At 40.7% G+C, this 60,948-nt stretch overlaps 2 protein-coding genes and 2 pseudogenes across 2 annotated transcripts; all 4 read left to right on the top strand.

The window, feature by feature from the left end:
* Window positions 1-5,070: 5,070 nt before the first annotated feature.
* On the top strand, window positions 5,071-17,734 carry LOC131900160 (periphilin-1-like). The gene is given in 3 exon segments (XM_059251525.1): window positions 5,071-5,440; window positions 16,709-16,792; window positions 16,956-17,734. Coding segments are annotated over 3 exon segments (1,233 nt in total).
* A 9,799-nt stretch (window positions 17,735-27,533) lies between these two features.
* Window positions 27,534-28,610, top strand: LOC131900159 (periphilin-1-like). Its single transcript, XM_059251524.1, is given in 1 exon segment — window positions 27,534-28,610. A coding segment is annotated over 1 exon segment (1,077 nt).
* Window positions 28,611-38,408: 9,798 nt separating this feature from the next.
* On the top strand, window positions 38,409-39,484 carry LOC131900158 (periphilin-1-like; annotated as a pseudogene).
* Window positions 39,485-49,258: 9,774 nt separating this feature from the next.
* Window positions 49,259-50,334, top strand: LOC131900157 (periphilin-1-like; annotated as a pseudogene).
* The last annotated feature ends 10,614 nt before the right edge of the window (window positions 50,335-60,948 follow it).

Here is a 60,948-nt window from a genome sequence, read left to right as displayed (position 1 = left end):
TAGAGGCAGGGAGGATCAGAAGTTTCAAATGACCCCCAGTGAGTCAGAGGCTAGCCTGGCATACACAAAAGCTTGTCTAAATAAATAATTTAAAATAATGTGTGGCTGGGCAGGGGTGCTGCATGCCTTTAACCCCAGCATTCAAGAGGCAGAGGCAGGCAGATCTCTGTGTTCTAGGCCAGCCTGGTCTGCAGAGTGAGTCCAGGACAGCCAGGACTACACAGAGAAATTCTGTCTAAATAAACATAAATAAATAAATAAATAAATAAATAAATAAATAATAAACAAACAAACAAATAAATAGTAATGTGGTGCATGGGGGGCGCTCTGGGAAGATGGCTTTGTGGTTAAGAGCTCTGGCTGCTCATCCAAATGATTGAGGTTCTATTTCCAGCACCCACATTGTGACTCATTGCTGTAACTCTAGTCCCTGGGGATCTGACAAGCTCTTCTGGCTACTGTGGGTATCAGGCACATACACCGTGCTCTAATATACACTCAGGTAAAACATTCACCATATAAAAATTTATGTGCTAATTATTTTTAAGTTTTCTGAATGTTTAAAATATCTGTTTTGTTTTATGAGTTTGAATGTTTTCCCTGTAGGCCCTGATTGTAACAGAGGCATGCAGTTCACACAGAGGCAAGAAGAGGGCATCCTATCACCTGGGACTGGAGGTTTAGGCCCTTAGGAGCTGCCATTTGTGTGCTGGTAAGGGAATGCTGCTCCTCTGCAAGAGTGTCAAGGGCTATTAACTGCTGAACCATCTCCCCAGCTGATGAACCAGGCTGCCTCCATCTTAGGCTTGAAAGCCATCTTATAGTAAAGACAAAGTAGGTTCATTCCTGTTGATGATTCAATCTGTTTCTCAATGATTGGGCTATACCCCACCTGCAAATGCCATCATACCTGGCTGCTCTTCTGCTTAATGTAGTTTTTCTATTTACTAGATTTTCAAATTATTTTATTTTTTGAGGCAGAATCTCTCCCTGACCTTCACTCATTCTGTTAAGATTCCTAACTAGTGAATTTCAAAAACAATAAAAAATAAAGAAAAGAAAAACCTTGTCACCCCTAAAGGAGATTTATCAAATGATTCATTCTTATATTCTATGTCTTTAGAAATTGTGCTGTATTTAGAAAGTCCTTGTCAAACTTTCAGATAGAACGTATAACTAAGTTTCTTGCTTTCTTTTCTCTTTATCTTTTTCTTTGCCTTTTTTGAGACAAGATCTCTGTGTGTAACCCTGACTGTCCTGGAACTCACTCTGTAGACTAGGCACTCTCCAAACACACAGAGATCCACTTTCCTCTACCTTCTGATTGCTGGGTGTTATTTAAGGCATGTGTCACCAGTACAAAGCCTCTTTCTTTCTTTCCTTCCTTTCCTTTTTTCTTTCTTTCTTCCTTTCTTTCTTTCTTTCTTTCTTTCTTTCTTTCTTTCTTTCTTTCTTTCTTTCTTTCTTTCTTTCTTTCTGACACGGTTTCACCAAGCTGCTGAGGCTGTCTTAGAACTGGCCATGCTTCTGCCTCAGCCTCCCAAGTGTTGTAACAACAGGTGTATGTCATCATGTTTATCCAAACTATTTTATAATGCTGTCATGTAACTAGATTCTAAAAGTACTGGACTTCATGTTATTAATCACGCAAAACCTTAAAAGGGCATCTATCCCTGTGCTTGTCAGCTGAGGTTCATTTTTTTTTATCCCAGGGGACAATAGGCCATGATTGAGATATTTTTGGTGAACACAACCAGGATCATGGTTGTGTAGACAGAGGCTACATGATGCTTCTATACTCCCTGCATTGCTCAGGATGGCCCATCTTACCACCTCTCAGCCATTAAGAGCACAGGCTGCTCTTTCAGATGACTCAAGTTTGGTGGCCTGCACCCTCATCAAGTAGATTGCAACAAACTGAAACTCCAGATCCAGGGAAACCAATGCCCTCTCTGGAGGACATAGGTACCCCTCTACCCAAAACACAATAAGACTAAAAACAAACCTTTAAAACAAAACAAATAAAAAAACTTGAGAGACTAATTACAATGCAAATGCCTTTATTTGGACTACTATGTTGGTACCAGATTACATCACTTTTCAGAGTAAGATTAACATAACACCCTTGAGAACTATAGCAAAAAAGATTGACAAAGGAAGAGAACATCGAGTCTGACATACATACTTTCCCTTTTGTGTGACCAAGTCTCCTTGTTACAGGTGTTACCTTTAAAAATCTATGGTACACTTAGCATACTTTGCTCATTGAATCCCTGTCTAAACTCTGAGCTCACTCTCTCCTCAAAAGTGTCAGATTCAACAGCATTTCAGATTGAAAGAGAGTTTTGTGATAAAGATTACAAAATTAAAGAAGCATGTGTGGAATGGACTCATTGAAGACCAAATATTTCATCTGATTTAAGCCTGGGTGTGAGGGGGAAATACAACTGTAGGGTTCATTTTCCTGAGTCTATGGTTTATGCTTTTCTTTTCTTTTCTTTTCTTTTCTTTTCTTTTTTTTTTTACTATCTTGAAGTCCCTTTAAATTAAGTCGCAGATCAGCAGTCTTGTTGACTGTAATCAAAATATTCTTAAATGTATAGAAAATAATCATGTAGAAAGAATACTGTAAAAAGATACTGATTTTAAGAATAAAAGAATGAGAAAACTTCTAGTCCATTCTGCACAGTCAGTTACTTCAGCAGATTTTCAGCACTACAAGTGAACAAGGGACACTCATCTCCACATGGTGTCTGCCCACAGTTCTCCAGCAAAAACTGGTTGAGCAAGGAAGGCAAAATGGCAAGCTGATACTGTTCCTAATGTGCCTGTCTAAGAAGTCTCAAGAGACGGACACCCTAAGAGCGCAACGGTACTCAGAGAGATATTACACAGCAACAGGAAATGTCAAGGGCAACATTCTAGGAGAAGAGAGCATGTGGTCGGCTGTGAGCATGTTCAGGTGTCCTGAACAGATCCCACTCGAAGGGAAAGAGGATTTGCTTGTTACTAAAAGTCTTTCCCCGAAGGCTGTCATGATGAGCTAGTCTTGTTAATGAAAATAAAAAGTCCTTTAAATGACCAAGAATTCCTTAAGCCATGAGCACTTCCTCTGGGAATAGCTGATTTGCTAATCATGTGCCTGTGAGTAAGTTTGGTTCTGTTCAGATTGGTTATTTTACACTCTCTTCATCCCCCGGCCCATCAAACAGGCAAACACGGTCATGACCATCTTGGGTTTTACTTCCACAAGGTCTTCGGGAAGAGCATATACTCTGGCTTCGATTCTTTTTACCCATTGATGCTGCATACCTTCTTTTTGAGGAGACAAAATTAAGATGAGACTTTTCTTTGTCCATGGAACCTTTGAAGTTTTTAAAAAAGATTCATTTTATATAGCATGGAATGGAGGTCAAAATTTTGACAGATGATTGATGACAAGGAAACATTCTAAACTCCCATTTTTCATATGGGACACAAAGTGGGAAAATATGAGGCCAGCTTGTGGATAAGAAGATCTGAAGATGCCATGGAAAGAGAGAGTAGGGCCCAGGCTCCCTCTTGAGATGAACATCAACAGAACTTCAATTTGACAGGCTTGTAAGGACTGAAGCCACCATGGGCAGGAGGCGTATGTCGGGGGTGCAGAAATTGAAGTTCTGGCCTACTCTTGATTAGAGGGCACATCACTGAATTCCCTTTGGTCAGAAGGAGAACATCGGAATCTCCTTGTACACCTGAAGATATTTTCTGACAACCTTGTTCTGAGAGAGATAGTACAGTCCTAGATGCAGATGCAGTGGGTCTCATAGACCCTTGTTCAGATGAAGAAGGTTCCAGAGTTTCCTTAGGAGATATTGATGGTTTCAAAATTTCTTCTTCAGAGACAGAATATCCCACAGAATGTTGGGAGGATATTGAGAGTCCCAGAGACCCTGGGGTAGATGGCAAGGTTTCTGAAGTTCCTGGGGATTGGTCTGACATATTACAAATCTCTTTGGTAGGGGGAAAAATATCTGATGGGTCTGGCATAAGGGTTCAAGGTTGAGGAGTCTCCACCAAAGGAGGTAGAATTCCTAGAGAATCATGGGAAGGTGGTGCAGTTTCTATAATCCCATGGGTAGAAGATGGTATGTCTGGAGTACTTTGGGTACATGGCAATGTTCCTAGTGTCCCCTTGGTAGATCCAGAAAGTCTAAGATCCCCTGAATCAGATGATGACTGTCCTAAAGATCCTTTGTCCAAACAAGGACCTGGAGACTCTTGGGATGACAAGGGAGTATCTGGAGATGCTTGAGCAGATGATGAATGTCCAAGAGAATTTTGTGCTGATGTGGATAGTCCCAGAGCCCCTTGTGTAGACAACGCATTTCCTAAATAGATTTGCTGAGGTGGTGAATCTTGTAGGACTCCTTTCATCCAAAGACACTTCCTGTAAACCTTGGTCTGTTAGTGAAGGTCTTAGAGGCCCCATTTGAGATGGGGCAGATTTCACAGACCCTTGATCAGATAGAGAAGTTTCCACAGTTTCCTGGGGAATTGTTCGTGATCCCAGTATCACTTTGTCAGATAGAGAAGGGCCCAAAGCACCTTGGTCAGATGGGGAAAGTCTCAGGGTCTCTAGGAGAGAAGGGCCCGAAGCACCTTGGTCAGAAGGGGAAAGTCTCATGGACTCTAGGACAGAGACCAAAGTTTCCAGAGACCTACAGACAGATTCTAAAGTCTTATAAAGCTCTTGGTAAGATGGCAAAGTTTCTGATGTCTCTAGGGGCAATTGGGAAGGACACAGAGACCCCTCCAAAGGAGCCTGGATTCCTAAAACACTTTGAGTAGACGATGCAGTGTCTGTATAACATTGAATGGATGGTGGTGTTTCTCTTGCACCTTGGGTAGATGGTGATGTTCCTAGAGAACCTTCTGAAGACTGATAAAGTCCACATTCTCCTGGAGGAGATGAGGAATGTGCTAAAGCCTCTTTGACTGAAGAAGGTCCAAGATACTCTTGGGAAGATGTGGAAATTTCAGGAGGCTCTTTGGCAGATGAGGTGGTATCCCTAGCAACTCGAGTAGATGGTGATATTCCTAGAGTACCTTCTGAAGACTGAGAAATCCCACAATCTCCTGAAGCAGATGGTGAATGTGCTAAAGCCTCTTGAGCTAAAGAAGGGACTATACCCTCTTGGGAAGATGTGGACATTTCTGGAGACTCTTGGGCAGATGATGGTGTTTCCCTGGCACTTTTGGTGGATGACGATGTTCCTAGAGTACCTTCTGAAGATTGGGAAAGTCCACAATATGCTGAAGCACTTGATGAATATGCTAAAGTCTCTTGGGCTAAAGAAAGGCCAAGATTCTCTTGGGAAGATGTGGAAGTTTCTGGAGACCCTTGATCAGGATTTGAATGTCCTATATACTCTTGTGCTGCTATGGTTATTTCTCAGTGAGCCTTGGCTTGATAGTGAATCTCCTAAATACCCTTTCTGAGATGGTGAAGGTCTTAGAGCTCCTTGGGCAGATCTAGACAATTTCAGACAAAATTGGGTTAATAATAAAGATTCCAAAGTCCCTGGTACAAGTGGAGTAGGTCCAACTGAACCTTCAGAAGATGGAGAAAATTTAAAAGTTTTGTGGAGAGATGTTGAAGATGCCTAAATTGGTTGGTCAGATTCATGTAGGCACACAGCACCTTGGGCAGATACTGAATGTTCCAGAGAACCTGGGAGAGGTGACAAGTTTCCTAGAGTCCCTGATGAAGACTAAGAAAATTTAGAAACCATTTGGGGAGATGGCAAACTTTGTGATGTCTTCTGAATATGTTGGGAAAGTCCCACATATCCTGGAAAATGAGGCTGAAGTGGTAGAGCACCGTGCACATCTAATGAAGCCTCTACAGATCTCTGGACATATGATGTGTCTAGACTAATGTGGGAAGATGGGAAAGTTCGCAGTATGCCCTGAGCAGAGGGAGAAAGTCCATCTCCTGGGACAGATGGAAACTTTGCTACAGTCCCTTGATCATAAGAAGGCCTAGCACTTTGTGGGAAGATGTGGAAGTTTTTGGAGACCATTGGGCAAATGGTGAATATCCTAGAGACTCTTTCTCCTGGGAAAATTGGGAAGGTTCCCAAGTTCTCAGGGAAGGAGACTCGAGTCTCAGCTTGTCTTGGGCATATGGCAAAGGCTCTTTATTCCCCTGGCCTGCTGGTGAAAATTTCATAGCCCCTTGGGCAGATGTGGATGTTCCTAGAACACCCTGAGCAGAGAGGGGAGGTCTCAGAGACAATGATACAGGTGGAGACACTCCCAAATTTGCTTGGGCAGGTGAAGAAGATCCTATTGTCACAGGAGTAGATGGGGAAGACCCCAAATCTCCTATTGAAGAAGTGGATATCCTTAGATCTCCATGTGTACATGTACAAACTTCAGGAGTTCCCTGTGAAGGCAGGCAAGGTCCTCCAGCTTCTTGTCAAGATAACAAAGGTCCTGAACTCACTTGAACAGATAAGGATATTACCAAAGGTCCCAGTGAAGATATTGTAGATCTTAGAGTCTCTTGTCCAGATGAAGAAATTACCATGTGCGCTTTTGAAGAAGGCATAGATCCGAAAGAATCTGCAGCTGATGAATCTGTTTGTTGACCCTTTTGGGCAGACTGCAAAGACTCAAGAGGTCTCTGGGAAGAAACAGAAGGTCCTAGAGTATTTTGTGTATGTGTGGAGAAATTCAAAGTCCCTTCTACAGACAGGGAAGCTTCCCAAAGGCTTTGGGAAGAAAGGAAAGGACTCAAGGTTGCCTGGGTAGATAGGGAAAGCTTCAGAGTCCCTTCATCAGATACCACAAATCCTGGCATAGCTGTCAAAGATTTGCCTGCACCTGGTGCAGATGATGAATATTCTGGAGTCTCCCAGGGAGGTGGCAAAGGTTCTAGAGACTCTTGTGCAGTTATAGAAAATCTTGGAGACCCTTGTGCAGTTTTCAAAGTTCCTACCATCTTTTGTGCAAGGTGGGTAGGTCCCCAAGACACTGGCATAGATGGTAAATGTGCTACTCTACCTTATGTGTGAGAGGATGTGCTTGAAAGCCCTTGAGAAGATGGAGGATGTCCTTCGGCCCTTTGTGTAGATGTGGACATTCCTTTAGTCCCTTGTGTAGATAGGCAGGAACCCACAGATCCTTGTGGTCAATGAGAAGTTGCTTGATTCCCTTGTTGTAAAGAGGAAAGTCACAGAGGCTTTGGAGCACAAGGTCGATACACTGAAGTCCCTAGAGAAGATGAAGTTTCCAAAGTACCTCCTACATGGGACAATTGCCCATGACAACTCTGTGTAGATTGGAGTGTTCCTAGGATGTCTCCAGAAGATGACAAGGATTCTAGAGTTACTTTGGTAGATGCTGAAGGACTCAGAGGAGCCTGGGCAGATATACTAAGTTCTAGAGGCCAATGATCAGAGAACAGAAGTGCTGGATCACCAGGAGCATGTAAGGAAAGTCCTCTAGGCATTTTGTTATATAGTGAAGTCTCTCTAGGACCATGGACAGGAGAGGAATGTACTGAAGGTTCCAGAGCCCTTTGGAAGGTTTTCACAGGCAGTCTTTTCTGCCGTTGTAGTGAGTTCTTTATTCCCTTTAGAAGACAGCAAATGTTCTAGAGTCCCTGGAACTGATAGAGGATATTCCTGAGCATCTGGTGCAGATGGTGAATGTTCTGCATCCTCTGCTGAGGACAAAAAAGGTCCTTGAGTTTCATGGCTATGTAGGAAAGGTCCTATAGCTCTTTTGGAAGTTCCTGAACCTTGAAAAGTACTTTGGGCAGACAGAAAATATCTTGGAACCTCCTGGGAAGAAGTTAGATGTTTCAAAGCCATTTGAGAAGATGGCAGAGTTTCTACAGTTCCTTGTGTGGGTGTGGAGAGTTTTAGAGGCCCTTGGGCAGATAGGGAAGGACCCAGAGCCTCTTGTGCAGATGAACCAAATGCTAGAGTTCCTTGCATAGATAAGGAAATTATCAGAGGTACTTGGGCAGTTGGAAAATCTCCTAGTTCTTTCTGGGCACTTTGATTAGATCCCAGAGTCTCCGAGGTAGATATTGAATGTCCTTCAGTCTCCTGTGCAGATGTGGGCTGTTCTAAAGTGGGTTTTGCATAAAAGGGATCTTGCTCAGGCTCTTGAGTAGATGGTAAAGGATCTAGAGAGCCTTGTGCTGATGTGCTCAGTTCCAGAGATGCTTGTGTATATAGGTGAGATTTATCATCTTTTTTCAAAGATGGGGAAGGGGATGGACTTGTTCATGTTAATGAGGAATGTCCAGGAGCCATTGGGGCAGGTGGCAATGTGTGGCTCACTTAAAATATCTTGGAATATGTTTGGTTATGTTGGGCCCGATGATGAGACAGGATGGCCTTTTTGGCCAGCAGGGGATATTTGAAGCCCTCTTGGTCTGATAGGGACACTGTGAAATCCCCTTGTTTAAAGGGAGCATCTCTCCATCTCCTTTGGCTACAGTGGCAATGTGTAGGGCCCGTTTCATAACAGAAGGTTTGAATCTCCTTTTGTGAGAGAGAATAGGTCTTGGACCCTCTACTCTAGATGTGGACAATCCTAGAGTCCCCTTGACAGATATGGGAGGACTCAGAACCCCTGAGGAAGATGGTGAAGGCGCTAGAGCCCTTTGTGTGTGTTGAGAAGGCCCAAGAGTCCCTTGGGCAGACTTGGGAGTTCCTAACACCTCATGCATATATATGGAACCCTCTAGGACCCCTTCTGAAGATGGCAAAGGTCCTTGAGCTCCTGGTATAGATGTGGATAGTTTTGTTTGTGCTTGGCCAGAGATGGGTGGTGTGAAGCACACTTGGGGAATAGTGTTTGCCGTAAGGCTTTTGGCTGTAAGGGAAGAGCTGAGCTCATTTTTTAGTGGTTGAGGACATTTAAAGCCCTCTTGCTTTAATGGTAAAGTTATGAAATTCCCTTGGTCAGAGGAGGCAGGACTCAAACTCACTTCAGCAGAATTGGGTTGCTTAGGGTCCTTTTGGGGAGAGTGGAAAAGTCCTTGACTGTCTTCATTAGAGGTAGTAGCTCTCCAGCCACCTTTGGCAGCTGTCAAAGGTGTGAAAGTCCCCTGGGGAGAGGTGGTGGGACTCAATCCATTTTTGGAAAATGAGAAATTACTGAGTCCCCCTTTTGGAGAAGGTTTGGAAGCCTCTGTCTGATGGGGCCTGTTGGAGGCCCCCTTGATCAGAAGGGCCTTGTCTAAAACTCTTTGGGAAAGAACTGGAACGATTGGTGACCCCATGGTTAGAGGATGGACTTCTGAAACCCCTTCTGGAAGAGGAGATATGTTTGATTTTCCTTCGAGCACAAGTGGGAGGTCTCTGGAATTCCTGCGCAGATGTGGAATGGCCCATAGCTCCTTGGTCACATTGGAGTCCTCCCAGAACCTCTTGAGTGGAGAGGAATAGTTCCTGAGCATCTTGGGAAGAAGGGGAACATCCCAGAGCTCCATGGGTATGTGGGGAAGTTTGCAGAGATCCTTGAATAAGTGGGGAGAATACCAGTCCACGTTGGTCAGTGGGAGAGTCAGCAGAAGATGGTCCAGGCACTGTGTCATCTTTGAACTTTTCACTAGCATCTCCAGCACAGTGTTCTGAAGATGTTGCACTTACTCTGGTGTGCAACTGGTCAATGTCCATAGGCTTTTCAAACACAGTAGACATAGTCATGCTTCTTTTCACCTTCCTAGGTATGGGCCTGGTGGCAGGCTGTAAGGCAGATGGTCTGGGTTTCCTGCTCAGTGGGTTACTCCTGCACTCAGGAACCTCCCGCAAAAGTGGAACTTTTCCTCCCTTGTTCTCTTTCAGCTCTTTTATGGGGTCCAGGGTCTTCTTATTGGATGTACTCATTATAGAAGCCCTAAGACTCTGCAGACTATCTGCAGTCCACGAGTCGGGGACTTTGAATGTTTTGTCCTCATAGGGCTTCTGGCTCCTGAACTTGTGTCTAGTCAGTCGAACCGCCCTGGAGGTGCAAAGTCCCTTGGGTCTTTTATGCTGGTCCAGTCCTTCCCCCAGTGGGGTGAGGTGTCATCATCCCTTTGTGGGACACCTAAGGGTGTCTCAGGTCAGGGAGGCTGGGAAAACCTTGGTCTATGGTCATCATCTGCTGTGGGATGTATGGCAAATGTGTTGCTGATTAATCAATAAAACACTGATTGGCCGTTGGCTAGGCAGGAAGTATAGGCGGGGCAAGGAGGAGAATAAAGCTGGGAAGTGGAAGGCTGAGTCAGAGAGACACTGCCAGCCGCCACGATGACAAACAGCATGTGAAGATGCCGGTAAGCCACGAGCCATGTGGCAAGGTATAGATTAATAGAAATGGATTAATTTAAGCTGTAAGAACAGTTAGCAAGAAGCCTGCCACGGCCATACAGTTTGTAACCAATATAAGTCTCTGTGTTTACTTGGTCGGGTCTGAGTGGCTGTGGGACTGGCAGGTGAGAGAGATTTGTACTGACTGTGGGCCAGGCAGGAAAACTCTAGCTACAATCATCCTTTTGGGGGACACTGAAGGGCATGGGAGGCTGGGAAAACTGTGGTCTATGGTCACCATCTCTTTGGGGGACAGTGAAGGTGGTCCCAGGCTGGGGAAGCTGGGAAAATTGCAGTCTACGGTAAGAGGGCAACGTCTGGGCTGAGGCTCACTGGCCTCTCTCCACACATCTGGCCATTTAGCCAATAAGGTAGTTGAACAAGAAAAAGGGAAATGGGAAATTACCCCTCTCAAGAGGTAGGGAATATACTTGGCAATGGTGACTCACGGCAAGCGGCATCTAAGCAGTATCCTGTCAGAGAGGCTCTCCTTTCCTGAGAACTGCAGACATGTCCGGAAGAAGCACACAGAATTCGAGTGACAGTTGGTCTCAGCAATCCAGCAGCTCTCAGGAGGGGCCCTTGGAATGACTGTCCTCGGCCTGCACGGGCCAGTCCCGAGCTGCCTCACCTGGCCGTTCTGCATGCAGCTGCAGGGCAAACATCCAAGTTTTCTGAATGAGGAGGGACGCTGAGGACCCTCTCCTCTTCCTTAGGGTCATGAGTGCTAGCTAGTCTGGTGCCCACTGTTGACGGCCATGATAAGGACTTTGGAAGGGGCACCATGATTGGGAAAGGCAAGGGGTGCTTAGGAGACTGTGCTCTCAGGTCCCTCTTGCACCAGGACGGTACCTGTTGTCAGGCTACCATCAGTGTTGCGGTGAGATCTGCTTGAGCCTCCTAACTGAGTGAGAAAGGGTGATCCGGACCCTTGCTCCTCAGAGCCTGCGGGCCAGCAAATCACTGCTGATTGTGTTAGGGAAAGAACAAGTAATGTTGTTTAAATAGAACAGAGGATGCCTGGAATTGATATTACAAATGCTACTCTGCATTTTTAGCATGGCCTGTCCTGGGATTTTGTAGCTAAATTTGTGACAACATCTGTGAATGTCTTTCTGTATGCTGAAATACATCCCTAGATTGCTTAATAATACTTACTGCAATGCTCTTATTATGGAAGTACCTATTATATATAGATATTTATTGTGTAGACAATAAAAAGAAGAAAAATAGTCTCCTTAGAGTACAGATGCAAGTTGTTTTTCCAATACTCTTATCTGCTTTTGCTAAAGTTCACAGATTCACAACACAGACACAGCTAGACTCCCGAATGCAGCCTTAAACAATTGTTCTGTTTGTCACGGTTTACATGTTGGGTCCTATAACATTTACATATATGGATTGCTTTTGGAAGGTCATACAATCTTCTGAAGGCACCAAGTGAATAATGGTTGAAATTAGTGGCTCCCCATGGGCCATTCACTTTCATTCTAAAGATCTAGCTGTGGCAGAGTTGTATAGAATGAGTTTTGAAACCCTTGGTCAAGTTGATTCTTTGAGAGGTCAGATTTATATAGCAATTAATATACTGAGAAAGTGTATTTTTAAGGATATGGATGAAGATGTTATCTTACTGATAGAGAAACCTGGTTTGATTATTGCACATTTTACCAGTTTTCCTTTGAGCAATTTTGTTGTTGCTGGATGAAAGGTTTTTGTTTAATTATTTCAGTGCTGTATTTGTTTTTGTGAAGGATTTCTGTTTCCCTTTGCCTCCACAGACACTCAGGCTTGCACCATTCAGAAGCACTGGGGCACTTTCCTGTCCTCAAATTATCTTCCTGTGCATTGCCTTAGTGATTTGGCACATGCTTTCTCCTTGGAGTTTCTGAACACTTCACAATGCCTTCCATTGTTTAGCCCCAATTTATCCCACTACTTTCAATTTTAAATATATCTGTCTCTAGGAAACCCATTCCTTTCCTACAATCTGGGATAAATTGGCTTCTTGTCTAATTTTATAGTTCCCTGTGTTTATCTGAATACTATCACATATCATAACTCTCACGTATCTTTGACTCACTCATCTGAATTTCATGTTGGTCATTTGAGGTCCTTGAAAACATTGGATTTGCATACTAGCATGAATGCTGCTAGGCATGAAGAACTTGGTGTAGGGTAAAATGGACAGGAAATATGAATATCAAATCAGATAATATACACTTTTTGAGAATTAGCTTGGCAATTCTAATGTCAGCACAAAATAACTTTCTCGATTTATCTTACAATGACTATGTTTAGTTCAGGTAATCTATTTAAGATAAATAGGGTAGTTTATACATACATGAATGAGTGCTCTAAAATGGTAATATTTAAAAGAAATTTCAAGTTTTCCCTTTGATAAACTTGTTCTACTACAATAACTTCTATGCATAGTGAATTTAATAATGAAAATTCTCAAATATTATTAAGGACCAGCCTTAATACTATTCTTCACAGGGGCCCAGAAGAGATCCTGCAAATGGCAAGAATTATTTTTGGGGAAAGAATCCAAGTACACTGCGCTCTTAGTCCGTTTACCTTATACTGTTACTTATACAGCTTCAGTTCAAACTCATGCCTAGCTCCTCTCTTGCCTGATTTCTCGCTGCCTCTATCTACTGCCCCCTCTATGTTCTGAATTCTTAATTCTCTCATGTTAGTTTTACCCCAATCTTGGTCTTTCTCATCTTGTTCTTACCCATCTTGTTTTTCCCCATCTGGCTCTTCTTCATCTTCCATCTCATCCTCACGTTCTCCATCTAGTTCTCCAGTCAAAATCCTCTCCATTCAAAATCCTCAAAAAGTCCTCTCTAAGTCTCTGAGGTTTACAGTCATATACCCATGCAATAGTACTACTCTAGCTAAAGCCAGGTCACCAGGCTTGAAATCTTACTGAGTCATAAAAGCAGACAAGAGTTTTCCTCAGGCAGTGACCATCAGGCTTTCTTTAACAACTCAAAAGGGGAGTGGTAAAGGAGGAAGTCTACTAAGAGCTAAAATGGGTCAATATATCAAAGGGAATTTATGTGCTCAAACTTCATTCCTAGAGGTGGTTAGGTAAATGTTAGGAGTTTAAAATGTTAGTAAGAATACCACTAAGGTTGTATAAGAAAGGAAGGTCTGAGCTTAATTTACCTTAATTCAGGAGGTTGTTTGACCCTGGATGTTTGATAGGTGTTTCAGATAAGATACACTGTTATGAGTTCTTGGAAGCATACATAGCATACAAGGAAATCATTGCAGGAATCAGCTAATATATATACAAAAGCTAAAATGTCACCAAGATTTCTTTAGCCACGGCTTGACCTTTAGAAATGTCCTTGACTTTTCAAGGTAGTAGCTTTTGTGATAGTAGGTGAATTCCATTACATTTTCCTGTGGCTTACAGCAGTTCTGGTTTTTGCATTTAGTAAAAAAAAATAGGATAATGTTTAATTCTCTCTAGGGCAGTAAAAAACGTGGATAAATTTAAATATGAAGATGACTGACTTGAAAAATAAAAAGTAATGGTTAATTAATATGGATACCTAATATTTGTATCAATAATAATATATATTTATAATTGATAGTCTCTGTAAATGGTAAGCTGAGAATTAGTATAACTATCTAATAGGAATAGTTGTGTAAGTTAGAATATCTCTGTCCCAAAAAGGGAGCAACGGAATAACATAAAAAAATCTGTCATTAACTAGTACCACATAATATGGTCAAGTGTGTCTGAATACTATGAGTCTCAGTTGTTATAAAGAAATGGTTAGTTTGAAACATTAACTCTATCTATTAATCTCTGATTGGTGGTATTAATTTAGTTAAATTGTATTTTCAAGAGGCATTGTTAGATAAGGAGTTACCTGAGTTAGTCACGAGCATCTGTGTGGCCAAGGCTGCAGTTGAAGCTTACCTAGGGTATACTAGCAAGGCTTGTATACAGAATAATTGTCATAAGTACATGAGGAGAATGTCTGATAGTGTATATATTTCAGGATCATGGGCAGAAGTTATACAATAATAGAACATTTTTAAAGGGACATTCCACCCCTAGGCTGGAAAGTTCAATATAGAAAGATGGGTAAGTGACAAAGGCTGTAGAAATCATTCTTGGTTGCTTCGTGCTGATATGGGTGTGAAGCTGGGGGTCCTGATGGCTACAATGCTGTGGAAGCCCAGGAAGCATAGGCTCTATGAGACATGTAGTGTCCTGTCTCTTGAGCTGGAGGGTGGGATGCAGGGCTGAGCTGGGTAGCACATCTGTGTGGGCTGGAGAAAGGGGTGCAGACCTGCAGCTAGACAGCATGTCTGTGGTCCAGAGCATGACAACCTGTAACTCTCTAAATGATTAGAATTTCTGTATTAATGATAGAACATGCAGTTGAGGAGTTTTAAGGAAGAAACTTTTTCTCATAGGAGTATGTAGATGAGGAGTCTTATTAAATAAGAAATACAGAGCCAAATGCAGAGTTCAAAGCCCAAGAGGTCAGAGGAGTAGCTGAGAGCTGAGACCTAAAAACTTCCTGCCGCCTCTCCTCATGTACTTATGACACTTCTTGCCGTCACTGTCCTTTCCCTCAGAAAAAGACCTACATCCTGTGTGTCTTTATATTGACTTTTTGTTCTGCCTCCTCATTGGTTGTAAACCCAACCACATGACCTCCTCATCACTGCCTGTCTATACAGACCTCCAGGTCTCGTGTGGTTGGTATTGAGATTAAAGGCATGTGTCTCCATGCTGGCTGTATCCTTGAACACACAGAGATCTGTCTGTCATTTGATCTGGATTAAAGGTGTCCGCCACCACGGCCCAGGTTCTGCTATGGCTTGCTATTAGCTCTGATCACCAGGCAACTTTATTTATTAAATACAAATAAAATCACATTTCAGTACAAATAAAATATCACCATATTTCCCCTTTTCTATTTTAATAAAAAGAAAAAAGGACAAAAGTTATAACTAATATAAGAAAAACTATATACAATGTTATGACATTATGATTTTTCCCTGTTACATAAATTAATTTTAATTCATTTTACATTTGTTCAATATGTTAAATAAATATTTTATAAGCTTGTATTTTAAGGTACTTTATTTTTTTCACTAGTGAATTTTATTAGAATATTATGATTTTTTGCTACTACATAAATTAATTTTAATTCCTTTTAAATTTGTTCACTGTTAAATAAATATTTTATGTGTTTATGTTCTTTTCCTTATATGTTTTCAATGTTTATTTATATATTATTTAATTTTTAAATTTTTAGAAATGATAATACAATCACATCCTTTCCTTTTCTATTTCCTTCCCTTCCATATCATCTCCTCCTGGTTATTTTCAAATTTATGATCTCCTTTCCTTAATTAACACACAACACACACACACACACACACACACACACACACACATACACACACACCCATAAATATAAAACACAGCATTCCCAGTCTACTTAGTGTTTCTTGTATAAGTATATGATTCAGAGCTGACGACTTGATATTGGTAACCAGTTAAAAGAGTCATCCCTGGGGAAGACTAATTCTTTAGCAGTCTGTAGTTCTTTCTTTAGAGGTAAACCCTATGAGATTTCCCCCTTTCAAGTTAGCATATTGATTGGTATTGTCCTTATTCAGGTCTTGTTCAGGCAGTCATATTGTTGAAATATCAACTGTGAAGCTTCCCTTTGATTTCTGGTTCCTACAAACTTTCCTCTTCCTCTTAATGATGCTCCCTGAGCCTTAGGCCCAGGAGTTGAGATATGTGTGTGTGTGTGTGTGTGTGTGTGTGTGTGTGTGTGTGTGTTTGTGTGTCTTGGGACTAGACACCCCACAATCACTTGTTCTCTGAATTTGAGTGGTTGTGGTTTTCTGCAATGGTCTCTCTCTGTTGCAAAGAGAAGCTTTTTATGGTGAGGGGTGAGAGCTACACTTATTTGTAGTAACTGGAATTCACTTAGGAATTGTACTGATTTAGTCAAGTGGTAGTACTGCATTCTCTTCTAGGACGCATGACCTCACTAGCCTCAGCTAATTTCCTAGCTTTGAAACACCTGGCATGATTTCCCTGCTGTTGAGTGGTCCTAAGTTTAATTAGAGAGCTGTTGGTGGGGTTTCAGCAGCAGCGGTGGAACCTGCGGGTTGGAGAGTTCCAAGGACGAATTTTTAGACAATAAGAGATTCTTGAACTAAGCCATGAGTATCCTTAGAAATTGAAAGTGAACAGAAAGGGAAGTACACATTTCTGGTTGCAGAAGTCCAGTGGCTTCCACGAGATGAGATGTGGTCTGAAGGATGGTGTGACTAAAAGCCACTTCCAGGAAATCAAGCAAAGGGATGGTATGACTACAAGCAACTTCCACGAAAACAAGCGCCTCCTTGGAACCATCCCAGTGATGGTAACCGTTGTGCCAAACAGACCGCCTCTGGGAGACAAGAGACCATCTCTGCTAGCCAGACCCGATGAAGGAGGCTACAGTAGATACTACTGTCACGTGGATTACCAAAAAAGTGATGAGGGCCGCTGTTTTTCTCAGAATCCAAGAAGTGGCCCACCCTACAAAAGAGGCCCTTATGGCTACCGATGGTCAAGAGATGAGTATGCCACAAGCCGACAGCCTCAGTACAGGGTCATGAGAAACGGCTTTAGAAGAAGACGTCTGTATTCTTCCCATTATTCAAGACAATGATCTCCCCATAAATGGGGCGCTCCTTTTTTGAGAGAATCACGTGTGGGCGGGAAGGACTCCCTACCCAGCAGATTTGGCTCCAGTCTCAGCAGTAGAAGCAGGATGCGCTCCTTCCATCAGTCTCGACATCGATGTAAAGAGAGAGCCATCCAGTTTTTGAAAACATCAAGAGATACTGTGCCTTCAGGTTCTTCATCCAAGGTGTTAAAAAGCCCCAGCCGGCTGACTGAGAAGGAACAGGCTGATGCTGCAAGCAAGTGGGCTAATGAAAATCCCAAGAAGTCAGAAGAAAATCACTTGGCTGAAATGTCCGAGTTTGAGACGGGATCCAAGGCTCCGTTATGTATCAACCAGACAGAAGAACCCGAGTCCAACACAACAGCTGGCACAGAATTGTGTGAAGACAGCCAGCTTAGCAGTCGCTCAAAAGTGATTGCATCAAAAATCACGGAGATTGAGAAGGTTTACCGACAAGTCTGTGAAACTTTCGGGATGGTGGTGGAAAGGCTGGTTGAAAAGGATCGTTCCTTAGAAAAATCTATACAGTTTGCAATGAAGCAGAGTTTGCATGAAATAGGTGAGCAACATGTTGAAGAACTCAAGCATTTCATGATGGAGTATGATAATTCTACTCCAGATTTAGGAGGCCCTTTTTGAGAAGAATTAGGGCTCAGTTCAAACAAATTTTTAAAGCTTCTAGATTTTTCCCTTTGGACTTTTGAAATCCTTACTATTTTGTGATGAAGAGAAATACTTTATGATAACTGACCCCGTTGCTAGTATCAAATAAACATCTACAATAGTTTTTAAAGTCTCTTAATTAGAATGTTTTCCCTATGTGTAGAATCGTCTAATCCATCTTAATACATCCCCTCCCTTCCAAAAATGATGTTCAATTAATTTTTTAATGTTTGAAAAGGCAGTTCTGGAGAGAAGCTCTCTGTACTTAACTCATGATCAATAGTCTTCCATGATGTGCTGGTCTCCGGGGTATAATTTGTAGTTAGAGATCATTCCAGGTTGCATCATAGGCATTGTTAGCATTTTGAGTTGAGTTTCACTTGTTGCCTGCTTTTTTTCTGCTTTGCAACTTTCAGTGGTGTCAAAATATGCTGTCTTAAGGAAGTAGAACTTAGCTGTCTTGCAATATTTGCTTTGAGAATAATTCTTCTTTTGTATAGGAAAGAAGCACTTAAAAAATCTCTAAAGGACACATTGAAACAAAACCTTCCTCTCAAGTCATTGAACTTAGTTTGTCCCTTCTATGAAGTGAGGCTCCTAACTGCTCTCTCTGAACAACATTATAGATAAGACCGATAGGAGGGGGTAACTTGAGACAAAGATGCATTTTAATTTGAAATTTCTCAGAAACTCTTCTGGTAGTGATAACAAATTCGACTATACAACAACCTGGAGTTTTGTTTTAGGCCTGTTCTTTATTAAAGAGGGACCTGACAAGGAGCTCATGATTGGGATAAAATGATAGATTTCTTGGTTAGTTTCCGTGATCTTAGTTCTGTAGACTTAGAGAATCTCCCTCTTCACATGTGTTATCATAGAAACAAGGCAGAATAAGGCATCACACCACAGGGAATGTGCTCTAAAAAGGCAGTTCATGAGCTAGGAAACAAGGAGGACCCTTAGAGGGACACATGGATCACCTTGGGAAGGAGAAACAGAGGATATCTACATGAGTAAACTGGGGGTGAGGGGGGCAGTGGGGGAAGGGTTTGGGGATTGAGAACATGGTTAACCTAGGGAACTTGGAGTGGGAGAGTAATGAAAGAGATGTCTGGATAGAGGGTGTCATTATGGGTCTAGGGAAAAACCTGGTGCTAGGGGAATTTCCAGGAATCCACAAGGATGACCCCAGAATAAACTACTAGCAATAGTGGAGAAGGTGCCTGAACTGGCGTAACCTGGTTATCAGATCGATAAATATCCTGTCATCATAGAGCCTTCATCCAGGAACTGATGGAAGCAGGTAAAGAAATCCACAACCAAGAACCAGGCCGAGCTCCAGGAGCCAGTTGAGAGAGGGAATAAGAATGAGGAAGACGGGGTCAGGATCATGATGGGGAAATCTACAGAGACAACTGGACCAAGTTCGTGGAAACTCATGAACTTTAGACCAACAGCTGTGGAGCCCTCATGGGACTATACTACCCTCTGCATGCGGGAGAAACTTGGTCTCTTTGAGGGGCCCCTGGCAGTGGGATCAGGATCTATCCCTGGTGCATGATCTGGCTTTCTGGATCCCATTACCTGTGGTGGGACACCTTGCTCACTCTTGACGCATGGTGGAGGAGCTTGGTCCTGACTCAACTAAACGTACCAGGCTTTCCTGTTCCCCCATGGAAGGACTATCCCTTTTGGAGGAGGGCATGGGTCATTGGGGGGAAATGAGGGAGGAATTGGAGGAGCGTTGAGAGGGTGATCTGTAGTTGGTATGTAAATTGAATTTAAAAATTAAAAAATAAAGCCATTTCGTGTACCCAGGATAAGACCTGGTCCCATTGCCAGCGGGTGGCATGAGGAGAACTTGCGGGGAAGCGGGAGAAGGGGAGGGAGGGAGAACTGGGGTTGGTAAGTAAAATTTAAAAAAAAAGTATATAAAAAATTAAAATGAAAAAAGAAATGTGGCAAAAGACATCAAGGCCAGCAGAGCTCCCCTCAACTTGTAAGTGAGTCAGTGAAGAGAGAGGAGACAATTTGGACATTACACTCACTTCTTGATCCTTCCCAGCATAGCACTGAGCCAAAATACACAATTTGGGACAATAGGTACATTAAAAATCATGGTTTGAATTACATCTCAATTTCATTATCTCCTTTTTTTGAGTCAAGGTTTTACAGTCTGGACCTAGGTAGACTGGAAACCATTGTGTACACCAGGCTGTCCTCAAAATCACAGAGATCCCCCTGCCTCTGCCTCCTGCATGCTGGGATTAAACACATGTGCTACCATCCTCAGTATTCTCTTCCTTATGGCCAAGATGTAAGAGGTATGATGCATACTTGTAGGCAGAGTTTTTTTCCTTTGGGCCTCCAGCTCACAATTTAAAAAATGACATGGAGACATACTATTAATTTGAAAAGCTCAGCCTATAGCTTATGCTTGTCCCACTAGCTCCCATAACTTAACCCATTTATATCAATCTATGTTTTGCCTCATGACTTTTTACCTCTCTTCCATCTTGCAACTCCTGTTTCCTCTCCATGTGCCCTGGTGTCTGTCACATGCCTAGATGCATCTCTCTTCCTCACTTTCTGCCTGGAAGTCCTGTCCAACCTCTTTCCACCTAGCTATTGGCCATTCAGCTCTTTATTAAAGCAATCAGAAGGCGCCTTGGCAAAGACACATCTTCACAGTGTACAAAACAATTATTCCACACTACATACTTATTGATTTTTTGCCAAGCTGGTCTTTGTGGTACTTTGATGTCACAGCTGGTTAGGTGTATTTGTTGTTTCCTTCCCTTGGCTGCTTGCACAGCACCAAGTACTATGAAAATTAGTCCTCAGAGTGCAGACTTTCAGGTCAATTCCAGCTTGGATCCTTCCAGTCCGGTGTCTGAAGCACATGGTATTTCCAGCAAGAGAGACTTACCTCCAACTTCTGTGAGATGGTCAAGGGCAATGTCAATACCCATATTGTTTTGGGACTTTCAAACTCCCCTTACCAACAACTCAAAAGGGAGTGTTTCATCCCTGGTACTGGGGATTTTGCTAGACAGTCTATGGTTTTTTATAGAAACATTGACATCTCAGCTGAGGGAATTTTCATTTAAAGTACAGACGTATACACACACACACACACACACACACACACACACACACACACAGAGGAACACATACAAGTAATTTTAGATAAATAATCATTTTCTTATTTAGGGTTTCTGTTGCTGTGATGAAGCACCATGACTCAAAATTGAGTTGAGGAAGACAGGGTTTATTTGGCTTACATTCCATATCACTGTTCATCAGTCAGGATAGGAACCTGGAGGCAGGAGCTTATGCAAAGGCCATGAAGGAATACTTCTTACTAGCTTGCTCCCCATGGCTTACTCAGCCTGCTTTTGTATAGAACCCAGAAACACCAGCCCAGAGATTGTACCAACCACAGTTTGCTGGGCCATACCCACCAATCACTAACTAAGAAAATGCCCTACTGGGTTGCCTACAGCACAATCTTATGGAGACATTTTCTCAGTTGAGGCTCCCTCCACTCAGATGATGCTAGTTTGTGTAAAGTTGACACAAAACTAGCCAGCACAATCACTATGGCTTTTTTCAAGCATCCTTACTGTTATTTCCACCACTTCCCCTCCATCCCCAATTGTATTGACCACCTTCTCTCCACTCCAATGAAAACCTCCCCTGTTTTCACTATTTCCCCCCACATCATTTGTGTATTGTTATTCTTCACTCTAGGGCTCCTTCCCATGCCCTCCCCTCTGTGCTACCACTTGACTTTCATAGTTTCTGCACATATGCCAGTTTTCATATTCACATCTGAAGATTTGGAGGTAGGTATCACAGAAAAATGAGAACATGTGTCATTTGACTTTCTGTGTCTGTGTTAATTCACTTAATACAATATTTTCTAGTTCCATCCCTTTGCCTCTAGATTTCATTTTCTTTACAGATAAATAGTATTCCTAAGTGTATATGTACTGCATTCTCATTACCCATTCATTAGTTGAAAGCTATTTAGGTTATTTCCTTTTCCTAGTCTTTGTGAATAGAATGGTAATGAACAAGACTGAGCAAGTATCTGGGGTAGGATGTCAAGAACTTTGGACACATGCCAAAGAACTTCATAGCATGCTTATCAGGTATGAGTTTTCCTGCATATGTATACACACTACATGTATGTCATGCCCACGGAGATCAGAAGCGGTATCAGTTCTTCTGGAACTGGAGATAAAGAATGTTGTGAGCCTCTAAGTAGGTAATGGGAATTTAAGCTTGGTCCTCTGCAAGAGAAAAATGCTGTTAACCACTGAGACATGAGACATGTCTTTCTCTTTTTTTTCCATTTTTCTTTATTAAGAAATTGTCTCCTCACTCTACATACCACCCACAGATCCCACCTCCTTCCTTCTCCAACCCCCAGCCCTCTCTTCCAAGCCACCCAACATCCCCACCTCTCCCAAATCAAGGTCTCCCATGTGGAGTCAGTAGAGCCCAGCACACTAAGCCCGAGCAAGTCCAAGCCCCTTCCCACTGCACCAAGGCTGCACAAGGCATCACACCACAGGCACCAGATTCCCAAAAGCCTGCCCAAATTTTTTTTATGAGGCTACAGTTACCCTGATATCGAAAACACACAAAGATGCAACAAAGTAAGAAGATTACAGACCAATCTCCCTCATGAACATTGATGCAAAAATACTCAATGGAATACTGCCCAACCGAATCCAGGAACACATCAAAAAATTTATCCCCCATGACCAAGTAGGCTTCATCCCAGGGATACAAGAATGGTTGAACATATGAAAATCTCTCAATGTAATACACCATGTAAACAAACTGAAAGAAAACAACCGCATGATCATCTCATTAGATGCTGAAAAGGCCTTTGACAAAATCCAACACCCCTTCATGATAAAAGTTTTAGAGAGTTCTGAAATATAAGGAACATACCTAAACATAATAAAGGCAATGTACAGCAAGCCAACACCTTAATGGAGAGAAACTCAAGAGAACTTCAAGTACTATATTGAATAAATATGGAGAGAGTGAACAGCATTGTCTTGTTCCTGCTTTTAGTAGAATCTCTTTGAACTTTTTGATGTTGGCTGTTTCTGTTTCCTTAGGGCTTATTTGTCTATTCAAATTGTTTATCTGGTCTTGATTTAACTTCGGTATGTGGTACCTGTCTAGAAAAATTGTCTGTTTCCAATTTTGAAGAGTACATGTGTTAGAAGTATGACCTGATGATTCTCTGGATTTCCTCGTTGTCTGTTGTTATGTCTCCCTTTCCATTTCTGATTTTGTTAATTTGGATGCTCTCTCTCTTTCTGCCTTTTGGCTAGTTTGGATAAGGGCTTGTCTATCTTATTCATTTTCTCAAAGAACCAACTCTTTGTTTCACTGATTCTTTGATTTGTTCTCTTTGTTTGTATTTCATTGACTCCAACTCTCAATTTGATTATTTCCTGGCATCTCTTCCTCCCGGGTGAGTTTGTTTCTTTTTGTTCTAGAGCTTATAGGTGCGCTATTCAGTCACTAGTGTGAGATTTCTCCAATTTCTTTATGTGGGCATCTAGTGCTATGAATTTTCCTCTTAGCACTGCTTTCATAGTGTCCCATAAGTTTGAGTATGTAGTACATTCATTTTCATTGAATTGTAGGAAGTCTTTAATTTCTTTCTTCATTTCTTCCTTTACCCATTGGCGATTCAGTTGAGGATTATTCAGTTCCCATGAGATTGTAGGCCTTCTGTAATTTTTGTTGTTGTTGAAATCTAAATTTAAACCATGGTGGTCTGATAGACTACAGGAGGTTATTCTAACTTTTTTGTATCTATTGAGATTTGCTTTGTGACCGAGTATGTGATTGATTTTAGAGAAAATTCCATGGGGTGCTATGGATAAGGTATATTCTTTATTGTTATGGTGGAATATTCTGTGGATATCTATTAGGTCCATTTGAGTCATAACATCTGTTAGATCCCTTATTTCTCTGTTAAGTTTCAATGTGGCAGATCTGTACAGTATTGAGAGTGGGATGTTGAAGTCTCCTACTACTAATGTGTGGAGTTTGATGTGCGATTTAAGCTTTATTAATGTTTCTTTTACATATGTTGGTGCCCTTGTATTTGGGGCATAAACATTCAGAATTGAGACTTCATCTTGGTGGATCTTTCTTGTGATGAGTATGTAATGTCCTTCCCAATCTCTTTTGATTGATTTTAGTTTGAAGTCTATGTTGTTAGAATTTAGGATAGCCACACCAGCTTGCTTCTTAAGTCCATTTGATTGGAAAGTCTTTTCCCAGCCTTTTACTCTGAGGTAATGTCTGTCTTTGCAGTTGAAGTGTGTTTGTTTTATGCAGCAGAAGGATGGATCCTGTTTTCGTACCCATTCTGTTAGCCTGTGTCTTTTTATGGGCAAATTGAGTCCATTGATAGTAAGAGATATTAATGACAAGTTATTGTTAATTCCTGTTATTTTTTTGTTGGTGGTTGCGTTTGTGTGTATGCTTTTTCCTTCTTTGAGATTTGCTGCTATCTATTGCCTGTTTTTTTTTGTTTTTGTTTTTGTTTTTTTTTTTTTTTGTGGGAGCAGCTAACTTCCTTGGGTTGGAGTTTTTCTTCTAGTACTTTCTATAGGGCTGGATTTGTGGATAGGTATTGTTTAATCTGGTTTTATCATGGAATAATTTTTTTTTCTGTCTATGATCATTGAAAACTTACTGGGCATAGTATTCTGGGCTGGCATCTGTGATCCCTTAGTGTTTGCAAAAGGTCTGTCTAGGGCCTTCTTGTTTTAGACTCTCCTTTGAGAAGCTGGGTGTAATTCTGATAGGTCTTCCTTCATATGTTACTTGAACTTTTTCCTTTGCAGCTTGTAGATGTAACCTTCATGTTACATAAGAAACACAGAGCCAATTGTAGAGTTAAAAGCCCGAGAGGTCAGAGCAATAGCTAAGAGCTAAAAACCTTAACCTTCACTGCCACTGCTGTCCTCCTTAGCGAGTGCCCTAAGGTAGCTGCTGTATGATTACCAGATAAATTAAGGGTGATTGTGTGAAAACAGGCTTTCTTTCTGTAACCTTAAATTCCAATCCTGAAACAATTTCACTGTTAATTTCTTCTGTCTGAATCTGAATTTCTCTACAATTCATTTTAACAGATTTAACAGGTTTTTCTAAAGCTTTTATCCTGGCACTCAAATTGACTATCATTTAAATAGTAAAATAAGGATAAGGAAAGTAATAATGTGCATAATCCCATCAACATTAATCTTCTCATATAGTTGTTCCATTTGCAGACTGCCTAAAATTTTATCAAACAAAGCCCAATTTTCTACCAATGTACACATAAAACCCTTTTTTTTTAATGTGGAAAAAAATTTCTCTTTTAAATAGTTTTTTTTTCCTTTAAAATATCTGATATCTTAATTGACTTACCAAGTCTGCATAGAACAGTAGGAATCCGAGGGAATTCCAAAACAGCTACCTAGTGTCCAAGGTGTGAATCCAAAGACACACACACAGAGAGAGAGAGAGAGAGAGAGAGAGAGAGAGAGAGAGAGAGAGCACAAGAAAGCACAGCCCAGCCACAAGTTCTGGCTAAATGCTTAAATCTAGCCATGTGTTCCCGCTTGAGTCTCTTTAGCTCCAACCAGGTGTGCTGACATTTCAGCCCAAAGCAGCTCTATCTGCAGTTGAGTGTAGCTACTGCAATTAGCGGTAGTTCTGGCAGGCCTTAGTTTTTCATAGCACCGGTGTAGCTACAGTCGGTCAGTCAGCCCTGGGGCCTAGGCCGAGCTTGCCCAAGCTGGGGAGTCGGGTAGTTGGCAGGCCGCCAAGATGCTACAACTGGCTATGTGTAGCTCAGGTGTGAGCGGGGACCCAAAAGGCCACAGGCAAGTGGCTTCTCCATGAACTTGTACCACAAACACTGGGCACCAGATGTAGATGAACAGTCTTATTAAATAAGAAACATAGAGTCAAATGCAGAGTTAAAAGCTTAAGAGGTCAGAGCAGTAGCTGAGAGCTGAGACTTAAAACCACCTTCTTACCCTTCCTGCTGCTACTGTCCTTCCCCTCAGAAAGAGACCTACTTCCTGTGTATCTGTCTTTTTATTGACTTTCTGTTCTGCCTTCTCATTGGTTGTAAACCCAACCACATGACCTCCTCATTACTGCCTGTCTATACAGACCTCCAGGTCTTCTATGGTTGGTATTGAGATTAAAGACATGTGTCTCCATCCTGGCTGTATCCTTGAACACACAGAGATCTGTCTGTCATGTGATCTGGATTAAGGGTGTCTGCCACCACTGCCCGGCTTCTGCTATGGCTTGCTATTAGCTCTGATCCCCAGGCAATTTTGTTTATTAAATACAAATAAAATCACTTTTCAGTACAAATAAAATATCACCATATTTCTCCTTTTCTATTTTAATATAGAGAAAAAAGGACAAAAGTTGTAACTAATGTAAGAAAAACTATATACAAGGTTATGACATTATGATTTTTTCCTGTTACATAAATTAATTTTAATTCATTTTACATTTGTTCAATATGTTAAATAAATATTTTATAAGCTTGTATTTTAAGATACTTTATATTTTTCACTAGTGAATTTTATTAGAATATTATGATTTTTTGCTATTACATAAATTAATTTTAAATCATTTTACATTTGTTCACTGTTAAATAAATATTTTATGTGTTTATGTTCTTTTCCTTATATGTTTTCAAGGTTTATTTATATTTTATTCAATTTTTAAATTTTTAAAGATGATAATACAATCACATTCTTTCCTTTTCTATTTCCTTCCCTTCTATATCCTCTCTTCCTGGTTACCTTTCAAATTCATGATCTCTTTTCCTTAATTATCACACACACACACACACACACACACACACACACACACACCCATAAATATATAATTACAGCATTCCCAGTCTATTTAGTGTTTCTTGTATATGTATATGATTCAGAGCAACGACTTGATATTCGTAACCAGTTAAAAGGGTCATCCCTGGGGAAGACTAATTCTTTAGCAGTCTGTACTTCTTTGTTTAGGGGTGAACTCTATGAGATTTCCCCCTTTCAAGTGAGCATATTGATTGGTATTGTCTTTATTCAGGTCTTGTTTAGGCAGTCATATTGTTGAAATATCATGCGTGAAGCTTCCCTTTGATTTCTGGTTCCTACAAACTTTCCTCTTCCTCTTAATAATGTTCCCTGAGCCTTAGGCAAAGGAGTTGGGATATATATATATATATATGTATATGTGTGTGTGTGTGTATCTTGGGGCTAGACACCCCACAATCACTTGTTCTCTGAATTTGAGTGGTTGTGATTTTGTGCAATGGTCTCTCTATTTTGCAAAGAGAAGGTTTTTTTGGTGAGGGGTGAGAGCTACACTTATTTGTAGTAACTGGAATTCACTTAGGAATTGTACTGATTTAGTCAAGTAGTAGTACTGCATTCTCCTCTAGGACGCATGACCTCACTAGCCCCAGCTAATTTCCTAGCTTTCAAGCACCTGGCATGATTTCCCTGCTGTTGAGTGGTCCTAAGTCTAATTAGAGAGCTGTTGGTGGGGTTTCAGCAGCAGTGGTGGAACGTTTGTGTTGGAGAGTTCCAAGGACGAATTTTTAGACAATAACAGATTCTTGAACTGAGCCATGAGTATGGTTGGAAATTGAAAGTGAACATAACAGAAGTACACATTTCTGTTCGCAGAAGTCCAGTGGCTTCCACGAGATGAGATGTGGTCTGAAGGATGGTGTGACTACAAGCGACTTCCAGGAAATCAAGCGCAGGGATCCTATGACTACAAGCGACTTCCACGAAAACAAGCGCCTCCTTGTTGCCATCCCAGTGATGGCAACCATCGATGAATTAACGTGCTGAAGAGACCGCCTCTGGGAGACAAGAGATCATCTCTGCTAGCCAGACCCGATGAAGGAGGCTACAGTAGATACTACTGTCACGTGGATTACCAAAAAAGTGATGAGGGCCGCTGTTTTTCTCAGAATCCAAGAAGTGGCCCACCCTACCAAAGAGGCCCTTATGGCTACCGATGGTCAAGAGATGAGTATGCCACAAGCCGACAGCCTCAGTACAGGGTCATGAGAAACGGCTTTAGAAGAAGACGTTTGTATTCTTCCCATTATTCAAGACAACGATCTCCCCATAAATGGGGCGCTCCTTTTTTGAGAGAATCACGTGTGGGCGGGAAGGACTCCCTACACAGCAGATTTGGCTCCAGTCTCAGCAGTAGAAGCAGGATGCGCTCCTTCCATCAGTCTCGACATCGATGTAAAGAGAGAGCCATCCAGTTTTTGAAAACATCAAGAGATACTGTGCCTTCAGGTTCTTCATCCAAGGTGTTAAAAAGCCCCAGCCGGCTGACTGAGAAGGAACAGGCTGATGCTGCAAGCAAGTGGGCTAATGAAAATCCCAAGAAGTCAGAAGAAAATCACTTGGCTGAAATGTCCGAGTTTGAGATGGGATCCAAGGCTCCGTTATGTATCAACCAGACAGAAGAACCCGAGTCCAACACAACAGCTGGCACAGAATTGTGTGAAGACAGCCAGCTTAGCAGTCGCTCAAAAGTGATTGCATCAAAAATCACGGAGATTGAGAAGGTTTACCGACAAGTCTGTGAAACTTTCGGGATGGTGGTGGAAAGGCTGGTTGAAAAGGATCGTTCCTTAGAAAAATCTATACAGTTTGCAATGAAGCAGAGTTTGCATGAAATAGGTGAGCAACATGTTGAAGAACTCAAGCATTTCATTATGGAGTATGATAATTCTACTCCAGATTTAGGAGGCCCTTTTTGAGAAGAATTAGGGCTCAGTTCAAACAAATTTTTAAAGCTTCTAGATTTTTCCCTTTGGACTTTTGAAATCCTTACTATTTTGTGATGAAGAGAAATACTTTATGATAACTGACCCCATTGCTAGTATCAAATAAACATCTACAATAGTTTTTAAAGTCTCTTAATTAGAATGTTTTCCCTATGTGTAGAATCGTCTAATCCATCTTAATACATCCCCTCCCTTCCAAAAATGATGTTCAATTAATTTTTTAATGTTTGAAAAGGCAGTTCTGGAGAGAAGCTCTCTGTACTTAACTCATGATCAATAGTCTTCCATGATGTGCTGGTCTCCGGGGTATAATTTGTAGTTAGAGATCATTCCAGGTTGCATCATAGGCATTGTTAGCATTTTGAGTTGAGTTTCACTTGTTGCCTGCTTTTTTTCTGCTTTGCAACTTTCAGTGGTGTCAAAATATGCTGTCTTAAGGAAGTAGAACTTAGCTGTCTTGCAATATTTGCTTTGAGAATAATTCTTCTTTTGTATAGGAAAGAAGCACTTAAAAAATCTCTAAAGGACACATTGAAACAAAACCTTCCTCTCAAGTCATTGAACTTAGTTTGTCCCTTCTATGAAGTGAGGCTCCTAACTGCTCTCTCTGAACAACATTATAGATAAGACCGATAGGAGGGGGTAACTTGAGACAAAGATGCATTTTAATTTGAAATTTCTCAGAAACTCTTCTGGTAGTGATAACAAATTCGACTATACAACAACCTGGAGTTTTGTTTTAGGCCTGTTCTTTATTAAAGAGGGACCTGACAAGGAGCTCATGATTGGGATAAAATGATAGATTTCTTGGTTAGTTTCCGTGATCTTAGTTCTGTAGACTTAGAGAATCTCCCTCTTCACATGTGTTATCATAGAAACAAGGCAGAATAAGGCATCACACCACAGGGAATGTGCTCTAAAAAGGCAGTTCATGAGCTAGGAAACAAGGAGGACCCTTAGAGGGACACATGGATCACCTTGGGAAGGAGAAACAGAGAATATCTACATGAGTAAACTGGGGGTGAGGGGGGCAGTGGGGGAAGGGTTTGGGGATTGAGAACATGGTTAACCTAGGGAACTTGGAGTGGGAGAGTAATGAAAGAGATGTCTGGATAGAGGGTGTCATTATGGGTCTAGGGAAAAACCTGGTGCTAGGGGAATTTCCAGGAATCCACAAGGATGACCCCAGAATAAACTACTAGCAATAGTGGAGAAGGTGCCTGAACTGGCGTAACCTGGTTATCAGATCGATAAATATCCTGTCATCATAGAGCCTTCATCCAGTAACTGATGGAAGCAGGTAAAGAAATCCACAACCAAGAACCAGGCCGAGCTCCAGGAGCCAGTTGAGAGAGGGAATAAGAATGAGGAAGACGGGGTCAGGATCATGATGGGGAAATCTACAGACAACTGGACCAAGTTCGTGGAAACTCATGAACTTTAGACCAACAGCTGTGGAGCCCTCATGGGACTATACTACCCTCTGCATGCGGGAGAAACTTGGTCTCTTTGAGGGGCCCCTGGCAGTGGGATCAGGATCTATCCCTGGTGCATGATCTGGCTTTCTGGATCCCATTACCTGTGGTGGGACACCTTGCTCACTCTTGACGCATGGTGGAGGAGCTTGGTCCTGACTCAACTAAACATACCAGGCTTTCCTGTTCCCCCATGGAAGGACTATCCCTTTTGGAGGAGGGCATGGGTCGTTGGGGGGAAAGGAGGGAGGAATTGGAGGAGCGTTGAGAGGGTGATCTGTAGTTGGTATGTAAATTGAATTAAAAAATTAAAAAATAAAGCCATTTCGTGTACCCAGGATAAGACCTGGTCCCATTGCCAGCGTGTGGCATGAGGAGAACTTGCGGGGAAGCGGGAGAAGGGGAGGGAGGGAGAACTGGGGTTGGTAAGTAAAATTAAAAAAAAAGTATATAAAAAATTAAATGAAAAAAGAAATGTGGCAAAAGACATCAAGGCCAGCAGAGCTCCCCTCAACTTGTAAGTGAGTCAGTGAAGAGAGAGGAGACAATTTGGACATTACACTCACTTCTTGATCCTTCCCAGCATAGCACTGAGCCAAAATACACAATTTGGGACAATAGGTACACTAAAAATCATGGTTTGAATTACATCTCAATTTCATTATCTCCTTTTTTTGAGTGAAGTTTTTACAGTCTGGACCTAGGTAGACTTGAAACCACTGTGTACACCAGGCTGTCCTCAAAATCACAGAGATCCCCCTGCCTCTGCCTCCTGCATGCTGGGATTAAACACATGTGCTACCATCCTCAGTATTCTCTTCCTTATGGCCAAGATGTAAGAGGTATGATGCATACTTGTAGGCAGTGTTTTTTTCCTTTGGGCCTCCAGCTCACAATTTAAAAAATGACATGGAGACATACTATTAATAATGAAAAGCTCAGCCTATATCTTATGCTTGTCCCACTAGCTCCCATAACTTAACCCATTTATATCAATCTATGTTTTGCCTCATGACTTTTTACCTCTCTTCCATCTTGCAACTCCTGTTTCCTCTCCATGTGCCCTGGTGTCTGTCACATGCCTAGATGCATCTCTCTTCCTCACTTTCTGCCTGGAAGTCCTGTCCAACCTCTTTCCACCTAGCTATTGGCCATTCAGCTCTTTATTAAAGCAATCAGAAGGCGCCTTGGCAAAGACACATCTTCACAGTGTACAAAACAATTATTCCACACTACATACTTATTGATTTTTTGCCAAGCTGGTCTTTGTGGTACTTTGATGTCACAGCTGGTTAGGTGTATTTGTTGTTTCCTTCCCTTGGCTGCTTGCACAGCACCAAGTACTATGAAAATTAGTCCTCAGAGTGCAGACTTTCAGGTCAATTCCAGCTTGGATCCTTCCAGTCCGGTGTCTGAAGCACATGGTATTTTCAGCAAGAGAGACTTACCTCCAACTTCTGTGAGATGGTCAAGGGCAATGTCAATACCCCATATTGTTTTGGGACTTTCAAACTCCCCTTACCAACAACTCAAAAGGGAGTGTTTCATCCCTGGTACTGGGGATTTTGCTAGACAGTCTATGGCTTTTTATAGAAACATTGACATCTCAGCTGAGGGAATTTTCATTTAAAGTACAGACGTATACACACACACACACACACACACACACACACACACAGAGGAACACATACAAGTAATTTTAGATAAATAATCATAATCATTTTCTTATTTAGGGTTTCTGTTGCTGTGATGAAGCACCATGACTCAAAATTGAGTTGAGGAAGACAGGGTTTATTTGGCTTACATTCCATATCACTGTTCATCAGTCAGGATAGGAACCTGGAGGCAGGAGCTTATGCAAAGGCCATGAAGGAATACTTCTTACTGGCTTGCTCCCCATGGCTTACTCAGCCTGCTTTTGTATAGAACCCAGAAACACCAGCCCAGAGATTGTACCAACCACAGTTTGCTGGGCCATACCCACCAATCACTAACTAAGAAAATGCCCTACTGGGTTGCCTACAGCACAATCTTATGGAGGCATTTTCTCAGTTGAGGCTCCCTCCACTCAGATGATGCTAGTTTGTGTAAAGTTGACACAAAACTAGCCAGCACAATCACTATGGCTTTTTTCAAGCATCCTTACTGTTATTTCCACCACTTCCCCTCCATCCCCAATTATATTGACCACCTTCTCTCCACTCCAATGAAAACCTCCCCTGTTTTCACTATTTCCCCCCACATCATTTGTGTATTGTTATTCTTCACTCTAGGGCTCCTTTCCATGCCCTCCCCTCTGTGCTACCACTTGACTTTCATAGTTTCTGCACATATGCCAGTTTTCATATTCACATCTGAAGATTTGGAGGTAGGTTTCACAGAAGAATGAGAACATGTGTCATTTGACTTTCTGTGTCTGTGTTAATTCACTTAATAAATATTTTCTAGTTCCATCCCTTTGCCTCTAGATTTCATTTTCTTTACAGATAAATAGTATTCCTAAGTGTATATGTACTGCATTCTCATTACCCATTCATTAGTTGAAAGCTATTTAGGTTATTTCCTTCTCCTAGTCTTTGTGAATAGAGTGGTAATGAACAAGACTGAGCAAGTATCTCGGGTAGGATGTCAAGAACTTTGGACACATGCCAAAGAACTTCATAGCATGCTTATCAGGTATGAGTTTTCCTGCATATGTATACACACTACATGTATATCATGCCCACGGAGATCAGAAGCGGTATCAGTTCTTCTGGAACTGGAGATAAAGAATGTTGTGAGCCTCTAAGTAGGTAATGGTAATTTAAGCTTGGTCCTCTGCAAGAGAAAAATGCTGTTAACCACTGAGACATGAGACATGTCTTTCTCTTTTTTTTCATTTTTCTTTATTAAGAAATTGTCTCCTCACTCTACATACCACCCACAGATCCCACCTTCTTCCTTCTCCAACCCCCAGCCCTCTCTTCCAAGCCACCCAACATCCCCACCTCTCCCAAATCAAGGTCTCCCATGTGGAGTCAGTAGAGCCCAGCACACTAAGCCCGAGCAAGTCCAAGCCCCTTCCCACTGCACCAAGGCTGCACAAGGCATCACACCACAGGCACCAGATTCCCAAAAGCCTGCCCAAATTTTTTTTATGAGGCTACAGTTACCCTGATATCGAAAACACACAAAGATGCAACAAAGTAAGAAGATTACAGACCAATCTCCCTCATGAACATTGATGCAAAAATACTCAATGGAATACTGCCCAACCAAATCCAGGAACACATCAAAAAATTTATATCCACCATGACCAAGTAGGCTTCATCCCAGGGACACAAGAATGGTTGAACATATGAAAATCTCTCAATGTAATACACCATATAAACAAACTGAAAGAAAACAACCGCATGATCATCTCATTAGATGCTGAAAAGGCCTTTGACAAAATCCAACACCCCTTCATGATAAAAGTTTTAGAGAGTTCTGAAATATAAGGAACATACCTAAACATAACAAAGGCAATGTACAGCAAGCCAACAGCTTAATGGAGAGAAACTCAAGAGAACTTCAAGTACTATATTGAATAAATATGGAGAGAGTGAACAGCATTGTCTTGTTCCTGCTTTTAGTAGAATCTCTTTGAACTTTTTGATGTTGGCTCTTTCTGTTTCCTTAGGGCTTATTTGTCTATTCAAATTGTTTATCTGGTCTTGATTTAACTTCGGTATGTGGTACCTGTCTAGAAAAATTGTCTGTTTCCAATTTTGAAGAGTACATGTGTTAGAAGTATGACCTGATGATTCTCTGGATTTCCTCGTTGTCTGTTGTTATGTCTCCCTTTTCATTTCTGATTTTGTTAATTTGGATGCTCTCTCTCTTTCTGCCTTTTGGCTAGTTTGGATAAGGGCTTGTCTATCTTATTCATTTTCTCAAAGAACCAACTCTTTGTTTCACTGATTCTTTGATTTGTTCTCTTTGTTTGTATTTCATTGACTCCAACTCTCAATTTGATTATTTCCTGGCATCTCTTCCTCCCGGGTGAGTTTGTTTCTTTTTGTTCTAGAGCTTATAGTTGTGCTATTGAGTCACTAGTGTGAGATTTCTCCAATTTCTTTATGTGGGCATCTAGTGCTATGAATTTTCCTCTTAGCACTGCTTTCATAGTGTCCCATAAGTTTGAGTATGTAGTACATTCATTTTCATTGAATTGTAGGAAGTCTTTAATTTCTTTCTTCATTTCTTCCTTTACCCATTGGCGATTCAGTTGAGGATTATTCAGTTCCCATGAGATTGTAGGCCTTCTGTAATTTTTGTTGTTGTTGAAATCTAAATTTAAACCATGGTGGTCTGATAGACTACAGGAGGTTATTCTAACTTTTTTGTATCTATTGAGATTTGCTTTGTGACAGAGTATGTGATTGATTTTAGAGAAAGTTCCATGGGGTGCTATGGATAAGGTATATTCTTTATTGTTATGGTGGAATATTCTGTGGATATCTATTAGGTCCATTTGAGTCATAACATCTGTTAGATCCCTTATTTCTCTGTTAAGTTTCAATGTGGCAGATCTGTACAGTATTGAGAGTGGGATGTTGAAGTCTCCTACTACTAATGTGTGGAGTTTGATGTGCGATTTAAGCTTTATTAATGTTTCTTTTACATATGTTGGTGCCCTTGTATTTGGGGCATAAACATTCAGAATTGAGACTTCATCTTGGTGGGTCTTTCTTGTGATGAGTATGTAATGTCCTTCCCAATCTCTTTTGATTGATTTTAGTTTGAAGTCTATGTTGTTAGAATTTAGGATAGCCACACCAGCTTGCTTCTTAAGTCCATTTGATTGGAAAGTCTTTTCCCAGCCTTTTACTCTGAGGTAATGTCTGTCTTTGCAGTTGAAGTGTGTTTGTTTTATGCAGCAGAAGGATGGATCCTGTTTTCGTACCCATTCTGTTAGCCTGTGTCTTTTTATGGGCAAATTGAGTCCATTGATAGTAAGAGATATTAATGACAAGTTATTGTTAATTCCTGTTATTTTTTTGTTGGTGGTGGCATTTGTGTGTATGCATTTTCCTTCTTTGAGATTTGCTGCTATCTATTGCCTGTTTTTTTGTTTGTTTGTTTTTTTGTGGGAGCAGCTAACTTCCTTGGGTTGGAGTTTTTCTTCTAGTACTTTCTATAGGGCTGGATTTGTGGATAGGTATTGTTTAATCTGGTTTTATCATGGAATAATTTTTTTTTCTGTCTATGATCATTGAAAACTTTACTGGGCATAGTATTCTGGGCTGGCATCTGTGATCCCTTAGTGTTTGCAAAAGGTCTGTCTAGGACCTTCTTGCTTTTAGACTCTCCTTTGAGAAGCTGGGTGTAATTCTGATAGGTCTTCCTTCATATGTTACTTGAACTTTTTCCTTTGCAGCTTGTAGATGTAACCTTCATGTTACATAAGAAACACAGAGCCAATTGTAGAGTTAAAAGCCCAAGAGGTCAGAGCAATAGCTAAGAGCTAAAAACCTTAACCTTCACTGCCACTGCTGTCCTCCTTAGCGAGTGCCCTAAGGTAGCTGCTGTATGATTACCAGATAAATTAAGGGTGATTGTGTGAAAACAGGCTTTCTTTCTGTAACCTTAAATTCCAATCCTGAAACAATTTCACTGTTAATTTCTTCTGTCTGAATCTGAATTTCTCTACAATTCATTTTAACAGGTTTAACAGGTTTTTCTAAAGCTTTTATCTTGGCACTCAAATTGACTATCTTTTTAAATAGTAAAATAAGGATAAGGAAAGTAATAATGTGCATAATCCCATCAACATTAATCTTCTCATATAGTTGTTCCATTTGCAGACTGCCTAAAATTTTATCAAACAAAGCCCAATTTTCTACCAATGTACACATAAAACCCATTTTTTTTTAATGTGGAAAAAAATTTCTCTTTTAAATAGTTTTTTTCCTTTAAAATATCTGATATCTTAATTGACTAACCAAGTCTGCATAGAACAGTAGAAATCCGAGGGAATTCCAAAACAGCTACCTAGTGTCCAAGGTGTGAATCCAAAGACACACACAGAGAGAGAGAGAGAGAGAGAGAGAGAGAGAGAGAGAGAGAGAGAGCACAAGAAAGCACAGCCCAGCCACAAGTTCTGGCTAAATGCTTAAATCTAGCCATGTGTTCCCGCTTGAGTCTCTTTAGCTCCAACCAGGTGTGCTGACATTTCAGCCCAAAGCAGCTCTATCTGCAGTTGAGTGTAGCTACTGCAATTAGCAGTAGTTCTGGCAGGCCTTAGTTTTTCATAGCACCGGTGTAGCTACAGTCGGTCAGTCAGCCCTGGGGCCTAGGCCGAGCTTGCCCAAGCTGGGGAGTCGGGTAGTTGGCAGGCCGCCAAGATGCTACAACTGGCTATGTGTAGCTCAGGTGTGAGCGGGGACCCAAAAGGCCACAGGCAAGTGGCTTCTCCATGAATTTGTACCACAAACACTGGGCACCAGATGTAGATGAACAGTCTTATTAAATAAGAAACATAGAGTCAAATGCAGAGTTAAAAGCTTAAGAGGTCAGAGCAGTAGCTGAGAGCTGAGACTTAAAACCACCTTCTTACCCTTCCTGCTGCTACTGTCCTTCCCCTCAGAAAGAGACCTACTTCCTGTGTATCTGTCTTTTTATTGACTTTCTGTTCTGCCTTCTCATTGGTTGTAAACCCAACCACATGACCTCCTCATCACTGCCTGTCTATACAGACCTCCAGGTCTTCTATGGTTGGTATTGAGATTAAAGATATGTGTCTCCATCCTGGCTGTATCCTTGAACACACAGAGATCTGTCTGTCATGTGATCTGGATTAAGGGTGTCTGCCACCACTGCCCGGCTTCTGCTATGGCTTGCTATTAGCTCTGATCCCCAGGCAATTTTGTTTATTAAATACAAATAAAATCACTTTTCAGTACAAATAAAATATCACCATATTTCTCCTTTTCTATTTTAATATAGAGAAAAAAGGACAAAAGTTATAACTAATGTAAGAAAAACTATATACAATGTTATGACATTATGATTTTTTCCTGTTACATAAATTAATTTTAATTCATTTTACATTTGTTCAATATGTTAAATAAATATTTTATAAGCTTGTATTTTAAGATACTTTATATTTTTCACTAGTGAATTTTATTAGAATATTATGATTTTTTGCTATTACATAAATTAATTTTAAATCATTTTACATTTGTTCACTGTTAAATAAATATTTTATGTGTTTATGTTCTTTTCCTTATATGTTTTCAAGGTTTATTTATATTTTATTCAATTTTTAAATTTTTAAAGATGATAATACAATCACATTCTTTCCTTTTCTATTTCCTTCCCTTCTATATCCTCTCTTCCTGGTTACCTTTCAAATTCATGATCTCTTTTCCTTAATTATCACACACACACACACACACACACACACACACACACACACACACACCCATAAATATATAATTACAGCATTCCCAGTCTATTTAGTGTTTCTTGTATATGTATATGATTCAGAGCAACGACTTGATATTCGTAACCAGTTAAAAGGGTCATCCCTGGGGAAGACTAATTCTTTAGCAGTCTGTACTTCTTTGTTTAGGGGTGAACTCTATGAGATTTCCCCCTTTCAAGTGAGCATATTGATTGGTATTGTCTTTATTCAGGTCTTGTTTAGGCAGTCATATTGTTGAAATATCATGCGTGAAGCTTCCCTTTGATTTCTGGTTCCTACAAACTTTCCTCTTCCTCTTAATAATGTTCCCTGAGCCTTAGGCAAAGGATTTGGGATATATATATATATATATATATATATATATATATATATATATGTATCTTGGGGCTAGACACCCCACAATCACTTGTTCTCTGAATTTGAGTGGTTGTGATTTTGTGCAATGGTCTCTCTATTTTGCAAAGAGAAGGTTTTTTTGGTGAGGGGTGAGAGCTACACTTATTTGTAGTAACTGGAATTCACTTAGGAATTGTACTGATTTAGTCAAGTAGTAGTACTGCATTCTCCTCTAGGACGCATGACCTCACTAGCCCCAGCTAATTTCCTAGCTTTCAAGCACCTGGCATGATTTCCCTGCTGTTGAGTGGTCCTTAGTCCAATTAGAGAGCTGTTGGTGGGGTTTCAGCAGCAGTGGTGGAACGTTTGTGTTGGAGAGTTCCAAGGACGAATTTTTAGACAATAACAGATTCTTGAACTGAGCCATGAGTATGGTTGGAAATTGAAAGTGAACAGGAACGGAAGTACACATTTCTGTTCACAGAAGTCCAGTGGCTTCCACGAGATGAGATGTGGTCTGCAGGATGGTGTGACTACAAGCGACTTCCAGGAAATCAAGCGCAGGGATGCTATGACTACAAGCGAATTCCACGAAAACAAGCGCCTCCTTGTTGCCATCCCAGTGATGGCAACCATCGATTAATTAACGTGCCGAAGAGACCGCCTCTGGGAGACAAGAGATCATCTCTGCTAGCCAGACCCGATGAAGGAGGCTACAGTAGATACTACTGTCACGTGGATTACCAAAAAAGTGATGAGGGCCGCTGTTTTTCTCAGAATCCAAGAAGTGGCCCACCCTACAAAAGAGGCCCTTATGGCTACCGATGGTCAAGAGATGAGTATGCCACAAGCCGACAGCCTCAGTACAGGGTCATGAGAAACGGCTTTAGAAGAAGACGTTTGTATTCTCCCCATTATTCAAGACAACGATCTCCCCATAAATGGGGCGCTCCTTTTTTGAGAGAATCACGTGTGGGCGGGAAGGACTCCCTACACAGCAGATTTGGCTCCAGTCTCAGCAGTAGAAGCAGGATGCGCTCCTTCCATCATCTCGACATCGATGTAAAGAGAGAGCCATCCAGTTTTTGAAAACATCAAGAGATACTGTGCCTTCAGGTTCTTCATCCAAGGTGTTAAAAAGCCCCAGCCGGCTGACTGAGAAGGAACAGGCTGATGCTGCAAGCAAGTGGGCTAATGAAAATCCCAAGAAGTCAGAAGAAAATCACTTGGCTGAAATGTCCTAGTTTGAGACGGGATCCAAGGCACCGTTATGTATCAACCAGACAGAAGAACCCGAGTCCAACACAACAGCTGGCACAGAATTGTGTGAAGACAGCCAGCTTAGCAGTCGCTCAAAAGTGATTGCATCAAAAATCACGGAGATTGAGAAGGTTTACCGACAAGTCTGTGAAACTTTCGGGATGGTGGTGGAAAGGCTGGTTGAAAGGGATCGTTCCTTAGAAAAATCTATACAGTTTGCAATGAAGCAGAGTTTGCATGAAATAGGTGAGCAACATGTTGAAGAACTCAAGCATTTCATTATGGAGTATGATAATTCTACTCCAGATTTTGGAGGCCCTTTTTGAGAAGAATTAGGGCTCAGTTCAAACAAATTTTTAAAGCTTCTAGATTTTTCCCTTTGGACTTTTGAAATCCTTACTATTTTGTGATGAAGAGAAATACTTTATGATAACTGACCCCATTGCTAGTATCAAATAAACATCTACAATAGTTTTTGAAGTCTCTTAATTAGAATGTTTTCCCTATGTGTAGAATCGTCTAATCCATCTTAATACATCCCCTCCCTTCCAAAAATGATGTTCAATTAATTTTTTAATGTTTGAAAAGGCAGTTCTGGAGAGAAGCTCTCTGTACTTAACTCATGATCAATAGTCTTCCATGATGTGCTGGTCTCCGGGGTATAATTTGTAGTTAGAGATCATTCCAGGTTGCATCATAGGCATTGTTAGCATTTTGAGTTGAGTTTCACTTGTTGCCTGCTTTTTTTCTGCTTTGCAACTTTCAGTGGTGTCAAAATATGCTGTCTTAAGGAAGTAGAACTTAGCTGTCTTGCAATATTTGCTTTGAGAATAATTCTTCTTTTGTATAGGAAAGAAGCACTTAAAAAATCTCTAAAGGACACATTGAAACAAAACCTTCCTCTCAAGTCATTGAACTTAGTTTGTCCCTTCTATGAAGTGAGGCTCCTAACTGCTCTCTCTGAACAACATTATAGATAAGACCGATAGGAGGGGGTAACTTGAGACAAAGATGCATTTTAATTTGAAATTTCTCAGAAACTCTTCTGGTAGTGATAACAAATTCGACTATACAACAACCTGGAGTTTTGTTTTAGGCCTGTTCTTTATTAAAGAGGGACCTGACAAGGAGCTCATGATTGGGATAAAATGATAGATTTCTTGGTTAGTTTCCGTGATCTTAGTTCTGTAGACTTAGAGAATCTCCCTCTTCACATGTGTTATCATAGAAACAAGGCAGAATAAGGCATCACACCACAGGGAATGTGCTCTAAAAAGGCAGTTCATGAGCTAGGAAACAAGGAGGACCCTTAGAGGGACACATGGATCACCTTGGGAAGGAGAAACAGAGGATATCTACATGAGTCAACTGGGGGTGAGGGGGGCAGTGGGGGAAGGGTTTGGGGATTGAGAACATGGTTAACCTAGGGAACTTGGAGTGGGAGAGTAATGAAAGAGATGTCTGGATAGAGGGTGTCATTATGGGTCTAGGGAAAAACCTGGTGCTAGGGGAATTTCCAGGAATCCACAAGGATGACCCCAGAATAAACTACTAGCAATAGTGGAGAAGGTGCCTGAACTGGCTTAACCTGGTTATCAGATCGATAAATATCCTGTCATCATAGAGCCTTCATCCAGTAACTGATGGAAGCAGGTAAAGAAATCCACAACCAAGAACCAGGCCGAGCTCCAGGAGCCAGTTGAGAGAGGGAATAAGAATGAGGAAAACGGGGTCAGGATCATGATGGGGAAATCTACAGAGACAACTGGACCAAGTTCGTGGAAACTCACGAACTTTAGACCAACAGCTGTGGAGCCCTCATGGGACTATACTACCCTCTGCATGTGGGAGAAACTTGGTCTCTTTGAGGGGCCCCTGGCAGTGGGATCAGGATCTATCCCTGGTGCATGATCTGGCTTTCTGGATCCCATTACGTGTGGTGGGACACCTTGCTCACTCTTGACGCATGGTGGAGGAGCTTGGTCCTGACTCAACTAAACGTACCAGGCTTTCCTGTTCCCCCATGGAAGGACTAACCCTTTTGGAGGAGGGCATGGGTCGTTGGGGGGAAAGGAGGGAGGAATTGGAGGAGCTTTGAGAGGGTGATCTGTAGTTGGTATGTAAATTGAATTAAAAAATTAAAAAATAAAGCCATTTCGTGTACGGAGGATAAGACCTGGTCCCATTGCCAGAGGATGGGATGAGGAGAACTTGCGAGGAAGCAGGAGAAGGGGAGGGAGGGAGAACTGGGGTTGGTAAGTAAAATGAAAAAAAAAGTATATAAAAATTAAAATAAAAAGAAATGTGACGGAAGACAGCAAGGCCAGCAGTGGTCCCCTCACATTGTAAGTGAGTCAGTGAACAAACGAAGAGAAAATTAGGGCATTCCACTCACTTCTTGATCCTTCCCAGCATAGCACTGAGCCAAAATATACAATTTGGGACAATAGATACATTAAAAATCATGGTTTTAATTACAACACAATTTCATTATCTCCTTTTTTTGAGTAAAGGTTTTACAGTCTGGACCTAGCTAGATTGGAAACCATTGTGTACACCAGGCTGGCCTCAAAATCACAGAAATCGCCCTGCCTCTGCCTCCTGCATGCTGGGATTAAACACATGTGCTACCATCCTCAGTATTCTGTTGGTTATGGCCAAGATGTAAGAGTTATGATGCATACTTATAGGCCTAGTTTTTTTCCTTTGGGCCCTCAGCTCACAATTTTAGAAATGACATGGGACATACTATTAATTATGAAAAGCTCAGCCTATAGCTTATGCTTGTCCCACTAGCTCCCATAACTTAACCCATTTATATCAATCTATGTTTTGCCTCATGACTTTTTACCTCTTTTCCGTCTTGCAACTCCTGTTTCCTCTCCATGTGCCCTGGTGTCTATCACATGCCTACATTCATCTCTCTTCCTCACTTTCTGCCCGGAAGTCCTGTCCAACCTCTTTCCACCTAGCTATTGGCCATTCAGCTCTTTATTAAATATATCAGAAGGTGCCTTGACAAAGACACATTTTCACAGTGTACAAAACAATTATTCCACAGTACATACTTAATGATTTTTTGCCAAGCTGGTCTTTGTGTTACTTTGATGTCACAGCTGGTTAGGTGTATTTGTTGTTTCCTTCCCTTGGCTGATTGAACAGCACCCAGTACTGTGAAAACTAGTCCTCAGGGTGCAGACTTTCAGGTCAGTTCCAGCTTGGATCCTTCCAATCCTGTGTCTGAAGCACATGGTATTTTCAGCAAGAGAGACTTACCTCCAACTTTTGTGAGATGGTCAAGGGCAATGTCAATACCCCATATTGTTTTGGGACTCTCAAACTCCCCTTACCAAAAACTCAAAAGGGAGTTTTTCATCCCTGTTACTAGAGATTTTGCTAGACAGTCTATGGCTTTTTGTAGAAACATTGACATCTGAGGTGGGGGAATTGTCATTTAAAGTACAGATGTACACACACACACACACAAACACACACACAAGTAATATTAGATAAATAATCATTTTCTTATTTAGGGTTTCTGTTGCTGTGATGAAGCACCATGACTCAAAATTGAGTTGAGGAAGACAGGGTTTATTTGGCTTACATTCCATATCACTGTTCATCAGTCAGGATAGGAACCTGGAGGCAGGAGCTTATGCAAAGGCCATGAAGGAATACTTCTTACTGGCTTGCTCCCCATGGCTTACTCAGCCTGCTTTTGTATAGAACCCAGAAACACCAGCCCAGAGATTGTACCAACCACAGTTTGCTGGGCCATACCCACCAATCACTAACTAAGAAAATGCCCTACTGGGTTGCCTACAGCACAATCTTATGGAGGCATTTTCTCAGTTGAGGCTCCCTCCACTCAGATGATGCTAGTTTGTGTAAAGTTGACACAAAACTAGCCAGCACAATCACTATGGCTTTTTTCAAGCATCCTTACTGTTATTTCCACCACTTCCCCTCCATCCCCAATTATATTGACCACCTTCTCTCCACTCCAATGAAAACCTCCCCTGTTTTCACTATTTCCCCCCACATCATTTGTGTATTGTTATTCTTCACTCTAGGGCTCCTTTCCATGCCCTCCCCTCTGTGCTACCACTTGACTTTCATAGTTTCTGCACATATGCCAGTTTTCATATTCACATCTGAAGATTTGGAGGTAGGTTTCACAGAAGAATGAGAACATGTGTCATTTGACTTTCTGTGTCTGTGTTAATTCACTTAATAAATATTTTCTAGTTCCAACCCTTTGCCTCTAGATTTCATTTTCTTTACAGATAAATAGTATTCCTAAGTGTATATGTACTGCATTCTCATTACCCATTCATTAGTTGAAAGCTATTTAGGTTATTTCCTTCTCCTAGTCTTTGTGAATAGAGTGGTAATGAACAAGACTGAGCAAGTATCTCGGGTAGGATGTCAAGAACTTTGGACACATGCCAAAGAACTTCATAGCATGCTTATCAGGTATGAGTTTTCCTGCATATGTATACACACTACATGTATATCATGCCCACGGAGATCAGAAGCGGTATCAGTTCTTCTGGAACTGGAGATAAAGAATGTTGTGAGCCTCTAAGTAGGTAATGGTAATTTAAGCTTGGTCCTCTGCAAGAGAAAAATGCTGTTAACCACTGAGACATGAGACATGTCTTTCTCTTTTTTTTCATTTTTCTTTATTAAGAAATTGTCTCCTCACTCTACATACCACCCACAGATCCCACCTTCTTCCTTCTCCAACCCCCAGCCCTCTCTTCCAAGCCACCCAACATCCCCACCTCTCCCAAATCAAGGTCTCCCATGTGGAGTCAGTAGAGCCCAGCACACTAAGCCCGAGCAAGTCCAAGCCCCTTCCCACTGCACCAAGGCTGCACAAGGCATCACACCACAGGCACCAGATTCCCAAAAGCCTGCCCAAATTTTTTTTATGAGGCTACAGTTACCCTGATATCGAAAACACACAAAGATGCAACAAAGTAAGAAGATTACAGACCAATCTCCCTCATGAACATTGATGCAAAAATACTCAATGGAATACTGCCCAACCAAATCCAGGAACACATCAAAAAATTTATATCCACCATGACCAAGTAGGCTTCATCCCAGGGACACAAGAATGGTTGAACATATGAAAATCTCTCAATGTAATACACCATATAAACAAACTGAAAGAAAACAACCGCATGATCATCTCATTAGATGCTGAAAAGGCCTTTGACAAAATCCAACACCCCTTCATGATAAAAGTTTTAGAGAGTTCTGAAATATAAGGAACATACCTAAACATAACAAAGGCAATGTACAGCAAGCCAACAGCTTAATGGAGAGAAACTCAAGAGAACTTCAAGTACTATATTGAATAAATATGGAGAGAGTGAACAGCATTGTCTTGTTCCTGCTTTTAGTAGAATCTCTTTGAACTTTTTGATGTTGGCTCTTTCTGTTTCCTTAGGGCTTATTTGTCTATTCAAATTGTTTATCTGGTCTTGATTTAACTTCGGTATGTGGTACCTGTCTAGAAAAATTGTCTGTTTCCAATTTTGAAGAGTACAGGTGTTAGAAGTATGACCTGATGATTCTCTGGATTTCCTCGTTGTCTGTTGTTATGTCTCCCTTTTCATTTCTGATTTTGTTAATTTGGATGCTCTCTCTCTTTCTGCCTTTTGGCTAGTTTGGATAAGGGCTTGTCTATCTTATTCATTTTCTCAAAGAACCAACTCTTTGTTTCACTGATTCTTTGATTTGTTCTCTTTGTTTGTATTTCATTGACTCCAACTCTCAATTTGATTATTTCCTGGCATCTCTTCCTCCCGGGTGAGTTTGTTTCTTTTTGTTCTAGAGCTTATAGTTGTGCTATTGAGTCACTAGTGTGAGATTTCTCCAATTTCTTTATGTGGGCATCTAGTGCTATGAATTTTCCTCTTAGCACTGCTTTCATAGTGTCCCATAAGTTTGAGTATGTAGTACATTCATTTTCATTGAATTGTAGGAAGTCTTTAATTTCTTTCTTCATTTCTTCCTTTACCCATTGGCGATTCAGTTGAGGATTATTCAGTTCCCATGAGATTGTAGGCCTTCTGTAATTTTTGTTGTTGTTGAAATCTAAATTTAAACCATGGTGGTCTGATAGACTACAGGAGGTTATTCTAACTTTTTTGTATCTATTGAGATTTGCTTTGTGACAGAGTATGTGATTGATTTTAGAGAAAGTTCCATGGGGTGCTATGGATAAGGTATATTCTTTATTGTTATGGTGGAATATTCTGTGGATATCTATTAGGTCCATTTGAGTCATAACATCTGTTAGATCCCTTATTTCTCTGTTAAGTTTCAATGTGGCAGATCTGTACAGTATTGAGAGTGGGATGTTGAAGTCTCCTACTACTAATGTGTGGAGTTTGATGTGCGATTTAAGCTTTATTAATGTTTCTTTTACATATGTTGGTGCCCTTGTATTTGGGGCATAAACATTCAGAATTGAGACTTCATCTTGGTGGGTCTTTCTTGTGATGAGTATGTAATGTCCTTCCCAATCTCTTTTGATTGATTTTAGTTTGAAGTCTATGTTGTTAGAATTTAGGATAGCCACACCAGCTTGCTTCTTAAGTCCATTTGATTGGAAAGTCTTTTCCCAGCCTTTTACTCTGAGGTAATGTCTGTCTTTGCAGTTGAAGTGTGTTTGTTTTATGCAGCAGAAGGATGGATCCTGTTTTCGTACCCATTCTGTTAGCCTGTGTCTTTTTATGGGCAAATTGAGTCCATTGATAGTAAGAGATATTAATGACAAGTTATTGTTAATTCCTGTTATTTTTTTGTTGGTGGTGGCATTTGTGTGTATGCATTTTCCTTCTTTGAGATTTGCTGCTATCTATTGCCTGTTTTTTTGTTTGTTTGTTTTTTTGTGGGAGCAGCTAACTTCCTTGGGTTGGAGTTTTTCTTCTAGTACTTTCTATAGGGCTGGATTTGTGGATAGGTATTGTTTAATCTGGTTTTATCATGGAATAATTTTTTTTTCTGTCTATGATCATTGAAAACTTTACTGGGCATAGTATTCTGGGCTGGCATCTGTGATCCCTTAGTGTTTGCAAAAGGTCTGTCTAGGACCTTCTTGCTTTTAGACTCTCCTTTGAGAAGCTGGGTGTAATTCTGATAGGTCTTCCTTCATATGTTACTTGAACTTTTTCCTTTGCAGCTTGTAGATGTAACCTTCATGTTACATAAGAAACACAGAGCCAATTGTAGAGTTAAAAGCCCAAGAGGTCAGAGCAATAGCTAAGAGCTAAAAACCTTAACCTTCACTGCCACTGCTGTCCTCCTTAGCGAGTGCCCTAAGGTAGCTGCTGTATGATTACCAGATAAATTAAGGGTGATTGTGTGAAAACAGGCTTTCTTTCTGTAACCTTAAATTCCAATCCTGAAACAATTTCACTGTTAATTTCTTCTGTCTGAATCTGAATTTCTCTACAATTCATTTTAACAGGTTTAACAGGTTTTTCTAAAGCTTTTATCTTGGCACTCAAATTGACTATCTTTTTAAATAGTAAAATAAGGATAAGGAAAGTAATAATGTGCATAATCCCATCAACATTAATCTTCTCATATAGTTGTTCCATTTGCAGACTGCCTAAAATTTTATCAAACAAAGCCCAATTTTCTACCAATGTACACATAAAACCCATTTTTTTTTAATGTGGAAAAAAATTTCTCTTTTAAATAGTTTTTTTCCTTTAAAATATCTGATATCTTAATTGACTAACCAAGTCTGCATAGAACAGTAGAAATCCGAGGGAATTCCAAAACAGCTACCTAGTGTCCAAGGTGTGAATCCAAAGACACACACAGAGAGAGAGAGAGAGAGAGAGAGAGAGAGAGAGAGAGAGAGAGAGCACAAGAAAGCACAGCCCAGCCACAAGTTCTGGCTAAATGCTTAAATCTAGCCATGTGTTCCCGCTTGAGTCTCTTTAGCTCCAACCAGGTGTGCTGACATTTCAGCCCAAAGCAGCTCTATCTGCAGTTGAGTGTAGCTACTGCAATTAGCAGTAGTTCTGGCAGGCCTTAGTTTTTCATAGCACCGGTGTAGCTACAGTCGGTCAGTCAGCCCTGGGGCCTAGGCCGAGCTTGCCCAAGCTGGGGAGTCGGGTAGTTGGCAGGCCGCCAAGATGCTACAACTGGCTATGTGTAGCTCAGGTGTGAGCGGGGACCCAAAAGGCCACAGGCAAGTGGCTTCTCCATGAATTTGTACCACAAACACTGGGCACCAGATGTAGATGAACAGTCTTATTAAATAAGAAACATAGAGTCAAATGCAGAGTTAAAAGCTTAAGAGGTCAGAGCAGTAGCTGAGAGCTGAGACTTAAAACCACCTTCTTACCCTTCCTGCTGCTACTGTCCTTCCCCTCAGAAAGAGACCTACTTCCTGTGTATCTGTCTTTTTATTGACTTTCTGTTCTGCCTTCTCATTGGTTGTAAACCCAACCACATGACCTCCTCATCACTGCCTGTCTATACAGACCTCCAGGTCTTCTATGGTTGGTATTGAGATTAAAGATATGTGTCTCCATCCTGGCTGTATCCTTGAACACACAGAGATCTGTCTGTCATGTGATCTGGATTAAGGGTGTCTGCCACCACTGCCCGGCTTCTGCTATGGCTTGCTATTAGCTCTGATCCCCAGGCAATTTTGTTTATTAAATACAAATAAAATCACTTTTCAGTACAAATAAAATATCACCATATTTCTCCTTTTCTATTTTAATATAGAGAAAAAAGGACAAAAGTTATAACTAATGTAAGAAAAACTATATACAATGTTATGACATTATGATTTTTTCCTGTTACATAAATTAATTTTAATTCATTTTACATTTGTTCAATATGTTAAATAAATATTTTATAAGCTTGTATTTTAAGATACTTTATATTTTTCACTAGTGAATTTTATTAGAATATTATGATTTTTTGCTATTACATAAATTAATTTTAAATCATTTTACATTTGTTCACTGTTAAATAAATATTTTATGTGTTTATGTTCTTTTCCTTATATGTTTTCAAGGTTTATTTATATTTTATTCAATTTTTAAATTTTTAAAGATGATAATACAATCACATTCTTTCCTTTTCTATTTCCTTCCCTTCTATATCCTCTCTTCCTGGTTACCTTTCAAATTCATGATCTCTTTTCCTTAATTATCACACACACACACACACACACACACACACACACACACACACACACCCATAAATATATAATTACAGCATTCCCAGTCTATTTAGTGTTTCTTGTATATGTATATGATTCAGAGCAACGACTTGATATTCGTAACCAGTTAAAAGGGTCATCCCTGGGGAAGACTAATTCTTTAGCAGTCTGTACTTCTTTGTTTAGGGGTGAACTCTATGAGATTTCCCCCTTTCAAGTGAGCATATTGATTGGTATTGTCTTTATTCAGGTCTTGTTTAGGCAGTCATATTGTTGAAATATCATGCGTGAAGCTTCCCTTTGATTTCTGGTTCCTACAAACTTTCCTCTTCCTCTTAATAATGTTCCCTGAGCCTTAGGCAAAGGATTTGGGATATATATATATATATATATATATATATATATATATATATATATATGTATCTTGGGGCTAGACACCCCACAATCACTTGTTCTCTGAATTTGAGTGGTTGTGATTTTGTGCAATGGTCTCTCTATTTTGCAAAGAGAAGGTTTTTTTGGTGAGGGGTGAGAGCTACACTTATTTGTAGTAACTGGAATTCACTTAGGAATTGTACTGATTTAGTCAAGTAGTAGTACTGCATTCTCCTCTAGGACGCATGACCTCACTAGCCCCAGCTAATTTCCTAGCTTTCAAGCACCTGGCATGATTTCCCTGCTGTTGAGTGGTCCTTAGTCCAATTAGAGAGCTGTTGGTGGGGTTTCAGCAGCAGTGGTGGAACGTTTGTGTTGGAGAGTTCCAAGGACGAATTTTTAGACAATAACAGATTCTTGAACTGAGCCATGAGTATGGTTGGAAATTGAAAGTGAACAGGAACGGAAGTACACATTTCTGTTCACAGAAGTCCAGTGGCTTCCACGAGATGAGATGTGGTCTGCAGGATGGTGTGACTACAAGCGACTTCCAGGAAATCAAGCGCAGGGATGCTATGACTACAAGCGAATTCCACGAAAACAAGCGCCTCCTTGTTGCCATCCCAGTGATGGCAACCATCGATTAATTAACGTGCCGAAGAGACCGCCTCTGGGAGACAAGAGATCATCTCTGCTAGCCAGACCCGATGAAGGAGGCTACAGTAGATACTACTGTCACGTGGATTACCAAAAAAGTGATGAGGGCCGCTGTTTTTCTCAGAATCCAAGAAGTGGCCCACCCTACAAAAGAGGCCCTTATGGCTACCGATGGTCAAGAGATGAGTATGCCACAAGCCGACAGCCTCAGTACAGGGTCATGAGAAACGGCTTTAGAAGAAGACGTTTGTATTCTCCCCATTATTCAAGACAACGATCTCCCCATAAATGGGGCGCTCCTTTTTTGAGAGAATCACGTGTGGGCGGGAAGGACTCCCTACACAGCAGATTTGGCTCCAGTCTCAGCAGTAGAAGCAGGATGCGCTCCTTCCATCATCTCGACATCGATGTAAAGAGAGAGCCATCCAGTTTTTGAAAACATCAAGAGATACTGTGCCTTCAGGTTCTTCATCCAAGGTGTTAAAAAGCCCCAGCCGGCTGACTGAGAAGGAACAGGCTGATGCTGCAAGCAAGTGGGCTAATGAAAATCCCAAGAAGTCAGAAGAAAATCACTTGGCTGAAATGTCCTAGTTTGAGACGGGATCCAAGGCACCGTTATGTATCAACCAGACAGAAGAACCCGAGTCCAACACAACAGCTGGCACAGAATTGTGTGAAGACAGCCAGCTTAGCAGTCGCTCAAAAGTGATTGCATCAAAAATCACGGAGATTGAGAAGGTTTACCGACAAGTCTGTGAAACTTTCGGGATGGTGGTGGAAAGGCTGGTTGAAAGGGATCGTTCCTTAGAAAAATCTATACAGTTTGCAATGAAGCAGAGTTTGCATGAAATAGGTGAGCAACATGTTGAAGAACTCAAGCATTTCATTATGGAGTATGATAATTCTACTCCAGATTTTGGAGGCCCTTTTTGAGAAGAATTAGGGCTCAGTTCAAACAAATTTTTAAAGCTTCTAGATTTTTCCCTTTGGACTTTTGAAATCCTTACTATTTTGTGATGAAGAGAAATACTTTATGATAACTGACCCCATTGCTAGTATCAAATAAACATCTACAATAGTTTTTGAAGTCTCTTAATTAGAATGTTTTCCCTATGTGTAGAATCGTCTAATCCATCTTAATACATCCCCTCCCTTCCAAAAATGATGTTCAATTAATTTTTTAATGTTTGAAAAGGCAGTTCTGGAGAGAAGCTCTCTGTACTTAACTCATGATCAATAGTCTTCCATGATGTGCTGGTCTCCGGGGTATAATTTGTAGTTAGAGATCATTCCAGGTTGCATCATAGGCATTGTTAGCATTTTGAGTTGAGTTTCACTTGTTGCCTGCTTTTTTTCTGCTTTGCAACTTTCAGTGGTGTCAAAATATGCTGTCTTAAGGAAGTAGAACTTAGCTGTCTTGCAATATTTGCTTTGAGAATAATTCTTCTTTTGTATAGGAAAGAAGCACTTAAAAAATCTCTAAAGGACACATTGAAACAAAACCTTCCTCTCAAGTCATTGAACTTAGTTTGTCCCTTCTATGAAGTGAGGCTCCTAACTGCTCTCTCTGAACAACATTATAGATAAGACCGATAGGAGGGGGTAACTTGAGACAAAGATGCATTTTAATTTGAAATTTCTCAGAAACTCTTCTGGTAGTGATAACAAATTCGACTATACAACAACCTGGAGTTTTGTTTTAGGCCTGTTCTTTATTAAAGAGGGACCTGACAAGGAGCTCATGATTGGGATAAAATGATAGATTTCTTGGTTAGTTTCCGTGATCTTAGTTCTGTAGACTTAGAGAATCTCCCTCTTCACATGTGTTATCATAGAAACAAGGCAGAATAAGGCATCACACCACAGGGAATGTGCTCTAAAAAGGCAGTTCATGAGCTAGGAAACAAGGAGGACCCTTAGAGGGACACATGGATCACCTTGGGAAGGAGAAACAGAGGATATCTACATGAGTCAACTGGGGGTGAGGGGGGCAGTGGGGGAAGGGTTTGGGGATTGAGAACATGGTTAACCTAGGGAACTTGGAGTGGGAGAGTAATGAAAGAGATGTCTGGATAGAGGGTGTCATTATGGGTCTAGGGAAAAACCTGGTGCTAGGGGAATTTCCAGGAATCCACAAGGATGACCCCAGAATAAACTACTAGCAATAGTGGAGAAGGTGCCTGAACTGGCTTAACCTGGTTATCAGATCGATAAATATCCTGTCATCATAGAGCCTTCATCCAGTAACTGATGGAAGCAGGTAAAGAAATCCACAACCAAGAACCAGGCCGAGCTCCAGGAGCCAGTTGAGAGAGGGAATAAGAATGAGGAAGACGGGGTCAGGATCATGATGGGGAAATCTACAGAGACAACTGGACCAAGTTCGTGGAAACTCACGAACTTTAGACCAACAGCTGTGGAGCCCTCATGGGACTATACTACCCTCTGCATGTGGGAGAAACTTGGTCTCTTTGAGGGGCCCCTGGCAGTGGGATCAGGATCTATCCCTGGTGCATGATCTGGCTTTCTGGATCCCATTACGTGTGGTGGGACACCTTGCTCACTCTTGACGCATGGTGGAGGAGCTTGGTCCTGACTCAACTAAACGTACCAGGCTTTCCTGTTCCCCCATGGAAGGACTAACCCTTTTGGAGGAGGGCATGGGTCGTTGGGGGGAAAGGAGGGAGGAATTGGAGGAGCTTTGAGAGGGTGATCTGTAGTTGGTATGTAAATTGAATTAAAAAATTAAAAAATAAAGCCATTTCGTGTACGGAGGATAAGACCTGGTCCCATTGCCAGAGGATGGGATGAGGAGAACTTGCGAGGAAGCAGGAGAAGGGGAGGGAGGGAGAACTGGGGTTGGTAAGTAAAATGAAAAAAAAAGTATATAAAAATTAAAATAAAAAGAAATGTGACGGAAGACAGCAAGGCCAGCAGTGGTCCCCTCACATTGTAAGTGAGTCAGTGAACAAACGAAGAGAAAATTAGGGCATTCCACTCACTTCTTGATCCTTCCCAGCATAGCACTGAGCCAAAATATACAATTTGGGACAATAGATACATTAAAAATCATGGTTTTAATTACAACACAATTTCATTATCTCCTTTTTTTGAGTAAAGGTTTTACAGTCTGGACCTAGCTAGATTGGAAACCATTGTGTACACCAGGCTGGCCTCAAAATCACAGAAATCGCCCTGCCTCTGCCTCCTGCATGCTGGGATTAAACACATGTGCTACCATCCTCAGTATTCTGTTGGTTATGGCCAAGATGTAAGAGTTATGATGCATACTTATAGGCCTAGTTTTTTTCCTTTGGGCCCTCAGCTCACAATTTTAGAAATGACATGGGACATACTATTAATTATGAAAAGCTCAGCCTATAGCTTATGCTTGTCCCACTAGCTCCCATAACTTAACCCATTTATATCAATCTATGTTTTGCCTCATGACTTTTTACCTCTTTTCCGTCTTGCAACTCCTGTTTCCTCTCCATGTGCCCTGGTGTCTATCACATGCCTACATTCATCTCTCTTCCTCACTTTCTGCCCGGAAGTCCTGTCCAACCTCTTTCCACCTAGCTATTGGCCATTCAGCTCTTTATTAAATATATCAGAAGGTGCCTTGACAAAGACACATTTTCACAGTGTACAAAACAATTATTCCACAGTACATACTTAATGATTTTTTGCCAAGCTGGTCTTTGTGTTACTTTGATGTCACAGCTGGTTAGGTGTATTTGTTGTTTCCTTCCCTTGGCTGATTGAACAGCACCCAGTACTGTGAAAACTAGTCCTCAGGGTGCAGACTTTCAGGTCAGTTCCAGCTTGGATCCTTCCAATCCTGTGTCTGAAGCACATGGTATTTTCAGCAAGAGAGACTTACCTCCAACTTTTGTGAGATGGTCAAGGGCAATGTCAATACCCCATATTGTTTTGGGACTCTCAAACTCCCCTTACCAAAAACTCAAAAGGGAGTTTTTCATCCCTGTTACTAGAGATTTTGCTAGACAGTCTATGGCTTTTTGTAGAAACATTGACATCTGAGGTGGGGGAATTGTCATTTAAAGTACAGATGTACACACACACACACACAAACACACACACAAGTAATATTAGATAAATAATCATTGTCTTATTTAGGGTTTCTGTTGCTGTGATGAAGCACCATGACTCAAAAATGAATTGAGGAGGAAAGGGTTTATTTGGCTTACATTCCATATCACTGTTCATCAGTCAGGACAGGAACCTGGAGGCAGGAGCTGATGCAAAGGCCATGAAGGAATACTTCTTACTAGCTTGCTCCCCATGGCTTACTCAGCCTGCTTTCGTATAGAACCCAGAACCACCAGACCAGAGTTTGTACCCCCCACAGTTTGCTGGGCCATACCCACCAATCACTAACTGAGAAAATGCCCTACAGGCTTGCCTACGGCCCAATCTTTTGGAGGCATTTTCTCAGTTGAGGCTCCCTCCACTCAGATGATGCTAGTTTGTGTAAAGTTGACACAAAACTAGCCAGCACAATTGCTGTGGCTTTTTTCAAGCAACCTTACTGTTATTTCCACCTCTTCCCCTCCATCCCCATTTGTATTGACTACCTTCTCTCCACTCCAATGAAAATCTCCCCTGTTTTCACTATTTCCCCTCACATCATTTGTATATTGTTATTCGTCATTCTAGGGCTCCTTCCCATGCCCTCCCCTCTGTGCTACCACTTGACTTTCATAGTTTCTGAATTTACTCAGGTTTAATATTCACATCTGAAGATTTGGAGTTAGGAATCACAGAAGAATGGGAACATGTGCCATTTGACTTTCTGTGTCTGGGTTAATTCACTTAATACAATATTTTCTAGTTCCATCCCTTTGCCTCTAGATTTCATTTTCTTTACAGATAAATAGTATTCCTAAGTGTATATGTACTGTATTCTCATTACCTCTTCATTAGTTGAAAGCTATTTAGGTTATTTCTCTTTCCTAGTCTATGTGAATAGAGTGGTAATGAACAAGACTGAGCAAATATCTGGGGTAGGATGTCAAGAACTTTGGACACATGCCAAAGAACTTCATAGCTTGCTTATAAGGTATGAGTTTTCCTGCATATATATATGCACACTACATGTACGTCATGCCCACGGAGATCAGAAGAGGTGTCAGTTCTTCTGGAACTGGAGATAAAGAATGTTGTGAGCCTCTAAGTAGGTTATGGGAATTGAAGCTTGGTCCTCTGCAAGAGAAAAATGCTGTTAACCACTGAGACATGAACTTTTTCTTTCTCTTTTTTCATTTTTCTTTATTAAGAAATTGTCTACTCACTCTACATACCACCCACAGATCCCGCCAACTTCCTTCTCCAACCACCAGCCCTCTCTTCCAAGCCACCCAACATCCCCACCTCTCCCAAATCAACGTCTCCCATGTGGAGTCAGTAGAGCCCAGCACACTAAGCCTGAGCAAGTCCAAGCCCCTTCAAACTGCACCAAGGCTGCACAAGGCATCACACCACAGGCACCAGATTCCCAAAAGCCTGCCCAAATTTTTTTATGAGGCTACAGTTACCCTGATATCGAAAACACACAAAGATGCAACAAAGTAAGAAAATTACAGACCAATCTCCCTCATGAACATTGATGCAAAAATACTCAATGGAATACTGGCCAACCGAATTCAGGAACACATCAAAAAATTTATCCACCATGACCAAGTAGGCTTCATCCCAGGGATGCAAGGATGGTTGAACATATGAAAGTCTGTCAATGTAATACACCATATAAACAAACTGAAAGAAAACAACCGCATGATCATCTCATTAAATGCTGAGAAGGCCTTTGACAAAATCCAACACCCCTTTTTGATAAAAGTTTTAGAGAGTTCAGAAATACAAGGAACATACCTAAACATAATAAAGGCAATTTACAGCAAGCCAACAGCTTGATGGAGAGAAACTCAAAAGAACTTCAAGTACTATATTGAATAAATATGGAGAGAGTGAACAGCATTGTCTTGTTACTGCTTTTAGTAGAATCTCTTTGAACTTTTTGATGTTGGCTGTTTTCTTGCTGTAAATTATAAATTTATAGTAAATGTAGTATGTTCAACCATCCTTGCATGTCTTGGATGAAGCCTACTTGATTATGGTGGATACTTTTTTTTTATGTGTTCTTGGGTTTGGTTTGCCAATATTTTATTGAGTATTTTTGCATCAATGTTAATGAGGGAGATTGGTCTGTAATTCTCTTTCTTCGTTGAATGTTTGTTTGGCTTGGGAATCAGAGTAACTGTAGCCTCATAAAAGGAATTTGGTAATGTCCCTTCTGTTTCTATTGTGTGGAATAATCTGCAGAGTGTTGGTATTAACTCTTCTTTAAAAATCTGGTAGAATTCTGTGTTGAAACCATCTTGTCCTGGGATTTTTTTGGTTGGAAGACTTTTAATGTCTGTTTCTATTTCCCTAGGGGTTATTGGTCTATTCAAATTGTTTATCTGGTCTTGATTTAACTTTGGTATGTGGTACTTGTCTAGAAAAACTGTCTGTTTCCAATTTTGAAGAGTACAGGTGTTAGAAGTATGACCTGATGATTCTCTGGATTTCCTCGTTGTCTGTTGTTATGTCTCCCTTTTCATTTCTGATTTTGTTAATTTGGATGCTCTCTCTCTCTCTGCCTTTTGGTTAGTTTGGATAAGGGCTTGTCTATCTTATTCATTTTCCCAAAGAACCAACTCTTTGTTTCATTGATTCTTTGGTTTGTTCTCTTTGTTTGTATTTCATTGACTCCAACTCTCAATTTGATTATTTCCTGGCATCTCTTCCTCCTGGGTGAGTTTGTTTCTTTTTGTTCTAGAGCTTATAGGTGTGCTAGAGGTAAGTAACAGCCTGTATTCAGACTAAGAGCTTTAGAGCACCTTTGTCCTGCAGCGGCCTGCTCATATGGTGTGACCAGGCAATCCAGGATCCATAAGGCAAGTCAGTGTCCTGTGAAAATATGTAAGCATATCTTCTTCCTGATACTATGAAAAAATCCGGACCTTTCCAATTACTAGGGAGAAAGTCCTAGAGACTTAGCTGTACCTTTGTGGAGAAATGACTGAGGAAAGAACTCATATAGTCTTCAGAATGTATTGATTACAAACAGAGCATGAGAAGTAATACACAGATAGCTTGAACATAAAATCAGGTTATAATTCAAAAGTCTAGAGTTATTTTAAACAGTAAAATATTTTCTCTGTAGAAAATAGTAAAAATGATAACATTTCCCCATAAACCCATTTAAGCCAATTAATAGCTGAATTATATGTATAAATATTGATTAGATTCTGGGATACAGAAGAAACCTATCTTCATCTGTTCAGAGAGCTATGTTTTATTTAAGTTGTGTAAGTGAGATTCCTATTCATCTTCCCCTTCACTACTTGATTTATGGCAGACATTTTTCTATAGGCTAATCCATAATCTAAAAAGATTTTAGCCTCCCCTCCTGAAAGTATGGCCAGCATTTTCTTTCATCAGCATGATACAGTACAAATTCTCATCCTAATAGTGAAATGTTTCACTAAACCTTGCCCAGTCATTGGGCAAAACCAAAACTTATTATAAGCCACAGTCATCCTAGGGTTCCCCCTGCTAGGCAGCCTCCCTGGATCTGTGGGTTGCAGATGATTTAAGATATGGGGAGATGAATATTTAAGATCTCCATTTTGGAATAAGGATATTTTGCTTTTTAAAGTATGATGAGATCCTTCCATCATATCTTGACCTGGCAGGTAATAAGGAATGCCTGTAGTGGGAGATATGAAAAGTTGAACACCAGTTCTTAAGAGCTTTTGAAGTATATGTAAGGCCGTTGTCCATTTATGAGCACTAGGCATTCCTAAAATTGAAAAGCAGTGATACAAATGTTGTATTACAGCCGGGCGGTGGTGGCACACGCCTTTAATCCCAGCACTCGGGAGGCAGAGCCAAGCGGATCTCTGTGAGTTTGAGGCCAGCCTGGACTACCAAGTGAGTTCCAGGAAAGGCGCAAAGCTACACAGAGAAACCCTGTCTCGAAAAACCAAAAAAAAAAAAAAAAAAAAACAAATGTTGTATTACTTCTCATTTCATAGCCATTAAATCATAAGGACATCAGCCTCCTGGGTAAGCTCCCATAGGGAGAGAATTTGTAGTTCTTGGACAGACATATGAAAAAGTGCCAGTATATCCTGTAGAGTTATCTTCCAATCTGTGTGCTCATGAATTTCATAGTTAAATATAATATAATATCACCTGTGCAATAAATGTATTGTAATATATGTACATAAATATATATACATATATATGTATACACACATGTATATATATATTATTGGGTTGGGTGACTTTGAGGAAACTATAATTGACAGTTCTGATTGTTAATCTGTACACATAATGAGGAACTCTGCCTAATAAAATGAATTCTGGATAAACAATTTGTATCTCCTGCACTGTATGTCAGCTTTGGCCTCCATTGTGGCAGGGAGAGATGGCAAGTGAAAAATAAAATGCTGACAATCTTTAGGGTGAGGAGGTATGGTAAAGGAGCAATCTTGTAAGTCTATAACAATTACTATTTTGATTTCTAGGGATGGCCGTGGGAGATGGCAAGTCAGGCGGTGAGATTACCCTTGGGTTCAATAAATTTTATTTAATTTCTTAAGGTCTTTTTTTTTTTTTTTTTTTTGGTTTTTCAAGACAGGGTTTCTCTGTGTAGCTTTGCGCCTTTCCTAGAACTCACTTTGGAGACCAGGCTGGCCTTGAACTCACAGAGTGCCGCCTGCCTCTGCCTCCCGAGTGCTGGGATTAAAAATGTGAGCCACCACTGCCTGGCTTCTTAAGGTCTTATAACAGTCTATAAGCCTGATTTTTTAAAAAATAACTAATATTTGGGTGATTTAAGGGCATTGTTATTTAAATGAGGGCAGCTGTAACCATGCAGTTTAGAAGGTTTCCAGATTAAGTTAGCACTTAGATTCCAGTGAGTTGTAGCAAAAAGAAAAAAAAAAGCTGTTTGTAGGACAGGATGGGGAAATCCAGTAGGATGAAAAGGGTCCCATGAGCAGGCAAAAGAGTCAGAGACACTCTCCCTCACACTCACACTGTTAGGAGTACAACAAAAACCCCAAGCTAAACACCTACAGCATGTATGCAGAGAACCTAGCACAGACCCATGCAGGCTCTGTGATTGCTGCTTCCATCTCTGTAAACTCCTGTGAGTCCTGCTCATTTGATCCAGTGGGCCTTGCTCTCCTGGTGTTCTTGACCCCATTGGTTCCTACAGTCCTTCCTCCCCTCTTCTGTGGGGTTTGCTGAGCTCCCCCTAATGTTTGTCATTGGACCTCTTTATCTGTTCCTATCAGCTGCTGGAAAATGCCTCTCTGATGATGACTGGGCAAGGCATCGATCTATGAGTATAACAGAATATCACTAGGAATCATTCCATTGACTTTATTTTAGACCAATAGTGTTTGGTTCTATGCTAGGTCTCTGAACCATCCAGCTTAGAGATCCTGGCCATCTAGGAAGTGTCTGGCATGGCCTCCCTCCTGTGTCTTGGGCCTCCAGTTAGACACTCCCACTGGATCTCTTTTCATTCTTCTGCATGCAGATATCCAGTATGACCAGCACCACTTGTTGAAGATGTTTTCTTTTTCCAGTGTATATTTCTGGCTTATTTATTGAAAAGCAGGTGTCCACAGGTATATGGATTTATGTTTGGGTTTTCAATTCAATTCCATAGACTAACATGTCTGATTTTATGCTTATACCATGTGGTTTTTATTCCTATGGCTCTGTAGTACAGCTTAAAATCAGGGATGGTGATAGCCCTGGAAGTTCTTTTATGCTATCAGGATTTTTAGCTAGTCTGGCTTTTCTGTTCTCATACGAAATTGATTATTGTCCTTTCAAGGTCTGTAAATTATGGTGTTGGAATTTTTTTTTATGAGACAGGGTTTCTCTGTGTAGTTTTGGTGCCTGTTCTGCATCTTAATCTGTAGACCAGGCTGACCTCGAACTCACAGAGATATGCCTGGCTCTGCCTTCCAAATGTTGGGATTAAAGGCATGTGCCACCACCACCCGGCTTGGTGTTGGAATTTTGATGGGGATTGCATTGAACCTGTAGATTGCTTTTGGTGGGATGGCCATTTTTACTGCCTTAATTCTACCAATTCATGACCATGGGAGATCTTCCCATCCTCTGATACCTTGCTCAATTTCTTTCTTTAAAGGCTTGATATTTTTATCGTACTAGTCTTTCACTTGCTTGGTTAGTATCACTCCAATATGTTTTACATTGTTTGTGGCTATTGTGAAGCTTGTTGTTTCCTTGATTTCTTTCTCAATCAGTTTGTCAGCTGTAAATAGGAGGGCTACTAATTATTTTTCATTAATTTTGTATTATACACATTGCTGAAGGTGATTATCAGCTGTGGGAGTTCCCTGGTAGAATTTTTGGGTTGCTTGAGTATACTATCATATCATCTAGAAATAATACTTTGACTTCTGCATTTCCTATTTGTATCCCCTTCATCTCCTTTAGCTGTTTTATTGCTATAACAAGAACTTCAAGTACTATATTGAATAGATATAGAGTGGACGACCTTGTGTGTTCCTGGTTTTATTGGGGTTACTTTGAGTTTCTCTGTATTGGACTTGATGTTGGCTAGACACATAGCACTAAATGTCCATATAAAAAAATTGGAGAAATCTCACACTAGTGACTTAACAGCACACCTATAAGCTCTAGAAGAAAAAGAAGCAAAGTCACCCAGGAGGAATAGATGCCAGGAAATAATCAAATTGAGAGCTGAAATCAATAAAATAGAGACAAAGAGAACAAATGAAACAAAGAGTTGGTTCTTTGAGAAAATCAACAAGATACACAAGCCCTTATCCAAACTAACCAAAAGGTAGAGAGAGAGCATCCAAATTATCAAAATGAGAAATGAAAAGGGAAACATAACAACAGACGAGGAAATCTAGAGAATCATCAGGTCATACTTCAAACACCTGTACTCCACAAAAATGGAAAATCTAAAAGAAATGGACAATTTTCTAGATAGGTACCACATACCAAAGTTAAATCAAGACCAGATAAACTATTTAAATAGACCAATAACCCCTAAGGAAATAGAAAGTCATTAAAAGTCTCCCAACCAAAGAAAGCCCAGGACAAGATGGTTTCAATGCAGAATTCTGCCAAATTTTCAAAGAAGAGTTAATACCAATACTCTGCAAAGAATTCCATACAATAGAAACAGAAGGATCATTACCAAGCTCCTTTTAGGAGGCTACAGTTACTCTGATTCCCAAGCCAAACATAGATGTAACAAAGAAAGAGAATTACAGACCAATCTCCCTCATGAACATTGATGCAAAAATACTCAATAAAATATTGGCAAACCGAATCTAAGAACACATAAAAAAATTATCCACCATGATCAAGTAGGCTTCATCCCAGGAATGCAAGCATGGTCCAACATACTGATGTCTGTCAAAGTAATACACCATATAAACAAACTGAAAGAAAAAA

The sequence above is a fragment of the Peromyscus eremicus genome, chromosome X, assembly GCF_949786415.1.
Source record: "Peromyscus eremicus chromosome X, PerEre_H2_v1, whole genome shotgun sequence".
Taxonomy (NCBI): domain Eukaryota; kingdom Metazoa; phylum Chordata; class Mammalia; order Rodentia; family Cricetidae; genus Peromyscus; species Peromyscus eremicus.
This window is presented reverse-complemented; position numbering and strand designations above follow the sequence as displayed.